This window comes from Brassica oleracea, chromosome C2, assembly GCF_000695525.1.
Source record: "Brassica oleracea var. oleracea cultivar TO1000 chromosome C2, BOL, whole genome shotgun sequence".
Lineage (NCBI taxonomy): Eukaryota > Viridiplantae > Streptophyta > Magnoliopsida > Brassicales > Brassicaceae > Brassica > Brassica oleracea.
The window spans coordinates 29,709,930-29,777,823 of record NC_027749.1 but is presented as its reverse complement, the minus strand read 5'-3'; the positions used below and the strand labels follow the sequence as shown (position 1 = coordinate 29,777,823).

Genomic DNA, 67,894 nt, shown 5'->3' with positions numbered 1-67,894 from the left:
CACAGAGATCCGCAAGGGCTGGGGCATGAAACAACTCCCAAACGAGGTCCCTAGATTCAAAAAGATGTAGAACCCTACAGAGGATGAAGGAACCCTCCAGCGAAGACATTCGTCTCAAAAGAAAGTCAAACCCCACGGGTCACGCAGCAATAAGAGGTAAAACATGGCCTAACCACCGGGGTATCTCGCAAGCTGATATCTTGTACGGTCTCCGGACCATGATTTCTATATAATTATTCTATCTTTTATTTAAGCATTATGTTTTTCTACTCATATGTATGCTGAAAGTCTACGGACATAGCCTATATAATAAAATAGTTCAGACTATAAAGAAAGTACGAATACCATAATACTTAAAGGGGCAAACGAGCTGGACCAGGTCAAAGAGACCTCCGATCCTGGCCAACCCTCAATGATAAGTGGCAAGACCACACAAAAACAAAACGGGTATGAGACAAAAGGTAGGAATGGGTCTGCACAAGCCCGAGTATGCCGTCAATACTACCTAAGACACATGTATAGCCTCAGGCATATCGGGGTCCCAAACTAAAATACCAAAAAAGTGAAAGGCACCGGTATTAAAATGCTACGTGCTAAATTAATACAGGGGACACGAGGTATAATTGCCACTGAGGAAGTGCAAAAGTTCGGGAGCATCTTAATAATATCCTGTTTCTCCAGACGTGGAAAACAGCGTATGTCTGGCACTTGGGTTTTCACCCACACCAGCACCCTCTAAGACTGATAGTGGCTTTCTGTAGAAAGCAGAGTGCAGCACGGGAACTCGATAGTGACCAGCCATGAGCGGTAGAAAGCAATACCCAACAGGTACCGAGAGTGGCCACACCTAAGTTGGCAGAATGCGGTCCCTTTAAAATTTAATTTCGGGTTCCGAGAAAGAACTCCGGGCTCAGATAGGCCTTAGGGTCAAGAACCTACGGGTTCCTTAAAAGGACCTCAGGGTCCAAAGATTATGAGTCTAAAACAAGACCTCAAGGTCAGGAACCTATCGGTTCTCTTTATAACTTAATTCTGGATTCTGATAATTCCGGGCTCAGATATGCTTTAAAGGTCAGGAACCTACGGGTTCCCTGAAAAGAACCTCAGGGTCCAAGGACTATGAATCCAATTCAAGACCTCAGGGTCCAGAATCTACGGGTTCTTAAAGAGGGACCTCCGGGTCCCAACGTCATATAAAGTCTCTAAGCGATCCCAGGGGCCTCGAAAGAGATTCAACCCTATGAGACCTATGAGGTCCAATCGTCGAAAAATCCAGAGGTTCTAAGGAATCTAGACTTTCAGGATCCCTGAATCCATATCTAAAAAGCCTAGAAAGGCCCAAGGTTACCAAACGATTAGATCATCGCTTGACTCTCCAGTTCTTCGAAGACGATCCAAGATCCTAAGATCATCAGACGACCTGCATTTTTTCCAAAAGAGAGACAATCGCAGAAGCAAACATCATATAAAGATCTCAAAAGAAAGAAAAAGCAAATCCAAAAAAGCTTATTTAATGCCACAACAGGGCCATCATTCAAACAAATTCAGAGCAGGCCAAGAAAGGCCGCTACTTCAACAAAGGAAAGAACATAAATTCAGAAGGAAGATCCTCCAGGCCTCGAATCGATATCCATCCTAGAATCCGGAGGAATGGTGGGCTCGTTCTCAAATGTAGGAACCGGGGCACCTTTATTCTTGGCCTCCTCCAAGACCACTCTCTTCTATTGCGCCAAAGCTTTGGCCAGATCCCATTGGTCATTCTTTCTCTGCAACAATTCTCTCATCAACTCCCACCGAGCGGTAATTCTTGCCCCGCTTACAGCCATCACCGTCTCAAGCCTCAGATTTTCCATGGCCTCTTCTAGCTCCTGGTTCTTCTTGCCAACACTCAATGCATCCTCCGAGGATTTCTCGGCCGACCTCTCCACATCCTTGATCTTATACTTAAGATCGCGAATCTCTAGTTCACGGGCTATGAGCTGGGCCTTCTCCTCCAAAAATTGATTCTTCAGTTCTTCCAGTTCCTCTCGGCTGATCTACGAGCTCTGAAGAGACAGCTGCTCCCCAAGGTGATATAGCTGGGAGATGTTCTACACGAAACCACACCAACCTATCAAGAGTCGGAACGGAAAGAAATCAAAATCATAACAACATACCCGAAGTAGTCCTCCTTGAAGAACCTGGATAACTTCCAAGGGCTTTCCCGAAGGGAGATTGGTACCATCATGAGGAAACACTTGAAGATTTAAGTTAGATAAAGCCGCGGCAAGATTCCCTGCAGAACGCACAACTTCAGCTGACTGGTATGACGCCCGTGTCGCCACACCTCCACCCCTGGCCTTCTTTGAACGAGTCAAAACAGAGGGTTCGATTTTCACCATCGTCGCCTGATGAGTTCCAGTAATCATCAAATCATCGCCGGATACGGTTCTGCTCGCAGACCCCTTTTTTGCGGACATACTCTTCGCCGCCTTTTGATAAGATACGAAAGGACCATTGCTACTATCTCCAGCCATGCTTCCTGAGCCAAAGAATGTCAATCCTCACGAGTATTCAGAGCAAAGCAATCAAAACTGAAAACGCTTACCCTAGAGGCTGCTACGTCGCAAGGCGCTAGCACTAAGCAAGAAAGGTACTTGGCGACGATCAAGAGGAAGTTGGCGTGCTCTAACCACATTATCATCTCCCTCCGGAATAGCAGGATGTGTTCCAGCTGCAAACATAACAAAGTGGGTCAGAGATCAGACAGAGCAGAACCATGCGTATCCCTTAGACCCACCTATAAAGTTCCAATGATAGGAGTGCCCAGGGAGCGCCATAAAAACGTATCGTTCCTGCCACTTTTTAATAAAAGCAGACCCCTTACGATCACTTCTCGGCAGCTCCTCCACGATAGGCAATCCACTACGAGGACGAAGATGAAGCCGACCTTCATTCCCATTAAGAGGGGCCAGATGGTAGGAGTACAAAACCTCTTTAACTCCAAAGGATACGTTTTCTAGATCGCCTAGGTTCTGAATGGCTAGGAGTAATCTAAAGACGGAGGATTCTGCTGGGTAGGAGAAATCTCGAAAAATTCGCATAAGCTCCATATAAGCGGCGGAATCACCCCTCTAAAGCCATTATCAAAAAAGCCTCATAAATAGCGATCTACCCAGTGATAAAATTAGAGACTCGCTCATCCGGCGAAGGTACCCGGAGAGTAAAAGAGGAGGGAAGAGAATATTTTTTCCGCCACTCTACTTGATCATGCTCACTCACAGAAGACGCAGGACCTATCGGGGAAGGAGATGCGTATGTGTATGGAATAGGAGCTTCTACATCTTGTTCTGACCCTGCGCCTGGGTCAGGAGAGCTGTCGGATCGTGAAGCCGGAGAATCCATTCTTCTCCTCGAGCCAGCTCTATCGGTCATCAGGGCGTCAGAGAAGTGGATCATTTGGACATGATTGATCGGTTCCTAATCGATAGATGGCGACCACATCAGAATAAGCAAACTAAGAGCCTAGGAAATCACACCAGACAAGCTAAAGAAAGAAGGATGAGAGAAGTACCTGAGTTGAAGAAGAAGAAAGGTGAGGAACAAAAGAAGAGCGTGCAGAAATATATACAACAAAACTCCTGTCTCGTCATCCCCAAGAAGATAGAAGAAATTACTATCAGATATTGACTGAACACGAAGGGACCGGTCCTTACCTAGGTTCATAATGAGTTCCAACTTGAGTGGAACCTAGGCTAACAAGATCATCGGAACAGGGTCCTGCCTAAAGGGAGCCTGCTGCGAATGAGCAACCCCAGTTGACTTGAGTGCACAGGTTATTCCCCGACTTCGATGACAAAGTCGAGAAATAAGGGGCAAGCTGTTGGGGAAAAATATCCCGGGATTCTTTCCCCCAGCCTCCAGGCAGGACTCAGATCCCCGGATCCATGATAAATGGGTACGCCGGGTCCCCACCAGAGGGAACCCTGCGCACGATCCCTGGACCCTACTCCCTTCCAAGAAATGGAAAACTTCCGACAAGGAGAACCTTCCATATTTCCGAATATGGAAGAGTTTATCCTAATGAAACTGACTTCTAGACAACTATATAAGAGCGACAACAGCCCTCAAGCAAGGGATCGACTTCTTCAAGGCTTAGAGACTGGGGTTAGACGGCTAGAATTAGGGTTCTTATAAAACATCTTGTAACGATACCTTGTTCTTGCCTAATCATCTAATAATACGTCTCTTCAAGCCTAATCTATTATTATTCTCTTTAAACATCCTAAAACCCTTACTAAGTAACCACAAACACTCGAGGTTTACCAGCTTATCCATCGTTCTGTGGATACTCTAAAAGAGCTTACACAAAAATCCCCTAACAGAAAGTACCTGATTCATTCCGAAACCCGGAACTCTGGTGCGACTTCCACCGTGATCATGGCCACAAAACCGAAGACTGCATCGCCCTAAGGATCGAGGTCAACGAATTACTCCAAAAGGGGCATCTCAGATAATTCCTCTCAGAGAAAGCCAAGGCCCACCTCGGAAAAGAAACAGCAGGGATCTCCAAAGGAGCTTCACCAACCTCACCACCTCGCCAAGATCGGGTGATCCATGTCATATCCGGAGGCTCAGAAGTAAGCGGAGTAAGCCACACAGACACAAAGAAAAGCACCTGTAACGCTAAGCATGGTCTGGAAACGACCCAACCGAAGCGCCTACTTCTAGGCACCGGTGATATAAGCTTCACAGTAAAGGAGCAAGAGAAGATCCTAGCTCCCCACCATGATGCTCTAGTTATCTCTCTCACCGTAGCAAACTTCTTGGTGAAAAGAATACTAGTAGACAAAGGCAATTCTACCAACATTATCTTCCAGAGGGTGTATCAACATGTCGACCAAATTCCTGGTCGTAGATTGCCAATCAGAATATAACATGACCTTGGGACGACCCTGGATTCACGACATGGGAGCAGTCCCTTCAACCCTTCATCAGATGGTGAAGTTTCCTACACCCTGGGGCATCAGAGTAATCAGGGGAGACCAAGAGAATTCTCGATCCTGCTACCAGACCACCCTGAAGGGACAGACCAAGGTCTTATAGCAAATACAGAGAAGACCACAGACCCCGCGAACCCAGGGGTCAGAGGTCAATGATACAAGTGGTTGGGGGTCTGTCCGGAGAAGGCGGACCCCGAATCATTCCAAGAACCAGAGGATTCCTCAGAGAACCTGTGTCAACCACTCCGCATGGTCTCCCTCGAAGCGCTTCGAATTTGCATCTGCTCGTAAGACCTGGTCTTCACAGGACCCTCGCCCTCCGCCTCACATAGACAAAACAACCAAGAACCTTATCAGGTATCAGTCAGTGGTCTCGCGGATTAATAAGTGGGGCACGAGTATTTCAAGGAGACCTCCTCAGAGAGTGTATTGGACGGATCCGGAGCAAAGGGCTCCTCACAGACGGAGGAGGGAGACACTTAGCCAGGCATGAGGCCTCCGAACCTGGTCGCTCCGGTGGATGAATGTGACTACACGTTTCATGGAAGTACTGAAAACCTTCATTGACAGAAGACAGCGGACTCCGAACACTAAAGGCTGGGGCATGAAACGAGTCTCGACCACGGTCACTAGGCCCAAGAAAGAGGCAGAACCATACAGAAAAAGGAGGAACCTTCCAGCAAGGACGCTCGTCCAAAAAGCAAGTTAAACCCTGCGAATCACCTAGCAACAAGAGGTAAAACATGGCCTAACCACCGGAGTACCTCGCAAGCTGATACCTTGTACGGTCTCCGGACCATGATTTCAACTAATTATTTTATCTATTATTTAAGCATTATGTTTTCCTACTCCTATGTACGCTGAAACCTCTCCGGACAAAGCTTATATAATAAAATAGTTCTGACTATAAAAAGAGTAGTAGGAATGCTATAATACTTAAAGGGGCAAACGAGCTGGATCAGGTCCAAGAGACCTTCGATCCTGGCCAACCCTTAATGACAAAGTGTTATGACCACACAAAAACAAAACGGGTATGAGACATAAGGTAGGAATGGGTCTGCGCAAGCCCGAGTATGCCGTCAATACTACCTAAAACCCCTGTATAGCCTCAGGCATATCGGGGTCCCAAACAAAAATACCAAAAATGTGAAAGTACATGTATTATAACGCTACTCTCTAGAATAATATAGAGGACACGAGGTATAATTACCATTGAGCAAGTGCAAAAGTCCGGGAGCACCACATAATATTCTACTTTTCCACACGTGGAAAGTAGCAAAGCCTGGCACTTGGGTTTTCACCCACACCAGCACCCTCTAAGTCTAATAGTGGCTTTCTACAGAAAGCAACATGCAGTACGGGAACTCGATAGTTACCAGCTTCCGAGCGGTAGAATGTGATACCCCAACAGGTACCGAGAGTGGCCTCACCTAAGGTGGCAGAATGCGGTCCCTTTAACCATAATTTTGGGTTCTGATAAAGAACTCTGGGCTCAGATAGGCCTCTGGGACAAGAACTTATTGATTCCCTAAAAAGACTTCAGGGTCCAAAGACCATGTATCCAACTCAAGACCTCAGGGTCCAGAACCCACGGGTTCCCTAAGAACGACCTCCGGGTCCCAAGCTTATCAAAAAATTTCCAAATGACTCCAGGATCCCCAGAGGAGACCCAGTCATACGAGACCCGCTAGGTCTGATTGTTGCAAGGTCCATAGGTTCCAAGGAACCTCAGCACCCAGGATCCATGGGTTCTCCGACGTTCATGACATCTAAAGCTCATACGGCCCAGGTCCTATAAGAGACCCTTAAGAAGTCAACGCTTAGCTCAACCATTCTTCGATTACGACTCATGAGTCAAGCCCCAAGGCCCCGAGGTCACTCAACAACCTGCAAACTTTCTAAAGATTGCTGAAAACCGTAGAAACAATACAGATATCATCTACGAAAGAAGAAAAGATGCTAATCCAGAAGCATACTCCAAAAGGGCACAACATGGTCATAGTATTAAAACAACAAAAAGGCACAGAGGCCTGGTTCAAAATTTTCAACTCTTATCAAATGCAACTACAAAATGAAAGAAACCCCTTCACGGGGGTAAGAGTTCTGAAACAAGAGGGTCAATTGGTGAGAGGATCGTTAGCAGACTCCGGCGCACCACCCCTCTCAGGGATTTGCGGCTCATCCTCAAAACAAGGAACAGGGAGACCAAGAAACTCAGCCTCAGTAGTCTTCACAGTCTTGTATTGCTCCAGGGTTGCTGCAGGCTCCCAACTGTCAGTCTGACGGTGAAGCCATTCTCGCAGCAGTTCCCAACTTGTCACAACCTTGGCACCATTTACGGCCATCGCCTTCTCATCATCGAAGACCTCCATGGTGTATCTCAACTCACATATGTCCTCCTCCTTATCCTCCAACAGCTTCAGCAGAGAAGCGTTCTTCCTTGCCACACGCTCCAGTGCCTCTTCCTGATTCTGTACATCGAGCTTCAAGGCCTTAATTTCCCTCCTTTTGGCCAAGACAGCGTCTTTCTCCTCACCAAGTTTAGCGGTCAACGCATCCGCTTCAGCCTGGGCAGTAGTCTTATCTTCCATCCTCTCCCCAAGAAGGAATAGTTGAGACGCCGCCTGCATCAACATAATCAAACCTATAAAAAAAGATGTTGCGAAAACAAGACAAAAACATGATATGCTACCTGGAGTAGGTCACACTGAAGAGAGCGGATGGCCAAAGAAGAGTCCATGTCCGATGCCAGACACGCAGGGGTCAGAGGGAACACCTTCGCATTCAAATTGGCCAGGACCTTGGACCAATTATAGGAGACGGGAGGAGAGGATTTGAGAGCAGAGACTTTAGACATCGCCTCAAGAGCTTTCTTATATTCCGCCACGGCCTCATTGCCTCTAGAACCTGACATCACGCCGGAAAGATAGAACCAACCTGACTTGAATTCATAGAAGGAAAGCAGGAAAAGCTAAGATAGAAAAGCTTACCTCTAATGCTACACCGATCTCGCGCTTCATCACTTACAAGAAAAGAGACTTCGCGGCGTTCATGGGGAAGCTCCAACAGCTGCTCGACCGTATCCTTTCCTGAAGGATAATCCAAGCGAGGTATGACTGCGCAAGAAAACAAAAACATATCAGCATCAGACAGTTAAAGAAAGTCGTGGCAGTTCCTATGACCCACCAGCGGCACACCAAATGGGAGGGAATCCGGGAAAAGGCATAAAAGCAAACTTCGAAGTCCAACACCCCTCGAAGACAGGGCAACGTTTTTTCTCTGCCTTCGAAAGCTCCCGCATAGGAAGTGATTTTCCACAAGGATGCAAATGATACGTAAACTCCCCACCGTTCAAAGGAGAAACAGAATAACAATATAGAACCTCAGCGACTCCGACAGTAAACCCTCAAGATCACCGAGAATGTGCATAGCTATCAAGATCCTCTAGGAGGGAGGATTCAGCTGTCCAGGGGAGATTTTCACTGCTTTCGAAATCTCAGCCACCAAAGAAGGAATCTGGCCTCTGAAACCCGATTCGAAGAAACCTTCGTATACAGGGATCTCACCCGGCTCAAAATCTGAAACCCTATCAAAAGGACCTAGGATCCGAATGATGATGTCGTGGGAAGATAGAACTTCTTTCTCCAGTTTACGACCTCCTCTACTCCTATTATCGATAGAGGACCCACCGGCGAAAATCTATCTCCTTCCGGGGGAGGCGGAGCCTCTCCAACAGCAGCATTCCTGAATATCTTTATTTCGGCGGTCAGGTCCAACGAAGATTCTGAGGAATCCATGGATTCGCAGGCCTCGTTTCCAACCCTACGTCTCGAGTGAACCCTAGCACCTATCGAAGAAGAACCGAGGGTAAGATAAAGTCCGTCTGTCATCCTAAAAGGTTCGGAATTAAGGATGGGGAGAAATAAGGTGTTACCTGAGAGAATGAAGACCTAGGCCTGAATAATCGAGACCGCCCGAGATTTTGGTAAAGAAAGAAAAGGAAACCTAAAAGCCGAGGCAGCAAAAACGGGGAAACGAAATAAAAAAAACCCTAAAGATTGACTTACACGCGTCAAGAAGATGAAACTGCGCGGGAAAACGAATCTCGAGGCACGATAAGGGAACCTATCCCCTCAGTCCTGGGGACCTGAAGAATTAACGAGACCTTGAGAAACCCATTACCAGTATCATCTCTCCATCTCTCCAACCCGCGAGTGGTTTAAGACTTCAGAGCTCCAGCCTCGTCATCTCCAGCAAATAAGGAAAACTAATACTAGACTCCGGTCAAACACGAAGGAACCGATCCTCACCTGGGTTCAGAATGAGTTCCGGCTTGAGTGGAACCCATGATAGCAGGATCAATGGAACGGGGTCCAGCCTAGGGGAAGCCTGCTGAGAATAAGCAACCTCGGCTGACTTGAGTGCACAGGTTATTCCGCGACTTCGATGACGAAATCGAGAAATAAGGGGCAAACGGTTGGGGAAAAATATCCCGGTATCATTTCCTCCACCCTCCAGACAGGACCCAGACCCTCGGGTCCCCGATAAGGGAACGCTCTGGGTCCCCGCTAGAAGGAATACCGAGTTCGGTCCCCGGAACCGAGCTCCCTTCCAAGAAACGGAAAATTTCCGATAAGGAGAACCTTCCATATTTCCGAATATGGAAGAGTTTAACCTAATGGAACCGACCCCTAGACGACTATATAAGAGCTACTACAACCCTAAAGCAAGGGATCGACCTCTCGAAGGCTTAGAGACTAAGGCTAGACGACTAGAACTAGGGTTTATCTAATTATCTTTGTAACCTCTTTCGTTCTTGTTCATCTAGTCAATAAATCATCTCTTCAAGCCCGCCTTATTATTCTTTTACTTAAAATCCTCACGAAATACATACAAACTCACCCGGTTTACTAGAGCCTACACAAAAATCCCCTAAAACTTTGCATGTTATGTAATATGCTCCCTGCCTGAGAGTAAGCGTGTAAGCTCCTCAGGCAGTACTTTGCATTATAAGTGATATGCTCCCTGCCTGAGAGTAAGTGTTTAAGCTCCTCAGGCAGTACTTTTGCATTATATGTGATATGCTCCCTGCATGAGAGTAAGCGTATAAGCTCCTCAGGCAGTACTTTGCATTATATGTAATATGCTCCCTGCCTGAGAGTAAGCGTATAAGCTCCTCAGGCAGTACTTTGCATTATATGTAATATGCTCCCTGCCTGAGAGTAAGCGTATAAGCTCCTCAGGCAGTACTTTGCATTATATATACTTTTTGTCCTGCATGGGAGTAGGCTCTTGAGCTTTCATGCAGGAGTACTATATTTGACCGCATACTATGGCTTTTTCTTGCCCATTCCTGCGATTGTAAAAAATTTTCATGCGCATATGTGTGGATTTCCATTTATGCGCAAGATCATAGGATCTAGTAATCCCTTTTATTGATCTGGAGGCAAGGATGGATGCAGGGGTCAGAGCCGGAGCTTCTCTCAACAGGAACCTGGAGGCCGGTGTCCTGCTCGAGGCCTGGATGATTTTCCCCAACCAGTTTGCCCCATATTTCTCGATTTCGTCCTCGGACTAGGTGAATAATATGTGCACTCAAGTCAACTGGAGTTGCTCATTATCATCAGGCTTCCCCTGGGCAGGACATGGCTCCAGTGATTCTTCTTTCCCAGGTTCTTCTTAGGTCTGGACCACGTTCGAACCTTGAGGAGAACAAGTTTGCCCGAGATACACCGAGGTCTAGTAGACGCTTCCAGGTTCTAGACTTGCTTAGAGATGACCTGGCGAGGTTCAGAACCTTGGTTGCAGCCAACTCCGTCATCAAATGCGGCGAAATTAGTTAACAAAATATTTTGTTACATCAACACAATCGGGGAAAGTATCTACCGACAAATCGACACTCGGCCTCAAAAGATCAGCCTCGCATGAACATAGAAACAAACAATCCGGGAACTCACGACCCCTCCATTATTAAATAATAATGTTAATACAGCAACAAAAATAAAAGGGGAAAGCAAAAACAAAAATCCTTGGAACTACTCTTCGATGCCGAATTCGCCATCCTCGAACTGGCCACCAGCGCATTTCATCACGTCATCCGTACCATCCACCACAGAAGCGACTTTAGCAAAGAAATTTTCTGGCAGACCCTCCGAAATCTGAGGCAAATCGAGCTTCCCAACAGAGAAATCCGAAACCGCCATCACATCCGAGCTTGACTTCTTTTGTTCGAAGGCGCAACAACTCATCCGAGGCCAAAATATTGTTGTTCATGATCTCCTTGAAGAGATCTATATTTGCCATGACCTCCCTAAGACAAGCTTCGCAATCAGTTGCGGCTTTCTTCTTCTCCCACTTCCCCTTCAGAAATATTAACACATCCAAGTAACTATCCGCCAGAGTCCTGTTAGCATCATTAGTTGGGGACAAAGATCATCAGAGAACTTATTAGCAGAAGATTCGACCTTCGCCTCCAAAAGGGAAACTTGCTCGAGAGCCGACTTCCTCTCATTACTCACGTCTCGCAGACGAACCTCAAGCGAAGCAGCCTGATTCCCCAGCTTCTCAGCAGCGGCTGGTTGAGCGGCATTAGCACGCTCTCGATCCTGAGCCATTTTGAGACCGAGTTTTAGCTCCCGAAAGACCTTCTTTATTTCATAAAGCTCATCAAAACGCAGAACATCTTGTATTTGCTTTTCTAAAGTCGCCGCAGACTCATTATTAGCCTCCATAGCCTGGAACATAACAAGGCGGCACCAACAAAACAAACCAGAGAGTCAAAAGCTGCAAATATCAAATAAGATGACCTTAGCATGAGCGACAGCCATCTTCACATAAGCCTCACGCTCCGTCACATTTCGCAAAGAAGGAAGCGGACACCCAGCAGGTTTGAAATGCCTCACCAAGTGAGCAACGCTATCCGGATCCTCCGTGATAGGACAATCCTTGGAGGAGAAAACTGCCAATGAAATGGTTTAGCAACAGCCGTCTCACCCGAAACACCAAGGCGATGGTCTGAACCATGCGTTTTAGCCTTCTTCGGAGGATGATCACGCCCCTCCGAACCAGTCGGGCTACTCGACTTAACACGAACAGCAGACTTTTCACCCTCGAGGTCCTTTCCCTCTAGGGTTGAAGCCCACGGGAGTCGGGTCTCCTCACGAAGAACTTCTATGAGCGCTTCGCTCACGTCACCAGATCGAATGCGTTCCATATTAACACTACCAGCTCGAGTTTGTATCCTTTCGGAGTCACGAAGGGTCGTTCTTCTCGATGCCATGTCCTCCTGACAAGTAAGAACAAATAATTTAACTGAGTATTGTGGTAAACCCTAAAACAAAGTGAAGCTTTATAAAGACCAAGTCATCACCGTATCTCAACGATCTAAGTAAAAGAATCTCGAAGGCTAAGGAAGAAAAGATTTTCCAAAAATCATGTTTATCCATCTAAGATAATCGAAAGCTCGCAATCAAAGATCACGTAAAAAGGTACAAATTACCAAGAAAAATATATCAAACAAAAGAGATTAACTAGAATCGGATCCATCGGGAACAGACGATCCCCCGATTTGATCCACCGAATCTTTGGAAACTTGAGGAAGATCGAGCTCGGAGATCGACCAATCTGACATGGCGGCCGAAGCAACAAGACCTTCACAATCTTCCTACATCTCTTTCAAACGAGCAAGCTCGGCATCCACGGTTAGGCCCTCATCCTTAAGCTCGTTCAAGAGATCAATGTTGGTGATCACCTCTTGCAGCTGGATCTCAGCGGACACCTCCTTCTTCTTGCTCATCCATTTCTTCTTCAGAGATTGGAGAATCTCTCGGCATCGCTTTGCGATATCGCGACGAGCAATACAGGAAGCACGACGAATATCCCGACCTCGCTCGACCTCAAGCGCCGCGATCTTGGCCTTCTGAGCAATGACCTGGGTCGTAAGAGCCTAGTTCTCTTGGCGAGTCCTCCTCCAATCATCAGTCAAAGCCTCGATCTTCTTAGCATCCATTTTCCCTTGCGTTTGGTGGCTTCGAGCTCCTCCGAAAGCCTCTTGATCTTGGAAACAATGCTCTCGATCACATTTTCATTCCGGGAAGCCTCGACGCGATCCTCCATCACCACAACGTACTCATTGAAGGCTTCCATTACCTAAAAGGAAAATGAAGCGGACAAATGAGTACCTCAAAGCGCCTTTCAAAAAGAAAAGAAAGCAAGAAACAAACCTTAGAGCTCGCGACCGCAACCTTAGCGTAGGCTTCCTTCTCATCCAAAGTAGCAAGGGACGGGAGACGACAGACCACAGATCTCATGCGACTGGCGAGAGAGATCAAGTCGCTTGGGCCGCGAACAAAGAACCATCGCCTTCAGAAACAAGCCTAGAATGGGATGGACCGGGTAAGGAGGCCTTCGACGATCGACGTCGCTTACGGGTCGCAGCAGCGGTCTCGTCTTCTGAACCAGGGCTCAACAAGATAGGTGACAATCTCTCCTCAGAAGCACCGTCATCGTCGGAGTCCCGAATCGAGATCAAAGGAGGGCTATCAGAAGCTCGGCTCCTTGATGCCGAACCAGAAGCACGAAACGACGACCTCCTCACGAACTGCCTAACCAAACGATCTGAAAACTGAGCTTGAAAGTAAGGACTCGCAATGACTTCCTGAGAGTGTTTCGTTTCATCCTCAGAAACCCCTACAACCGATGGGGCCCGATTAGTCCCTTCTGGCATGGCAAAAGCAGCTCGGATTTGGGTCCGGTCAAATGATGACCAGTTCGAACGACTTCTATGAAGGAGTCCGAACAGACCACATATCTCGTTTGACATCAAAGAACTTCCAGAAGGAGCAGAAGCAATTAAAAAACTAACCTACATTTTCGGCCCAATTCCGGGGAAGTTGAAAGAAATCAAAGTTGCCCACAGACGCTTGATCCACCTTAAAAACGAAAAACTGCTCATGCCACTTCGCATCGCGATAGGGGATGTCCTCAATGACATGGCGACCCGGGCGTGGAGACACGAGGAAGGTACCAGGATTCTGCTTGTTTCGCTTCACCAGAACAAGGTGTCGGAACTCACCAAGACCGAAGGAAAGATCTTCCTCCCTAGCCCTAACCAAGAACGCGATAAGATGCCTAATAAAATTCAGGAGGATTTGAGTAAACGATAAACCAAGCTCCGCCAGAATATCGAGCACAGCCTCCGGAATCAGGAAGGTAAGACCGAAAAACTGAAAGAAAGAAAGAAAGGCTCCGCAATGCCCTCATGTAGAACCTAAATTCTACACAAAGCATTTGATAGTGATCGGGGTTGATCTAGGGAAGATAAATGATCTGGGATCCAATGAGTTGAACTAGATCAAAATGATACACACGAGTTCGATAAAGAAGGAATCTAAAAGTGGGAAGACAATAAGATTGATGTGAATGTAAGGCTCTCTCTAGGGTTTTCAACGTCCCATCTTCCTTGTTTCCTCTCCTTCCTTTACAGCGTGTCGACTCCGAGGTCCTCGTGCCAGCTCGATTCTTGTTGTGGGCCTCCAACTGTCTCGGCCCATTCCTTTGACTGTGGCCCATTTCGGTACTGACCAAAATTGGGTCCAACATTTGCCCCCCAGCCTTTGTTCGTTTATAGGGAAACCGAAAAGGTGAAAAGTGACCGTTACTTGGCGGAGTCGTGATTCTTGGGAAGTGGGGTGCCCCGTGCGTCGCCTTGATTTGACTTGTCGGCCATTTCTGGATCGTGCGGTTGAGATTAATCGTTCGTGGCTGGTTAAATCTTAGTGTTCTCGGGAACTGTTTTTCTTTATTATATATATTACTTATTCCAGAGTGGGTCATTTCTTTCGTCATCTCGATTCTTCTTCTTTCTCTGTTATCTTCTTCTCGGTCTTTCCTCTTTCTTTTGCGGTACTTCTTCTCAGCTCCGAACTATGGCTTCCGAATAGTTGGGTCCTCATCTCAAGAAGATTCTTAAGGGAAAAGATATTGATGCTATTTACGAACTCTGGGGAGTCGATTACATTGTAGAAATCAAACTTCCTGCGAGCGGTGAGACTCCGGAGAATGTGAGGCTAGGGTATTGTGGAGCTTACGCGTCTCATTTCGAAGATGGGGGCTTGTCGTTCCCTCTTCCTCGCTTCCTTCTCGAGGCGTTGGCTGAGATCAGAATGGCGTTCACCCAGATGGCGCCAAACTTTTTTCGATACTTCCTAGGATGCTGGGTTCGAGCTCAGGAAGAGGGTCTCGAATTTGGTCTCAGAGAGTTTAAGCAACTATTCGCCAGAAAGCGAAGCAACGGCTTTCCTGGTATGATGATTCTCGCTCCTCGAGGAGGTCGTGGTATTATCGAAGGAATTCCTAATAGGGATAATCAATGGAGGGAGAAGTTTTTCGTTTTCAAGATAAATTTGGCGCCAGTCGGTGACTTCGATTTCGAGAGGATTCCTCGAGAATGGTCTGACGACATTGGTAAGTCTTATTTTGTCTCGACAAACAATGTCTGTTTCTTTTGGATCCGCGCCTATGTCCCTTGAGCTCCGTGGGTTAATTGATACTTTGCGGCGGGGTAGCACTCGCAGGCTCTCCTTTACTACTGAACGAATTCGAGCTGCCCTCGCTCTTCCACCGGGTGCAAATCGTGCTAGCCCTTGTTGACTTGAAGACTCCTGTTTGACCCGAGAGAGGTCGGGGCACAAAAAGATAGTGGCTATTATATTGCTCTGTTTTCTGATGCTATTTGGGGCATTTCGTCGATATGATCCTGATTTTTTGAGGTCTGTTCTGCTTTTTAGGAAAGAAGGATGAGGAGGCGTTCCAATCATGCTGACGTGCCTTCTGAGGCCAGATCGTCAGAGCGAACTCGGACAGTCCATTAAGGGCTGGTCCTTAGGTTGAGATCGCCCGCTCAGTCCCCTGGTCTTCCTGCTAGGCCAGTGTCAATTTCTATTCCGTCTGGTGGAGCTCGCGAATCGCGGGATAGTTCGGTGAGTTCTGCTGGCGATGGAGCTCTTGACGACGAGATCTATTCTTCGTCTCGTCGATCTCGACGTCGAGTTTTGGAAGGGATCAACTCTGTGACTTCGTGATCATCGGACCCGAGGCCTTCTTCGCCACCGCGTGCTTCCAGTGAAGGTACTTCGCAGGTTAACCCTGGTGTCCTTCCTTCGAGCACTGCCGAAGGTTTTTCGTGGTCGTTTGTGTATGACAGAGAGATCCCCGTCCATGAGAACCCCGAGTCATTAGCAACAATTTGGCGTGAGGTCAGAGCAAAGGGGTGCGAGCTTCCTTCTTTGGAGCATATGCGAGAGCGCGACGCCTATGTTCAGATGGCAGTCGCAAATGCCAAGGTACGTTGTCTTAGCTTGATTATTTATGGAATGGGATGCTTAGTTTTGATGCTATCTTTTGCTTAGGTTATGGAGGCGAGCAATGATTTTGCTGCTTTGATGGAGGGGCGATTGACGAGTTTTCATAGTAAGGATGAGATTGCGGGTCACCTTCCCACGATCCAACAGCTTTGGGGTGAGCTGGCTGCTGCTCGGGAGGCGGAGAACAACGCGAAGTGGATTTTGAGGAATTGAGGAGGAAGATGGGGGCTGCAGAGGAATACAAGGTCGTTGCTCAGAACGACCTTAACTCGATGGAGGAGAAGTATAATCGAGAGATCGAAGGTCGGGACAGGAAAGCTCGCAGGGATCTCCATCTAGCTCGTGTCTCTCTTGTGCAGGAGTATGAAGGGGTCTTGGCTGCGATCGGGGATAAGTTTGAGCAGAAGAAGAAGGAGACGGCGGCGGAGATCCTTTTTGCAAGAGACGTGAGCCCGTATCGAAGCTTTGACCGAGTACAGTGAGGGCGGCTTTGAGCTCGAGACGGAGTTGGAGCGCCTTAAGGACCGGAAGATTTCGCTCGAGGTAGACTATGGTCTTGCTTTGGTGTCGGACCTTTCTCTTGGTCATCTCAATCTCCCCGAGGTCTCCGGCGATTCGGGCAATCAGGATTGATGCAAAGGTTGTCATGACTTAGTTTGATGTTTGCTATGTTTTATATGTATGTTTTGTTTTTGTTGTTGGAGAAACATATATATGTTTTCCAATGGATTTATGGGATAATACCTCTTTAATCGTATTCGTTCGATTAGGTTTAAACCCCATTGAGCTTGTTGTTTTACCTTTTGGAAGGTGTGAAACAGAGGCTGATCAGGAATCTGTTTTATGGGCCTTAATATGGCCTGAGAGCAAGTTTGCAAATGGGCTATGCTTGGGAATTAGATGTTCGGGATAATGGGAGAAATCTGAAGACTGTTTATTTGGTTGTTTAGGCTGCACTCGGTGACGAGTTGCCTATGTACCCATTTCGAGGGATCAATTCTTATCGTAGTTCCGTTTTTGGCTGAGCTGTGGGTGTCAATGCCCCCCTAGGTCGAAGTTTTGGTCCTTATGACCGAGGTTCGGGTTTGCATTTATTTGTAATATTTCTTTAAGTTGTAGGCGTTCCAAGGCCTCATTTCTGGGAGGCCTGTTTTGACCTTTTCTAGCTCGTAGACCCCGGTTCGGATTTCTTTAGTTACTTTGTATGGTCCTTCCCATTTTGTTCCGAGCTTTCCCACTCCTGGTCCTTTCATTCCGTTGAATACTTTCCGGAGAACTAGGTCGCCTACGGAGAAAGAGCGGTTTCTTACGTTTGAGTCATAATAGCGTGCTGCGGCTTGTTGGTAATTTTGTATGCGTATTGCTGCTCTTTCACGTCGTTCCTCGATCATATCCAACTGATGAATTAGCAATTCTTTGTTAAGTTTGGCGTCTTCTGGACAGATCCCTCATCGTTGGCTTGGGACCTCAATTTTGGCGGGGATTACGGCCTCGATACCATATGATAATGAGAACGGAGTTTCACCGGTTGCGGTGTGGGGAGTTGTTCTGTAGGCCCATAGGACGCCATGTAACTCTTCTCCCCACCTCTCTTTCTTGAGGTCAAGCCTTTTCTTAAGATTGTTCATTATAGTCTTATTTGCGGCTTCGGCATGGCCATTGCATTTTTGGTACCGGGGGCTTGCCGCTTTGATTTTGATTTTCCACTTCACGCAGAATTCGTCGAACATTTTGGAAATGAATTGTGGTCCGCTGTCGGTCACTATTTCGTATGGTAGACCATGTCGACAAATGATGTTCTTCCAAATGAAACTGGTCACCGTAGTGGCGGTGATGTTTGAGAATGCTTCGGCCTCGATCCATTTGGTGAAGTAGTCGGTTAACACTAGAAGAAATCGTAGTTGGGTTGGTGAAGTAGTCGGTTACCACATCCATGGACTATTTCATGAAAGGGTACGGTGAGGATATGGTAGACAATTTTTGGGTCGGTTGATGTATCATCGGCACGTACCTTTGGCATTTGTCGCATTTCAGCGGGAATTGCTCTCTGTCATCAGCGATCGTTGGCCAGAAGTAGCCTAATTTCTTTATCCTGATTGCTAGAGATCGTCCTCCGGAATGGCTCCCGCATGCTCCCCCGTGGGTTTGTTTTAGGATTGTGAACGCGTCCTTGGGGGATACACCTAAGAGATAGGGCTCGTCTTGGCTCCTTCTGTACAGTCTTTCCTCCATGATACAATAACGCGAGCTCCGGGCTTTTATTTTTCGAGCTTCCCATCTTTCGGATGGGAGCTCTCCGTCCTTTATATATTTATATATTGGGATTCTCCAATCTGGCCTTACTCCCATTTCTTTTTTGAAAGCTTCATGCGCCTCGTTACTTGTCTCATGGACGGCTTCTTTGGGGGTAGCTGAAGTGGCAGCTGTTCTTCTGGTTCCGACGCGCGATGTGCTCGGGGCTGACTGATTGTCGAGCTCATCATTGTTTTCGTCATCGAGACACTGGCTTTCTCTTTGTGCCATTCCCCGCGTTGTTATTGCATTAATGTTCGGGGAATTGTTCCCTGGAAGATAGATCTCCTTCCGTGAGAGATTTATGCTTGGTTTGTCTATGCCTTCCACTGGTATTATTCTTTTTATCGCTGGATTGGAAGTCGAGGCCAGTGCGGCTAGGGCGTCATCTGATGTGTTGTCTCCTCTTGGGATTTTCATTAGTGCGAACTTGTCGAACTGCTGGGCTATTTCTTGCAAGAGTGAGAGATATGCTTCCATTCTTTCGTTTTTGGCTTCGTATTCTCCATGGAATTGATTCGTTACTAATTGCGAGTCGCTGAAGGCGCTGATTTCTTGGGCACCGACGCTCCTTGCGAGACGTAGTCCGGCGATTACGGATTCATACTCGGCTTCGTTGTTCGACGCGTTGAATCCTAGTTGAAATGACTGTTCGATCATCTCTCCTGTTGGAGATTCGAGCTGTATTCCTATTCTGGATCCTTGTTTAGATGATGCCCCGTCGACATGTAGCCTCCGTTTAGTATTCAAGCTAGAACTTTCACCCTTTGGAACAAGCTCGATGAAGAAATCTGCTAGTACTTGAGCTTTTGAACTCGTTCGCGGCTTATATTCTATGTCATACTCGCTAAGTTCGATTGCCCATTTGGCGAGTCTGCCGGATTGGCTCGGACTATGAAGTATCGTCCGTAGGGGTTGTAATGTCATAACTGTGATCGAATGAGACTGCAAGTAGGGTCTCAGTTTCCTTGCAGCTGTTACCACAGCAAGTGCGAGCTTCTCCATTACCAGGTATCTGGTTTCTGCATCAACGAACGATCTACTCACGTAATATATTTGTTCACACACTGCGTATTCGGAGGTCGCGACGTATAGGAAGAGAATTTCTTCTACGATTGGCTTAGACAACACAGTCGGCTCGCTGATGTACGCCTTGAGTTCTTTTAATGCGGAATCGCATTCGATGTTCCATTCGAATTTCTTATTTCCTTTTAACAGTTTGTAAAAAAGAAGGCATCTATCGGTCGATCTAGATATAAAGCGGTTTAATGCGGCTATTTTTCCGGTGAGGAGTTGTACTTCTTGGATCGATCTCGGTGGTAAGGTATCGACAAGTGCTGCGATTGGTTTCAGGTTGGCTTTGATTCCTCTTTCGGTTACCAAGTAGCCAAGGAACTCTCTGGAGGCTACCCCGAATGTGCATTTTGTCGGATTCAGTTTCATTCCGAATTTGTTAACGATGTTGAAACATTCTTGCAACTGGGGAACATGGTCGTTTGCTCTTGATGACTTTACCAGCATATCATCTATGTAGACTTCCATTGTTTCCCCAAGCTGTTTGGAGAACATTTTGTTCACTAGTCTTTGGTAAGTGGCTCCGGCTTTTTTTAATCCGAATGGCATTACTTTGTAGCAGTATGTTCCTCGTTCCGTGATGAAGCTCATTTTTTCTCGGTCTTCGGGGTTCATGAGGATTTGATTATAGCCCGAGAATGCGTCCATGAAGGACAGCAGTTCATGTCCGGCTGTAGCTTCTACTAGCCGATCGATGTGAGGCAATGGAAAGCTGTCTTTTAGACATGCTTTGTTGAGGTCGGTGAAATCGATACAAACTCTCCATTTTCCGTTCTTCTTTTTAAACCACGACCGGGTTTGCAAGACAGTCAGGATATTGGACATCGAGGATAGAGCCTATTTTTAGAAGTTTATCTACTTCGTCATTTACGGCTTTGGCTCGCTCGGGGCCTAGCTTTCTTTGCTTTTGTTTGATGGGTTTGAATGTGGGATCGACGTTTAGGTCATGGGAGGCGACATTGATGTCGATCAAATGTCGATCCCGGGCATGTCTGCTGTGGACCATGCGAACGTTTTGATATTCTGTTTGAGAAAAGACAAGAGGCCGCGCCTCAACTCTAGAGGAAGGTCGTTCCCGATGTTAACGATTCTTTCAGGGAAATTTTCATCTAGAGGAACGGTGCTGGATAGATCTTTAGCAGGGTCTTTGACCGAAAGGTCGCGCGCGTGTGGGATATTTTGCTCCTTTTGCGGCATTTTTCGGAACTCGGTCATATAGCAGGATCGAGACTGTTTATGGCTTCCGTGTATGGCTTTCTCCCCGGTGGAGATACGAACTTCACGCATTGGTGATAAACCGAGGGGACTGCTCTCATCTGGTGTAACCAGGGGCGTCCGACAATGACATCAAAAGGCATGGGGAGGTCGACTACAGTGAACTCTGTTTCCTGTTTTAGGTCGCATGCTTTTGTTGTTTGTATCACCATTCCGAGTGAGGGAATCGACCTTCCTTCGAAACTGGTAAGGGGTGCTGCTTCCCGCCTGCTCTTTGGGATCGGCTGTTCGAGCGACCACAGTTTTTTTTTTGGGAAATGATGTTAACAGCGCTCCCGGTATCGACGAGAATTTTCGAGAGGATCGTGCCTCCAACATTTAGCGAGATTACCACTGCGTCATCATGAGGCATATCGAGCTTTATGGTTTCATGTTCGCGAAAAGTCAAAGCTTCACTTTTCTGTAATGTATTTTCGGATGTGGTGATGGTGGGATTTTTGATCAGTCTTTGCCTGGAGCGGGAAATTTCATCGAGGTTGTCGACCTTTCTTGAAACGATCGTCTTCCTCGATCTGAGGAGTTCGAGATCGATTGATCCGATGCGGTTAAGTCGAGTTTGGTCGGGATTCATAGTCGCGCTTAGGAAACTTAGATCGGTTTCTTAGCAAAGATGTTTTTTCGTTTATCTTCCCCACAGACGGCGCCAACATGTAGAACCTAAATTCTACACAAAGTATTTGATAGTGATCGGGGTTGATCTAGGGAAGATAAATGATGTGGGCAACGATATCTTTAGAACACAACGTTGTTAAATAGTTTCCAGTAGGCGAAAATAGACTTTATTGATAACTGGGATCGAATACAATGAGTTGAACTAGATCGAAATGATACACAAGAGTTCGATAAAGAAGGAATCTAAAAGTGGGAAGACAATAAGATTAATGTGAATGTAAGGCTCTCTCTAGGGTTTTCAACGTTCCATCTTCCTTGTTTCCTCTCCTTCCTTTATAGCGAGTCGACTCCGAGGTCTTCGTGCCAGCTCTGTGATCTCAGCTTCTTGTTGTGCGATCCCTGCGATCTTTGTGACTCTTTCTTCAAGCTCGATTCTTGTTGTGGGCATCGAACTGTCTCGGCCCATTCCTTTGATCATGGCCAATTTCAGTACTGACCAAAATTGGGTCCAACACCTCCCCAAATGGTTTCGGGAGTCTCAAACGCGCCAGCCAAATCGAGAACGATTGAGCGATCGACCCCATACACCTTGAAGAGATCTTGAACTACTTTTCTTTTATTCATTTTGTTGCTTACTCTATTCACTCATTTTAATTAAGTATTATTCAGACCATCATAACTATGTGTTCCATGAATATGTCTGAGTAATCGCTATTGTTAGATTTAGGTTTCTCAATAGGTTGATAAATGTATTACTGACAACAACAATTGTTAGGGTGTTTAGAAATATAATTCTTTCATCTAGTTATGTTTAAAGCTAAGTTGAGGATTGATCACTCTTTATATTTAGATCTTAGGATTAATTGGGATCAAGCCATTGCTTGACTCAATACCTGAAAAATAACTAGTATGATCTAACTGACTAGATACATACAAGAGTTGGTCTACTGAGTTAGAGAATTTAGATCAAACCTATCCGTAAAGCTTTCTGGAAGAAGTATCGATCGACACAGCGATATCCCTGTTGATCGATATTTTGAAAGGTGTATCGATCGATATCCATTAAGAATTATCGATCGACACTTTCTCGTGATTAACATACGAGAGTTGAAATCTGAGATCCAGATTAGATAATCAGATTGATTATATCTAAAGTTTTAATTCAAGAATGATTAACATCAATAAAACCCTAAAAACCTAAAACAAGTTTTTTTATCATACCTGAGAATATACCCGAATCTAGCTATTTCTCCCAACTCTTAACAACCCGAAAATAATTCAATCGAGCAATACACATGCTCACCACTCCATTAACTGCTTTAAAACTTATAAACTATTTAATCTAGATTTATTCCAAGACCATAATCTATAGTGTAATCCTAGAGTCTCTATGGATTCGATCCCTAAGTACTACATCCGAACCTCTTATTTGAGAAAGTAATTAACTCCTTAGGGTAATTTGAGTGATATCAAGTTCAAAGGCTCTTCTCCCAAATACAGGATGTCTGTCGACCGATTTTGAGACGTCAACGTCGATTGATGGTCGAGTAGTGTGTTGAGACCTCTGTTTGAAGCTTGTATCCATGCCACCAGCTGTGTCATAGAACTCCTTTGTAACCTTCTGCTGGTGTTCTGTAATAGTGTGTTGTTGCATGAAGAGGTCGTCTGTCCCATTGGCTGTCTGAAGGATGTCGGCAATATCCTCACGAGATACGTGCAGTGTACGTCCATCTATTGCTTTTGCATAGCCATCTGGGTCCCTGAAAATACCAAATTCGTCTGGAGTTAGATATTGGTTATCAGATGTATCTTTTCGCTTATAGTGGGTTTTGGTTTTGGACGGATTTCGATCGATGTTGTATGGTTGATGTCGATCAATGTTGAAGGATTGATGTCGATCGATGGAGGAATAGCTCTGGCGATCGATGGAGGAATAGCTCTGTCGATCGGATGGCTGAAATGTGATCTTCCCCAAACAGCTTCTGCTCGTTTCTGATCTGTCTCATCGTGTCTTTGCATGTTGAGAAGTTCCTCATAAGTGAAATCCTCATGAAGTTCATCAGCTCCTTGATCACAGTACGATGTCTCTTCTGCGTAGCTCTCGTGATGGTGATCATCTAGCCCAACTTCCAATTGAGTAATCTCTGTCTCGGTAGCGTCGACGTTAGTGTCGATCGATCGGTAGTAGGCGATGTCGGTCGATGCCCGAAGGTGGCTTGGTTGATGAGGTTGAGTGTCGAGCGATGTTGATCTGTTCCTCTCGATCGATGGCAATTTTTTTTTTCCAACAGGAATGATGGAGATGTCTATCTTCCTCGTCAAGAATCGCTCTTTGTTCTATGGCTCGTTCTTCCTCATAATCTTTATCATACTCCTCCATATGCATGTTGTGTGCTGCCATAGTGGGATTGAAGTAATTGTTTTCCCATTCTCCTTGATTACTGTCGACCGATTCTTCAACGTCTCCGTCGGTCGATTTTTGCTGGGCTCTGTCGATTGATGTTGCAGTGTGAGTTTCGATCGACGCTGAGTATTCTGTCTCGTACTCAGCTCCACAGTGGCATGCTGCAATGATTCCTGGATCATTGATTCTTCAGGAGGTCGTCGGTGGCTTCTTGACTAGAATAGGGTTGTAGTGGACATGAGGATCTATGAGCGTTAGGCACATGATATACCATGGATTTGACCCATTTTCAGCCATGGTATATAAGTATTTTACTATCTATATATCATATATTCTATCTAATTAGGTATGTTTTCAGGTTCAGAAGTATCTTGGAGTAAAGTGATGATTATGGAGCATTTAGGAGCTTAAATGAGTATTCATCCGGGCTGACCATTAGAGGTCGATACGAAGAAGACACAATCGATCGATGCACATCCAGTGTCGTCGATCGATACAGAAGAGAAGCCTCGACGATTGAAGATTAAGATCGATCGAGGTACATCCTGTACCATCGCTCGATGTGGAGACGCGGAAGCACGACTTGGTTCCAGCCGACTTTAAACCCAAGACTTCACCAAATTACAAGATTACCCCTGACGAGTTTTTAACCTAATAGGTATATACTTTCCTAAGTGTTAGGAGGCAAGAGAGATTTTGGCCACCTTTGTATTCTTATTTTCAGCAGAGAGTTTTATGAGAGAAGATCATAGAGAGATTTGTGATTGGAACTCCATTAATTCATCTATTCTATTCTATGCAGTTTTTATTTATATTTTGTGTTATGAATTGCTTAGCTATGTCTGAGTAGTTTACTTGTTAGATTCAGGGTTCAAATAGGTTAGAGGGATTAGCCCTAACTATAGATTACTAGGTTGTGGTATTAATTGATTGATTGTTCTTAATTCTTGTTCTAGATTAGCTACCTAGAATATTGAATCTAGGAATCTGCATGAGTCAAGCTTCCTTGACCATCCAGTCCTGAACCTAATCTGTCATACTAGACAACTGGTAAAAGGCTACCGCTGAACTAGAAAGCTAGTGAGCATTATCAACTTATGCCTAAGGCTTAACTAGAAGCATCGATCGATACTGTCTTCTGACAATCGATCGATATTTGTGAAAGTTGTATCTATCGATATTCGTATAGGACCATCGATCGACACTTTCTTATGATCAATATACAACAGTTGAGATCCAAGATCTAGTTAGTTAACCAGTGAAACATTGCCATAGTTGATCACTGTGTCTAAGGGGTTGAGCTCTATTATATCATGCATGCAACTGATAGGCATCTATAGGATTATAATCTCCAACACCTGACTCGAAACCATGCATCTAATACCTTTCCAATAAGTTACACCCCCAAATCATCTTGTTAGTCGAGCAATAAAACAACAAACACTTAGAATTAATTACTTTGATTAGGATTGCTATTTACTTTAAAACCATAAAACAACAAACACTTAGAATTAATAAATTACTAAATTTAATAGGTTTCCTAGCTCCTTGTGGATTCGATCCCCAAGTACTACAATTGAACTTCTTGTTTGAGAGAGTAATTCACTCCTTAGGGTAATTTGAGTGGTATCAAATTTGGCGCTGTTTCCGGGAAGCTTTGATCGCCATTAGATTTAGTGTTATTAATTCTTTTCTTTTTTTTTACCCCCATTCTGACACAAAAGTTTTTTTCTTGTCTTTTCAGGTGCATGCCCAGCAGTACCAGAAGGAACAAGGAAAATCACCTGTTATTTTCAGAAGATCATGCTCACCTGGAATGCAGGATCCGCAAAGGTCAACGTTCCACATCGCCCGACGCAGCAGCTTTTACATCGACCGATTCTTGCACCCAACCATCGACCGACACCCGAGCTTCATCATCGACCGATATACCTCGTTCGACATCGATCGATCCTACACCTCGTACATCGATCGATCCTCAGTTGCGAAACATGGTTGCGACTGTTATTCTCAGACAGGATGAGAATGGAGACCTGTATGACTAGGATGGTCATCTGCGTAATGCAACATGTCAGAAACTGCTCAGGGGAATGTAATCCCTGATGCTGATGCTACAGGAGCTGCTCAACATGTAGAAGAGGCTGCTCCACCAAAGGCACTGGCCGACTACAATCGTCCAGACGAGTACTACACCAACAAATCAACAAATTCAGAAGGAGAATTTCGAGCTGAAGCCTCAGTACTACACACTCGTGTCGCAGCTATCCTACTCTAGGTTATCGCACGAGCATCCTATGTACCATCTGGAGAGGTTCAAGGATCTTATCGCTGCTATTCGTATGGATGGAGTCCCTGAGGACTACCTATTGTGGAAGCTCTTCAAGTATACTATGACTGGAGAAACGATGCACTGGCTTAAGCAGCTACCCACAGGATCTCTAAAATCATGTGCCGACATCAAGAATGCTTTCTTTTGCGAAACTTCTTCGATGAGGCACGCGCTGAAGACTTGAGGAGCAAAATTGCTACGTTCGCGCAGGAGACTGGAGAGTCTTTTAAAGATGCGTGGATCAGATTCAAGTTCTTCCAGCAAGACTGTCCACACCATGGATTCGATGAAGTGCAACTGCTGAGCACTTTCTTCAGAGGTATCGCCTTGAGGTATCAGATGGCTCTTGATACAACTAGCGAGGAAAACATCAACACCAGGAATCCAGTGGAGGCTATGAGACTGATAGAAATTCTAGCAAACAGCAGCAGCACCAAAAACACTGACTTTGAGAGGAAGAAGTCTGTTGCATCCCTAGGAAAGGAGCAGATGGACGAAGTTAGACCAAAGTTAGATGTGGTTCATGAGCTTCTTAGAAAGCAGGTCACCTCAGCTGAAGGAGAAGTAGCTGTAGACATGGAAGGAGAAGAGGATGTGAACTACATTGGAGGTACTGGATTTCAGAGATCTGGTAACTAGGGTGGAAACAGAAACTTCTATGGCAATTGTTAGAGGAGTAACCAGAGTTCACAGTTCCAGAAACCTTTTAGCAACAACAGCAGAGGCTATGGAAACTCATACTACCAGAATCCACCACCACAGACTCAGGAAAGCAAGATTGAAGCACTGCTTGACAGAGTTCTGGAAGGACAGCAGCAACTCACTGTGGACTTCAATGGGAAGATAGATTCTGCATTCAACAGTCTGCACACAAGAATTGAGACCTTAGGGACTCAAGTGTGAAGCTTGAAATGCAAGTGGCTCAGACTGAAGACACTGTAAAGAGGCAAGAAGACTTGGCTAGAGAGGTAGGAGTTGAGAAAGAAAAACACCACGTGAATGCCATCCTAGATGATGATTTCTGGCAAGTGGTGAAGCATGATAAGCTTGGAGAAGGAGACTTCAAAGTTGAAAGCTCCATGAGTTTTGGCGGATCACACTGGTGTCGACCGATATCAATGGATACACATCGCTAGATAGACCAAGACGAAGATCGATCGACGGATTACTCTAGACATCGATAGACTGCGGAGTGTAGTGCAGTTCGAATCATGACGCATGAGGAATTAGAAGAAAAACACCCTCACCCACCTTCCCCTTTCTACGTCAAAATTGATCGACCGCATGAGCCAGCCATCGATCGACAAAGAGAGACCGACATCGATCGACCCCCCTAACCTCCCATCGATCGACGGACACAACTCACCCACCGAGAGCGATTACCATAAATTGACAGTAACCGAATCAACGCACTCAGACCACCACCTAAACCTTTAGCAAACCCACCAGAACCTACAACCAACCCTTCAGACACTACACCAGAGGCTATGCAAGTTGATAAGGGAACTGAGGGAAGAGTTCTAAGGAAAAGGAAGGAGAAGATTCCTAAGAACCTTAAAAGGGAAGCTAATGAGAAGGAGATGGATGGTTTCACTAAGAGAGTCCTCATAATCCCAGTGGAGAAACAATTTGATGAAGTTTATTTCACACACCAGTTGTGGATGTTCTTTAGGGAGACTAAGGAAACTGGAGAGGACATTAAGAGAATGTTTCATCATGTCAGGGAAAGGATGAAACTAAGGATCACATTGAAGAAGAAGAGTGATCCTGAGAAGTTTGCAATACCATGTCTGGTAAAGGGTATTGAATTTTCCCATGAACTTTGTGACACAGGAGCATCAGTCAGTATCCTACCTAAGGTTATGGCAGACCAGCTGGGTCTGAAAATAGAGCCCTCATCAGAATCTTTCTCCTTCGTGGATCTTTCAGAAAGGAGCTCAGGAGGCATCATAAGAGACCTTGAGGTACAGATTGGTAACGCCCTTGTTCCAGTAGATTTTCATGTCCTGGACATCAAGCTTAATTGGAACTCTTCACTTCTACTTGGAAGAGCTTCCCTAGCTACAGTAGGAGCTGTATGTGACATGAACACCAACAGACTATGTCTGGCACAGATAGATCCAGACGTCCACTATGACCTAGTTTGAGTTGTGAGACAACAGGTCAACCTCGTGGAGCTTGGAAATGATCTTGGCTACATTGCAGCATGTCATTGTGGAGCAGAGTACGAAACCGTGTACTCAGAATCGATCGACACTCACACTGTCACATCGATCGATTCCAATGAGTCACCGATGACCGATGAACGCTATCCCAAGTCGCTCGACGGGATGCAACCGGTAGACTACTCTACATTACCAGATCAGTACTATCCAGACATTGCCTTTCATCAACCCAGCAAGAACGAACGAGATGACTATTACATAGGCAGTCGGGCAGATAGTGGATTCCATGAAAGTTTTGCAGTGGAGACTGTGATTCTTTCATCCAACGAGGATCCTACTGAGGAGTATGATGAGGATTACTAGAAGGAAAAAGCTACAAAGATTGCTATGCAGGATGAAAGATATTCAACCCACTCCTTCAACAACATGCCTACACCATCGATCGACAGCATCTACTCAGCATTGGTCGATTCCCACCCTCATCCGGTAAAACGATCATCTGCATTGATCGATACCACACTTGGTACATCGATCAATATTAAAGCCGCCGCCTCAGAAAAGGAAAAAGGGAATATTCCTATTCCAAATAGGTTTACCAACACCCATATAAGGAGTTTTGCACCCAGAAGTACTTCTCACAAAACAGAAGCAGAAAAGATGAATGCTCTCACACACCAATCGGAAAGAACATCAAGGAGAAGCATTCGATCCAAAAACCCTAATTCAGCAGACAAACGTCTACCATCGATCGATACCTCAGTATCAACATCGATCGATTCTCATTCTAAACCTAAACTTTCTTTATCTACTAAGAATATGAGTATTGATTACGACTTTCTATTGCCTGATGAATTTGGTATTTTCAGTGACCAAGATGGCCATGCAAGAGCTATGGATGGAAGGATTCTACAAGTATCCAGAGAGGACATAGCAGATATTGTTCAGTTGGCCAATGGAGTAGACAACTTGTTTACGCAGCAACGCAGCATCCCAAACAACAATCCAACTGTTCTAGACGTATATCCAAAGGCTACAATAACAGGAATTGGTTCACACCAAACACGCAAACTTGTTCGCCATGCATCAATCGAAGAGGTTGCTTCTACATCGCTCGACACTGTAACACCAACATAGCTCGATAAAACACCTTCACCATCAATCAATAGGCGTTATGAATTTGGACGTCGCACTTATGACAGCTATGGAGCCAGAAAGTTCAGATGGGAACAGAAGGACGAATATGGAGTCTACAGAGACGAGTCTGGAAATGCAAGGAGCGCAGCTGGTGATATGATTCTTGTTACCAAGGATGACATAAGGAAAATTCTGGAGAGAGCATCCCTATTTGGAGAGGGCCACATATGTCTTCCATTTCATGCCACTACCTTCACACCTACAACACTGACACCAGAGATCTACACCAAGGATGAGATCAATGAGATGGTGACTGGTATTTGTGGAACTCAGGAAAAGCTTGGAGATGAACTCAAGACATTGGTAGATGACACTTATCAGCCTTTGGACATAGGTTACAATGATCTTTTCAGATGTATGGCAGAGCTATTTGAGGAGAGTCACATATGTCTTCCAGAACATGCCACTTCTTTCACACCTACAAAACTGACACCAGAGATCTACACCAAGGATGAGATTAATGAGATGGTGACTGGTATTTGTGGAGCTCAGGAAAATCTAGGAGATGAACTCAAGACATTGGTAGATGACACTTATCAACCTTTGGACAGAGGTTACAATGAGCTTTTCAGAAGTATGGCAGAGATAAGGATAGAGATTGAGAGTATGCAGCACATTCTTGAGAAAGAAGCTACGACATCAACATCGATCGACGCCAACAAAGCCACATCAATCGACGTCAAGCCACAGACATCCCAGATTCCTGCAGAACTGGAAAGTTTGGCAGAGAAGAAGGATGAATGGGAGATCGCATACATCAACACGAGAATAAATGATGTTTACAACCCTCTCAACAACAACGTGGACTGTTTGAGCACGAGAATTGATCTTCTACAGCAAGAACTTGACACCATTCATATGAATGATTCACAACCAGCCACATCGATCGATATCTGCAACATCACATCGATCGACACAAGGTTCACAGCAATGGAGGATAGGTTGAAATCGTATGAGGATATGCACGACCGTTTCACCTCACCTATCATGCGATACTTGGACACCTTGTCTACACAGATGACGAATGTCCAGAAGGATATTGGTAAGCTTAATGATCAACACGATTTTCAGGAAGAAGGTTCAACATCGATTGATAGGTTCCGCAGAACATCGCTCGATGGCAAGAAATCTACAGAATATCTTCCCTACACAGCAGAGGCAGTTGATCAGATTACATCAAAGCTATACAAATTATACACACCTTGGAGGACCGACTTGAGAAGCGGTGTGATGACATCTACTTTCCATTCGACGTCAAAATCAGTGGACTAGATAGCCAAGCAGAATGGCTACAGAAGGAAGTCAAAGCCATTCAAAGGCAACTCGCATCTTAAAACCAGATATCAGCATCGATCGACGGAGCACACTCCAAATCGATCGACAGAGCTACACCAGCAACGATCGATAGACACCTGGTCGCATCGATCGATACCACATCAATATCAGACGACGCGCAGCTGATACCAAACCACATGGAGTCAATGCAGGAGCAACTGAACGAGCTATCAGAATACGCCTACAGCAAGATAAGTTGTTATCAGTTAAGCATTGAAGACATCCTAGAAAGGCTACAGAACATCTCAAATGCGGTACAAAAGATGGATGAGAGATGGACCAGAAAGGATGAGGCCACAAGAAGTTTCATTGTAGCTTGGTCCAGAATGTGCAGAGATGAGGTGGATGCTTGTTTCCCAGCAAGTAGCTGTTTTTCCACCAAATAGCCACATACCTCCAAAGTTGACTATAACAAAGCGCTGAGTGGGAGGCAACCCACTATTAGGTAATTTTAATTAGTTTTCTTAGTTATTGGCTTTTATTTTTGTTTTTATTCTTTCAGATTTATTGCACATCGATAGATTACCACTTCGGTCAGGTTTATCTTCCTAACTTGTTATATTTGTTCTTATGATTTGTTTCCACCATAACTCCGACTATGTTACACTGGGACAATGTAATTTAAGTCTGCGGGGAGGTTTACTGATATGATTTATTCTGATTCTTATAAAAAGATTTTTTTATAAATTATGCTTAGCTATGTGAAACGGACTATGATTTTATCACTTGAATGTCTAACCACTCTTTAGAACCATTCCAGATTTACTGATTGCAGATAGTACTAAGATGCTAAAGTGGATCAACCTGTCAACTATACACACTTGCCTTGATTGTTTGAAGGAACCAAAGTTGACCTCCAATACTAAGCCTGACACAACCGCTTGTCTTGGGGCTTGGTGTGGGAACCAAAATTCGCACTGTCGGTTTCCGTTTAAATAAGGAAACTAGGAAAAACCTAATTTCCCAGAGGTCCCGGATATCTGCTACTACCACACGCCAAGCAATGAGGACACAATAATGACAACGATAAAATATAAGAAATCGAAAAGAGAGCAAAGTAGATCTTATTTCGAATTCGCGTTTGAGCGTTACAACAAGGTAAGAGCCTGGGCTAAGAGAGCTGTCGGCGAGATTCCTAGTTCTAAAACCTTAAGACGGCAATAACCTAGTTGAGTCGCAGCTCGAATAACAAAAACGGAAATATGCCTAATTGCTCTAAGTGCTAAGTTTTTTCTCTGAAAAGTTTTCCTATGCCTCTCGCCTAGGACCCCTTATATACTGGCTCCAAGGTCGGTTTACGCCTTTCCTCTTCTGCCCTTAAGCCGCCATAGCATAAAAATGGAGATATTCCATTTTTTCCGATCTTCGTAATTATCTTCAAAATTTCGTATTTATCCGCGGAAACTTGACATTTATCATCCCTTGCGGACCAAGCGTAAACCGACATGCGTTTTACGGGCTGTTGGTTACAAAATCGTAAGTTGGGCCTCGAGTCGTGTTTTAGGTCCCTTTGGACCGTCTTTCGACTCGAAGCGTTTATTACGGCTGCTTTCGATAAAGAATGAACTTTCTGCGGTTTTTACGGTAAAGTTTGATTGATAACTTAGAAATGGCGGGGGAACGTGAGATGGGTTCGCTACGGTATTCGGGAGATAGAATCGAAGGGTAGACAAGAATGCATGGACTGATGTCGTATCGACGTTTTGGAAGAGCTCGGTCGCTACGTAGCGACCGAACTTTGGTTCGAGCTTGGTCGCTACGTAGCGACCGAGCAAACGCTCGGTTGCTACATAGCGACCGAACTTTGGTTCGAGCTCGGTCGCTACGTAGCGACCGAGCAGAGCACGTGTTTGGTCGCTGCATAACGATCCTTCTCGAACTCTTGTCCGATGATTCGCGTTTCTTCCGCATAGGTTTTTCGTAAAGAAGAATCTATTTCGAAAAAGTATTTGTCGGAGAAGTTTCCTACGTTTTTCTTCTTCGGGGATTTTGGACGTTAACTTCGTCGTAACCGTTTTCGACCCCAACACTTGGTATACATGGAATCAGATTCTTCAGACAAGTCTGGAAGGTAAAGCCTTATGTAGATTTATTTATCACAATTTTATCTCTTTATTTCGACCCTAGAGTAGTTAGTTTTTATTAAAAAAAAACAAAACAAAAAACAAAAATCCGAATTTTATTAAATAGGACTTAACAAGACTTGGTGGTTAAAACTATTAAGGCTTGCTTCATAAAGATTCCAAATAAAGAATTCGAGCGGGACTTGGAGGCGGCAATCTTCACGGCTCGCTTCACAAAGAATTCTTGGATATAGGTCAAAAAGAAGTGAACAGGACTTGGTGGCAACCAGCATTAAGACTTGATTCATGGAAGCCTGTCCAATCTTGGTCACTGATCCTGCAATGGAAGCAGACTTTGACTCGAGAGAAATGAGAGAGAGAGAGAAATTAGGAACTAACTTTTACCTGCAGTTCCATATACTTGTCTGAAATCCTTGCATCCTGTGATCGATACTCCCAAGGTAAAGCATGCACTTTCATATTTATGCTAAGAGATGAGGTTAGTAGAGGGGAATGTCAGACAGGATTTGCTAAGTTGTAGACTAGTTGAACTTGGTTGCTAAGCTAGAATATTGCATAATGTGCTTTTGTGATTAAGACTTTAGATGTGGTTTGCGAAATTGTAGAGGTGATGATTTCTATCTATTATATCTATAAGTCCCTGCCGTTTTCAAACCTCTTTCAGAGAGACTGCCTGTTTGTTTTGCTTGAGGACAAGCGAAAGGGTAAGTCTGGGAGAGTTGATATACCATGGATTTGACCCATTTTCACCTATGGTATATAAGTATTTTACTATCTATATATTATATATTCTATCATATTAGGTATGTTTTCAGGTTCAGAAGTATCTTGGAGTAAAGTGATGATTATGGAGCATTTAGGAGCTTAAATGAGTATTCATCCGAGTTTACCATTAAAGCTCGATAGGAAGAAGACACAATCGATCGATGCACATCCAGTGTCGTCGATCGATACAGAAGAGAAGCCTCGACGATTGAAGATTAAGATCGATCGATGTTCATCCTATACCATCGCTCGATGTTGAGACGCGGAAGCACGACTTGGTTCCAGCCGACTTTAAACCCAAGACTTCACCAAATTACAAGATTACCCCTGACGAGTTTTTAACCTAATAGGTATATTCTTTCCTAAGTGTTAGGAGGCAAGAGAGCTTTTGGCCACCTTTGTATTCTTATTTTCAACAGAGGGTTTTAGGAGAGAAGATCATAGAGAGATTTTTGATTGGAACTCCATTGATTCATCTATTCTAATATATGTAGTTTTTATTTATATTTTGTGTTATGAATTGCTTAGCTATGTCTGAGTAGTTTACTTGTTAGATTCAGGGTTCAAATAGGTTAGATGGATTAGACCCAACTATAGATTGCTAGGTTGTGGTATTCATTGATTGATTGTTCTTAATGCTTGTTCTAGATTAGCTACCTAGAATATTGAATCTAGGAATCTGTATGAGTCAAGCATCCTTGACCATCGAGTCCTGAACCTAATATGTCATACCAGACAACTGGAAAAAGGCTACCGCTGAACTAGAAAGCTAGTGAGCATTATCAATTTACGCATAAGGCTTAACTAGAAGCATCGTTCGATACTGTCTTCTGACAATCGTTCAATATTTGTGAAAGGTGTATCGATCGATATCCCTATAGGACCATCGATCGACACTTTCTTGTGATCAATATACGACAGTTGAGATCCAAGATCTAGTTAGTTAACCAGTGAAACATTGCCATTGCTGATCACTGTGTCTAAGGGATTGAACTGTAATATATCATGCATGCAACTGATAGGCATCTATAGGATTATAATCTCCAACACCTGAATAGAAACCCTGCATATAATACCTTTCCAATAAGTTACATGGTACACTAAAATTGTATCTTTCCTACTGCAAGCAAACAGTGTTGTTGTAATATTTGAGATTCAATTCCAGAGGACCAGTTTACACTTTATTCTTGTGAGTTCTTAATTTAGCTAAAACAATAATGGGGTTTTGATTTGTGGGTAACGTGCAAAACAAGTAAATAATGTAAATGTGAATTCAACTTAAAAGAAGCCATTCTAGGGTTACTTCATCAGGTGCTAATACTTGTGAGATAAACAATTATTCAAGCGCTATAAGAACAGGTCCAGAACTCGGATCACTCAAGTAGAACAGCCCACTGTCGTGGAACTGCCCCCTATGTTGATCGATCTTGATACCTAAACTCTCGTTTGGATCAAGACGCGACAGCAAGTAATAGAGATCAAGTCCGATAGGTTCACCAAACACCTTAATATCTACTTTTGCTGATTAGGGATGCTAGGCTCATTCATAACAGATCTAGCAACCTATTACATGGTTAATGAACAAGTTAAACCTAGGATCTAACATTAAACAGCCAGATTAATGCAAGCAGTAAGGATGGATATGAATGAAGACAATAATATGATTCACTTATCTATGTTTAGCTCACATGATTAACACCCTATAACCCAAGACTAGCTAGCCGACTACTCAGCCATGACACAAGAAAACACAAGCATCAATACTGAATAATACTGCATAAGAATAACAGAAACAAAAAGAGGGTTCAGGGTAATCTTCTCTAGACGAGAGAGATGGAGCCGTCTCCCTTTTCAAGGTAGCAAATCCCAACAATGGAGTTCTAGAGTATGGTTTCTTCTCAAAGAAATAGCGTAGTCTAATAAGGAGAAACATAAAAATAAGATATATCAAAGCCACAGGCGGCTGGGAGAGAAAATAGAGAGATTAGGGCAAATCCCGAAATAGGTTGTGGTTTCCTTAAAAATCTCTTGCCGCTGGAACAAGCAATCGGGTTGTTCCGCTCAACCAGGAACAATCATCAAGACTGTTCTGCGTGAAAATCACCAAATTGCACTGTTTTCTGCCTTTTTTGTTCCAGCTGGTCCATCTCTCATCCAATGCAACTCCAGACCTGTAATGACTCGAAAAAGACAAGGAAGACTCGATAAAGACTTGAAAACCAATTGAAAAGCATATATACAAGATATCTAAAACACGATATATCAATTCCCCCAGACTTAGATCCTTGTTTGTCCTCAAACAATGTCAAGTATCAAGAACAGGGAGAAAGGTTTGATAGTGTGGGAACTCTCCTCTTCTCAGCAACCATACTTTAACCACGAATCACTGAACCATACAAGCAGTAAAACAAGGACAACACACCCTTACCTGAACCCCACTGACTGTTGTTCGAAAATCGGCTCCATACTCTACATCTCAAACCTGAAAAAGCAACACTATCGAGACAAAACTCCCTATATTCATTTAAGAGTAGCGTGAGCTTGTCATCACAGGCACTATTCAGGGTAGACAGTCTAGATGTGGAACAAGCTATTTAATGGTGGAGTTAAGAGTGTTTAAGGTTTACCATTTCATTGTAGAGGATGCAGGATATCATACAAAATGGTAAGAGAGGATAGATTCATTGATGTCCACAGCCTCTACTCGTTTTTGGTATATCTGGTGCGACTGTTCTGATGACGGAACATGCGACTGATTGTTCTGGTTTCCACTTTCCTCTACATACTCTTCAATACTTGGTACCAAATTCTTGCTCGACCTTTCCAGTGGCTCTATGTTTTTTTTTTCTTTCTTCCCCTCCTCCATCACATTATTCTCGTTTTTTTTAAGACTGATATAGTGATGTGACGAAGAAGGAGGTAATACATGATCGTTCTGAATGCCACTGGTGGTTCTTATTTTGCGACCATTCTGGTTCTCCACCCCTGCTCTTGCGCAGTTCATTGATTATGCAGCGGTTGCTCCCTTAATCTGCTTGTTCTCCTTTCTGACTGAATTTCTGCAGCAGTAACGAGTAAGAGGCTGCGTTGATCCTTTTCTCTCCGACCTTTTTGCACATATCTACACATATGACACTGAAAAACAAATGCATGAAGGTGGAACAAATGATAAGGCGTAGGGTGGGAACTAGCTAAAGATGAGCTAGCCACTCAGGAATAGCAAGATGGATAAAAAGGATAAGAAGTCCTGAGTGTGTTCTCGCTTCCCTGATCTAATGCCCATAAAAAGAAGAATTTCAGTCAAGATTAGCTTCAAGTTAGGTGGAGTTAAGTCTACCCAGAGTAACCGGATCGGCTGAGAACTTCTGGAGAATCAAGTGAGATATGTCAGGGTGTTCCAGGTCCACATGCATGTCTTTCGCCACTGCTAAGGTCACTGAATAAGATAACTAAAGCACGAGGTGGTCAGTGATCAACACGGAATAAGGTCCTAATTCCCACAAAGTTTTGACTGACTCGATCATAAAAACTAACTCAAACTGACTCAAAAGAAAAACAAAAGAAAGAAAAAAGTTAGTAAACGACGAAAACCCTCCCCCAGACTTACTTCACACCGTCCCTGGTGTGAAAATAAAACAGAAAGAAGGTGAAAACAAGAATAAACATTTTTTTTATTGAGATATTTACCTGAGTGAAGCGGGCGCTCCATGAAAATTCTGGGTGTTCTATCGTCAGATGGTCACCTGGAACAACTGCTCTTTTCAGGGGGCAGGTTGTTCCGTTGCTGCAACCTAGAATTTTTGAAGTATCTCGGATTTTTTTTGCTTTTTGACATGAGACTCAATAAACTAAAACCAAAATAAGCAACCAAAAACCAAACCAAGTTATATTTACACTTACCAGTGGGTTGCCTCCCACCAAGCGCTTGGTTTAAGTCACTAGCTTGACTTGGTGACAGGGATCAGTCGGGTTGATCATGAGGACTTGTTCCAAAACAAGCTCCACAATCAGACATGTTCAACTTCAGAACTCTTCTCAGCAGCCCTTTCACAGCAGCTTCTCCTTTCTCTTTCAGCTCATATGTGAGCATTACTCTGACTTTAGAGAAAGGTTTAGAGGTACCCTTGCACTTCACCTCATACTCAATCGATTTCTCATCACACAAGCGAGGTATCAAAGTCATCATAGGATCACCCTTGACCCTTTTCTTCTGGACTTTCTGTTTCACCCTTGAATTACCTCTGAATTTAGTAGGATCAGTGCTAGGATGTTCATCAGAGAACAGCCTGCTCTCACCCTTATCACCGTGCTCCTTCTCTGGAACAACTTTCAGCTTTTCTACATTAAACACTGACATGCAAGAGGCGTGTGATGAGGAAGATCTGGTGGGTACCGCCTTGTAGAAAACTTTCTTGTTGATGTTGGAGAAGCAGACTCTCTTGTTGGGCATATCGATGGTTGCTCCAACAGTGGCCATGAATGTCCTTCCAAATATCAAAGGCATCTCATGATCCTTGTTCATCTCAACAACTTGAAACTCAGCAGGAACAACGCATTCCCCTACTTGAACATGAAGGCTGCGGATGGTTCCATATGGGACTGCTCTGGAAGAGTTTGCAAAGGTCAGGGTCAGCTGAGAACGCTCAACATCAGCAATATCCAAATCGTCTACAATAGCCTTTGAGACGAGATTCACATAAGAACCAGAGTCACAAAGAACATCCTTGAAGGTTGTTCCTGCGATGGAACATGGGAAAACAAACTTTCCAGGATCATCAACCTTAGGCAATACCTTCAGTGCTAGTGTAGACAATGCTTTGGTATAGAGGACCTTGACCTCCTCTTGAGTCTCTCTACAATTTTTAAAGAACTTGAGCAATGGACGAATCTGTAGAGCATCTTCTAATGCAAGTTCTTTAGGAAGCCTTCTCACCATCTTGTTAAAACCTACCAGCTGCTCTTCACTAATGGGATCCATCAGATGTCTAGGTGGAATTGGATAGGGACCCTTGGGAACATAGACTCGAGATGGTGGATTCTCAGCAGATTCATCGGGAGCAGTTACTGCAGAGCTAGCAGACTGCTCTGTGTTCTCTTCTACGCCTAGAACAGTCTCAGCGAACGACTGCTCTATTGCATTACAGTGCTCAGTCCTAGGATTTTTATCAGTTTTTCCAGGGAGCGTCTCTTGTTGTCTCTTGACACTCTCAGCTGTTTGAGCAAGCTGAACATCGATCTTTCTTATGTGGATCGCAAGAGTGTCATACTTGTTATTCTGCTCAGTGAACATGTTGTCCATCCTGGTGTCCATTTCCGTGGTTACCTGATTCAACGGCTTGGCCTGAACTTGCTGACCCTGCAACAACTGTTGCATCATCATACTCAGACCCCTAAGCTCATCTGATTGACTGTTCCCGGTAGCTGGAACAACTTGCTGATTGCTCTGCAGTTGTTGCTGGTTCTGGTTCTGAATCTGCCCGGCCGTAGCTTGCTCCATGCTGAAGACGTGCCCTTGGTTGTTTTTCAGTAGCTGATCAACCTTGGCAGTCAGCTCATCTATTTTCTGGGTGTCGGAACTGTTCCCTTTCATGGAGAAATCACGCTCCTCTTTCTTATTAGCTGAGCTAACAGCCATGTTCTCAATCAGCTTAAACGCTCCATCAGTGGTTTGAGTCATGAAGTCTCCATTGCTCGCAGAGTTTAGAGCACCTTGGTATTTCCAATCCACTCCATCATAGAAAATGTCCATGAGGTAATCATCATCAAATCCATGGTGAGGACATTCTCTGCGACAGTAATTGAAGCTCTCCCACGCGTCGCAGAAAGGCTCATCGGTGAGCTGTCTGAAGGAGGTGATCTTGTTCCTCAATGCAGTTGCTCTCGCCTTAGAGTAGAAATGGCTAAGGAACGCTGATCGGACCTGTTCCCATGAAGTGAGAGAGCCGGTAGGGAGAGAGTTCAACCACCGTGCAGCTTTTCCATCAAGGGAGAATGGGAATAACATGCACCTGATGTAGTCTGGTGGAACACCATTAACGCGAGTGAAACTGCAGACTTTTTCGAAGCTCTCAATATGCTCCATTGGAATTTCTGTAGAGAGACCAGAGAACACCTTTCTCTGTACTTGACCGATCAAACCAGGCTTGATCTCGAAGTCTTGTCTAAGGTAGGTGGGGGAACAATGGCAGAGCGCGTAGTAGGGATGTTACACGGAAGGTTTCTCTCCCCGATTGGAATAGTATGCGCCTGTTGTTCCTGCTGCGCGAGAGCAGCATGTTCAGCAGCATCCTGCTGAGCTTGGATGGTCTGCTGTATTTGAATCATCTGCTGTTGTATCAGTTGCATTGCTGCAGCAAGATCATCTTGATGGCCTTGATCACCCATGTTGGTGTTGTTTGGCCTTTGCTGTTGTCTGTTCTGTCTTTCTAACCTTGCTAGCTCCTGATTGGTAGATGTAACTAACTCTTCTTGTGCGTTTCTCTGAGTATGTCTACTGGTCATGCACCTGGAACATTAGCTGCAACAAAAAAGATAAGTCAAGTTATAGGTCTTAGACCAAATATGTAACCGAAAAATAAAGGTGAAGAGCTGGTCCCCGTCGCAACAGCGCAAAAACTTGGTACACTAAAATTGTGTCTTTCCTACTACAAGCAAACAATGTTGTTGTAATATTTGAGATTTAATTCCAGAGGACGAGTTTACACTTTATTCTTGTGAGTTCTTAATTTAGCTAAAACAATGATGGGGTTTTGATTTGTGGGTAACGTGCAAAACAAGTAAATAATGTAAATGTGAATTCAACTTAAAAGAAGCCAGCCTAGGGTTACCTCATCAGGTGCTAATATTTGTGAGATAAACAATTATTCAAGCGCTATAAGAACAGGTCCAGAACCCGGATCACTCAAGTAGAACCGCCCACTATCGTGGAACTGCCCCCTATGCTGATCGATCTTGATACCTAAACTCTCGTTTGGATCAAGACGCGACAGCAAGCAATAGAGATCAAGTCCGATAGGTTCACCAAACACCCTAATATCTACTTTCGCTGATGAGGGATGCTAGGCTCATTCATAACGGATCTAGCAACCTATTACACGGTTAATGAACAGGTTAAACCTAGGATCTAACATTAAACGGCCAGATTAATGCAAGCAGTAAGGATGGATATGAATGAAGACAATAATATGATTCACTTATCTATGTTTAGCTCACATGATTAAAACCCTAGAACCCCAGACTAGCTAGCCGACTACTCAGCCATGACACAAGAAAACACAAGCATCAATACTGAATAATACTACATAAGAATAACATAAACAAAAGAGGGTTCAGGCTAATCTTCTCTAGACGAGAGAGATGGAGCCGTCTCCCTTTTCAAGGTAGCAAATCCCAACAATGGAGTTCTAGAGTATGGTTTCTTCTCAAAGAAATAGCATAGTCTAATAAGGAGAAACATAAAAAGAAGATATATCAAAGCCACAGGCAGCTGGGAGAGAAAATAGAGAGATTAGGGCAAATCCCGAAATAGGTTGTAGTTTCCTTAAAAATCTCTGCCGCTGGAACAGGCACTCGGGTTGTTCCACTCGACCAGGAACAATCATCAAGACTGTTCTCTGTGAAAATCACCACATTGCACTGCTTTCTGCCTCTTTTGTTCCAGCTGGTTCATCTCCCATCCAATGCAACACCAGACCTGTAATGACTCGAAAAAGACTAGGAAGACTCGATAGAGACTTGAAAACCAATTGAAAAGCATATATACAAGATGTCTAAAACACCATATATCATTACACCCCCAAATCATCTTGTTAGTCGAGCAATAGACTTGTTCAATTAGGATTGTTATTTACTATAAAACCATAAAACAACAAAAACTTATAATTAATAAATTACTAGATTTAATAGGTTCCCTAGCTCCTTGTGGATTTGATCCCTAAATTGAACTTCTTATTTGAGAGAGTAATTCACTCATAAGGGTAACTTGAGTGGTATCAGCACAACTGGTTGGTTTGCAAGTTGCACATTGCTCCCAGTGTTGACAAGAAGGCTCTCCCAAGTAATAGAGAAGAGTTCTAGTCAGCTTGATGTCCAAGACATGGAAATCTACTGGAACTATGACATTACCAATCTGCACCTCTAGGTCTCTCACAATCCCTCTTGAGTTCCTCTGAGAACAATCCAAAAAAGTGAACAATTTCTTGGAAGGCTCCACCCGCAGACCCAGATGGTACGCCATAATCCTATGTAGGATGCTGATTGATGCTCATGTCGCGCACAAGGCATGTGGAAATTCAATTCCCTTCACCGTGCATGGTATTGCAAATTGCCCAGGATCACTCTTCTTCTTCAATGTAACCCTCTTCTTCATCTGCTCTCTAGCTTCACATAACATTCTCTTAATGTCTTCTTCTGTCTCTCTAGTTTATCTGAAGAACATCCACAATCTATGTAGCCCTCTTCCTCCATAGGATCTATTCCATCTTCTTAAGGTGTCGTGACGGCTTCTGGTGGGTTTTCTGAAGGTTTGGGTTTGGGCATGAGTGCATTAAGACGTGCAACATCTATCTTCGTAACCTGCACTCGGTACGTAATAGGTGCTAATCGGTCGATGGGCGCTGTTGGTTGTCGATCGATGACGCTTTCCTGATGTCGATCGATAATGGGCTCCTGATGTCGATCGATGACGGGCTTCTGATGTCGATCAGATTGTCGATCGATTTCCACAAAGACAGGGCTGGGCGGATGTGGGTGTTTTGCTGCGAACTCCTCGTGATTCATGATCCTCACGGTATTGCAAGATGCGGTTGAGTCCGTAGGTGTTGTCGATCGATGTCCAGGAGAGGATATCGATCGGTTTTGGGTAACTTCTGTCGACCGATGTTTGTAGCTTGGCGTCGATCGACACCAATGCGATCCCCCGAAACTCATCAGACTCTCTACTTCGAAATCTCCTTCTTGCAGCTTCTCTTCTTTCACCACTTGCGAGAAATCATCCCCAATGATGGCATTCACATGGTGTTTCATGACATCATCTTCTACCCCTCTTGTCAAGGCTCTCTGCCTCTTAACATCTTCTCATGTCTGAACAACCTGGATCTCCAGCTTCTTCACATGAGTGCTCAAAGTCTCAAACTTTATGTTCAGGTGGGTGTAGACATAATCAATCTTCCCATTGAAGTCCACTGTCATGCTCTCTTGAGTTGGCGGTGGTGGCTTATGGTAGTAGGAGCTTCCATAACCCATGTTGTTGCTGTAGTTGTTGATGTAGTTGTTGCTGTAGGGTTTCTGGTGATGCGATCTCTGGTTGAAATTGCCCCTATTTCCATAGGAGTTTCGGTTTCCACCCTGGTTTCCAGACCCTTGGAATCCAGTTCCACTGATGAAGTTCACATCTGCTTCCTCTGCTCTACTCTCTGTGTCTATCTCTGAATCTTCAACCAAGCAGACCTGCTTCATGAGAAGCTTGTGAACACTGTCCAACTTTGCCTTCACCTCATCCATCTAATCATTCCCCAGGATGGTGGTAGATCTCTTCCTCTCAAAATCAGTGTTCTTGGTGCTGCTGCTAGATGCTAGGTTTTCAATGACCATCAATGCCTCCTCTGGATTCCTGGTGTTGAAGTTCTCATTGCTGGATGCATCCAGAGCCATATGGTATTGCACTGCAATGCCTCTGTAAAAAGTACTGCACAGTTTTACTTCATTGAATCCATGGTGTGGACAGTCTCTCTGATAAGACTTGAATCTAATCTAGGAGCTTCTGAATGATTCTGCAAGCTCCTGAGTGAATGTAGCAATCTTGCTCCTCAAGTCTTCAGCATGTGCTTCATCAAAGAAGTTTCATAAGAATGCAATCTTGATGTCGCTCCATGATGTTAGGGATCCTGGTGGCAGCTGCTTAAGCCAATGCGAAGCATCTCCAGCAAGTTAGTACTTGAAGAGCTTGCATATGAGGTAGTCTTCAGAGACTCCCTCGACTTTAATAGCAGATATGAGATCCTCGAACCTCTCCAAATGGTCCTTAGGATGATCGTGAGATAACCCATAGTAGGGTGTCTGTTCCACGAGTGTGTAGTACTGCGGCTTCAACTCGAAATCTCTGTGAATAGTTGGAGGTCGAATGGCTGATCTGTTGGTGTAGAACTTTTTGGGGAAAAATATCCCGGTATTATTTTCCCCAGCCTCCAGGCAGGACTCAGATCCCCGGATCCCTGGTAAATGGGTTCCCCGGGTCCCCGCCGGAGGGAACCTTAAGCTCGGTCCCTGGACCCTGCTTCCTTCCAAGAAATGGAAAACTTAACCTTCCATATTTCCGAATATGGAAGAGTTTAACCTGATGAAACTGACTTCTAGACGACTATATAAGAGCGACAACAGCCCTCAAGCAAAGGATCGACTTCTCCAAGGCTTAGAAACTAGAACTAAATGGCTATAATCAGGGTTCTTACTCAATACCTTGTAATCTTGTTCGTTCTATCTAATAAAAGTCTCTTCAAGCCTATTTCTTCAGTATCATCTCTAAATCCTCACGAAATACATACAAACACCCTCGGTTTACTACCTTATCCATCGTTCCGTAGTACTCACAAAGAGCCTACACAAAAATCCCCTAACAGTTTGGCGCTAGAAGGAGGGGAGTAACCTAAGCTACGTGACGATGGTGGTGGATGAGCAAGACAATCCATCAGAATTTACCCCAAGAGAAGCCGAGCTTCAACGACAGATCGACGGACTGCAGAGCCAAGTAACCGACTTGCACAAGGCTCGGGAAACAACAAAAAATCCAGAGCTTTCCTCCGAGGTTCAGAGCCTGAAGGAAAAACTTGGTGAACACTCCAAACAGCTGGAGTTAAGCGCCGAGACACTCAACCAACTACAGACGGAGAACGCTGCACTCTGAGACCAGAACAAAGCTCCCAACACGGCGAGCAGCAAGAAGCGTCGCTTCAACACTCGGGTTCGACCTATGGGAAACCTGAGCACTCCCAACACCGGAGAAGGCACCACTAACGCGACACCTGCATCCGGAGCGTCCGGGGCAACACGGGAAGGGATCGACGATCACCAGTTCCACGACCTTGAGGAAAGTGATTCCGAACCTAAACCCAAGAAAGAAGAGCCCGAGAAGACGGCAGTCGAGTCTTCCATAACCGCCTATCTGGAGCAGATCTTTTCCAAGAGGTTCGACGCCATGCAATCCATGGTGGAACGTCTACCAGGAGTAGCTCCCCCAATCCGGAGGAGCAACCCCGACTCGTACAAAGATACTCCCTTCGCCGAGGAGATCACCTCAGTCGAGATGCCTCGAAAATTCTCCTTCCCCAGCATCAAGATGTACGATGGGACCGGATACCCCGACAATCATATAGCACAATATAAATAGAGGATGCTAGCGGTTGCGCTCCCCAAGGAGTCCCGAGAAGCTACCATGTGTAAAGGGTTTGGCTCCACTCTGATTGGACCCGCCTTGCAATGGTATATCAAACTCCCTACCAGGTCCATCTCTTCCTTTGCCAGCCTGAGCGACAAGTTCGTAGAAAAATTCGCGAGTAGCAGGAGCCTGAAGAAGACTTCAGACGGTCTCTACGAGATCCTCCAGCATCGAGTAGAACCCCTGCGGGACTACATAGCCCGTTTCAATCAAGAGAAGGTAGCGGTCCCTGAATGCAACATCCCTACCGCAATCTCTGCCGTCAAGAGAGGCCTGCTTCCAGACGGAGGGCTCTACAAAGAGCTAACCATGTACCCTTGCAAAGCCATGGAGGATGTGCTATCCCGAGGGTGGGTACAGGTGAAGTGGGAAGAGGACGTCGCTAGCCGCGCCAAGGCTCAACCTAAACAGGATCAGAGGTACACCCGATTGGACTGGGGAGACCGAGAAGAGAGATCCTCCGAAAAGGGATCCAAGGACTCCGGAAGCAGGAGCCGGGGCAGGTTCCAATACCGGCCATTAGAAAAAGAAGAGGGGATGTCTGTGTCTACCTGGCCCGATATCTCCCATCTCTCAATGTCCACACCAGAGCTGTTCAACACGCTGAGGCAGATGGGCCAACAGGTCAAGTGGCCTCCAAATATGAAAGCACCTGACTCATTCCGGAACCCGGGACTCTGGTGCGACTTCCATCGCGATCACGGCCAAAAAACTGAAGACTGCGTCGCCCTGAAGATTGAGATCAATGAACTTCTCCAAAAGGGGCATCTCCGAGAATTCCTTTCAGAGAAAGCCAAGGCTCATCTCAGCAAAGAAGCATCAGGGAAATCCAAAGGAGATGCACCAATCTCACCACCTCACCAGGATCGGGTGATTCATGTCATCTCAAGAGGCTATGAAGTAAGTGGCTTGAGTCATGCAGCTGCGAAGAAGAGCACCCGTAATGCTAAACACGGCCTGGAGACTGCTCAACCTAAACGCCTACTTCTAGGTACCGACGAAATAAGCTTCACAGCCAAGGAGCAAGAGAAGATATTAGCTCCTCACCATGACGCTCTAGTTGTCTCTCTCAACATAGCAAACTGTTTGGTGAAAAGAATACTAGTAGACAACGGGTCCTCCAGCAATATCATCTTCCTGACGGCGTACCAAGACCTAGGGTTAGAGTTGAATACCCTGACGCGCAAAGTAACTCCACTAATCGGGTTCAGCGTCGAGGGCAAGCAAACCGCTGGGGAGGTTGTTCTACCAGTATATGCTGAAGGGATCAACCTATCTACCAAATTCCTGGTCGTGGACTCCGAATCGGCATACAACATGATCTTAGGACGACCCTGGATTCACGATATGGGAGCAGTCCCCTCAACCCTCCATCAAATAGTGAAGTTCCCTACACCCTGGGGCATCAGAGCAATCCGAGGAGACCAGGAGAATTCTAGGTCCTGCTACCAGACCACCTTAAAGGGGAAGACCAAGGTCTTATAGCAATTACGCATGGTCCGGACCTATATCCAAAAAACTCCCAGAGAGCTTACGTCGACCGCTTCGCATGGTATCCCGTAAGAACTTTCAAAGCTACACATGCTCGCAAAATCTAGTCCCCGCAGGACCCTCGTCATCCGCCTCACATAGACAAGATAACCAGAAACTTCAACAGTTATCAACCGGCGGTCTCGCAAATAAACGAGTGGGGCATGAATACTTCGACAAAACCCCCTCAGAAGAGAGCTCCCAGCAGGCACCAGACGGAGATAGGGGACCTCTGAACCCATTTGCTCCAGTGGACGAAGGCGACCACATGCTTCATGGAGGCGCTGAAAACCTCCATCAATAGGAGATAGTGGCCCCCGAACGTCAACAGCACAGAGATCTGCAAGGGCTGGGGAATGAAACAGCTCCCAAACGAGGTCCCTAGATTCAAAATTATGCAGAACCCTGCAGAGGATGAAGGAACCCTCCAACGAAGACATTCGTCTCGAAAGCAAGTCAAACCCCACGGGTCACACAGCAATAAGAGGTAAAACATGGCCTAACCACCTGGGTATCTCGCAAGCTGATATCTTGTACGGTCTCCGGACCATGATTTCTATATTATTATTCTATCTTTTATTTAAGCATTATGTTTTTCTACTCATATGTACGCTGAAAGTCTACGGACATGGCCTATATAAAAAAATAGTTCCGATTATAAAGAGAGTACGAATACCATAATACTTAAAGGGGCAAACGAGCTGGATCAGGTCAAAGAGACCTCCGATCCTGGCCAACCCTCAATGATAAGTTGCACGACCACACAACCCTCGGAAGCTGATAACTACAGAGTTCTACTTCTGCAGGAAGTTACAATCAGGCTTAGGGGTTGGTGGTATGGGTGTAGTGACCCTAGTGCCAGTCTTTGCTGATTTCCACGTCTAGATAAGCACAGATTATAAGGTGCTCCCGGATTTTTGTTCTTTTGCTCCCTGTATTTCACAGTACTTTTGCAAGTATACCAAGTGTTCTCTGTATTGTATAGCACATAGCATTTTAATACAAGTACTTTCACATGTGTTACTCTAGGGACCCCGATGCGCCCTAGGCCGCACTGAGGCTTTACGTAGTTTTGACAGCATACTAAGGCTTACGCAGACCCATTCTTGCTTTATGTCTCATACGCATTTTGTTTTTCTGTGGACGTGCCACTATGGATGTTAGGGAATTTTTTTGTAGATTTTTGTGAGTACCACAGAACGATGGACAAGGCTTAGATTTCGTGAGTATTTGAGAGAAATACACTTGAAGAGAAGTTTTATTAGATAGAACAAGCCGGAACTACAATGATTGGTGGATAAATCCTAGTTCTAGCCGCCTAGCTATAACCTCTAAGTCTTGAAGTGTCGATCCCTTGCTTTAGGTTTTAAGTTCCCTATATATAGTCTTCTTAAGGCGGGCCTTAGTCGGTTGGAGTAGGTTAAACTCTTCCATATTCAGAAATATGGAAGGTTCTCCTTATCAGAAGCTTTCTTTTTTCCCGGGGGAAGGGGGCGGTTCCAGGGACCGGACCCGGAGTACTCCATAGCGGGGAACCGGGGTGTTAGGGGATTTTTGTGCTGGCTCTTTTAGAGTACCACAGAACGATGGATAAGCTGGTAAACCTCGAGTGTTTGTGGTTACTGACTAAGGGTTTTAGGATGTTTAAAGAGAATAATAATAGAATAGGCTTGAAGAGACTATTATTAGATGATTAAGCAAGAACAAGGTATTGTTACAAGATGTTTTATAAGAACTCTAATTCTAGCCGTTTAACCCTAGTCTCTAAGCCTTGGAGAAGTCGATCCCTTGCTTGAGGGCTATTGTCGCTCTTATATAGTCGTCTAGAAGTCGGTTTCATTAGGTTAAACTCTTCTATATTCGGAAATATGGAAGGTTCTCCTGGTCTGAAGTTTTCCATTTCTTGGAAGAGAGTAGGGTCCAGGGATCGAGCCCAGGGTTCCCTCTGGTGGGGACCCGGGGTACCCATTTATCTGGGATCCGAGGATCTGAGTCCTGCCTAGAGGCTGAGGGAAAGAATACCAGGATAGTTTTCCCCAACACGGGGTACCTTTTAGCGGGGACCAAGAGGTCGGTGTCCTGCCTGGGATCTAGAGGAATTTAATACCTGAGTATTTTTCCCCAACAGTTTGCCCCTTAATGCTCCATTTCGTCATCGAACTCGGGGAGTAACTTGTGCACTCAAGTCAACCGGAGTTGCTCATTCTCAGCAGGCTTCCCTTAAGCAGGACATCACTCTAGTAATCCTGCGATCCCGGGTTCCACTCAAGCCGGAACAACACTCTGAACCCGGGGGATGACCAAGTTCCCTTATTCCAGACTAGGGTCTGGCGCTATAAAACTACTGATTTCTTGCCGAAGGTGGAGAAGCTCTGAGCTTCTGATGGAGTCTTGGAGACAGTGGAGCCTAGAGCTCTGATGTTTCCGGAGGAGGAGCTTATGTACTGATGTGAGGGGATAGACCAGGAGGCTGGTGCCCGTTCGGTTAATGATACTAGATGCTCTTCTTATTCTTCAAAAGTGTGTATCTTTTCTCGAAACTTTCCTTTTTGTGGGAAGGATTTCTCTTTTTTCTACAAGGACCTGATTTCCTTTTCGCTTCTTATCCTTTATGTCAGGGGTTCTTCAGGATATTTGGAAACATCCTTACTTCCTTTTCTAATCCCACGAAAGAGGAATGATCCGGATGTATATAAGGACTCGCCATACCTCCTAGCTGGCCTCAAGCCGATTCCTAGTGGAGAAAGATGAATCCCGAGCTGCTCTCGCTTCCATCCTCACTTTTGGGTGGTCGTCCAAGGCCGTGTCGTCCTTTTACCGATCCTTTCTCATCCCCCGTTCCCTCTTGGGGAGACATTCCGGAGGCTGATAGTGAAGCGGTTCCGATTGCGCCCCTGAGAAGGCTCTGTTCTTGTTTCTTCGACGACGGTCCCCAAACTGAGATCCAAGAGGGGGACCTGGCTAACATGAGGAGGAAGTATGCTATTTATCCTTCAATGCGTATGAGGAGTCCGAGTGAGTTCGAACGCGCTCCGGATGGGGGAGCGGGTGAGGTAGCTGTGTATGAGGCATATCTGGAAGCAGGCTTCCGGGGCGTTATCCCTTCTCTCATAGGTGAAGTGTTGTCTTTCTTCTGTTTTTGTCCTTCTCAACTCACTCCTTTGACCTGGAGGACTTTAATGGCCATCCAAGTAGTTGGAGAACTCCACGGATTTTCTGTCGGGGTGCATGAGATTTGGTGAAGATCTAGGAGCCGGTTGGTTATCCTAAGTTGTCGCGTATTGTTGGTAAGTTCTCCTTTAGAGCTTTGAGTTTTATCATTCCTTTGGGAGCCCGATTTGATGTTTAGCTTTTGCTTTGTCAGATGTGTCCCGCCTGGTTTTCTTTGCTGGAGAAGCAGTAGTGAAGCATATAATGGGAGTTCCTCGGCGATTCCGATGGGTCACCTTTTTGGTGAGCAGGGAAGCCTTTCGTCACAGTCGTGTTTAGGGTACGCCTTCGCTTTTCCTATTTGGTGAGGCTTTGTCTTGTTTCATACATATCTTTTTTAGGGAACGTGGCGAGGCTCTTGGTATCGGTTGTCTATGAAGAGTATCAGAAGGCTAAAGCGCGGAAGCGGCGTCCTTCTTACACTCCTCCGCCAAGACTGGCGAGGGCTGCTCTATCGGCTAATGGTCCATCTTCCACTTCATCAACAAGTGTTGAGGTCGGACCTGACCATGACCCTTTGATGGATGTTCACCGGAGATTGATCGGCAAGGTATTCCTTCTTCATGGCCAGATGAAAGACATGGTGGCTCGACGGGATCTACTAGTTCAGCAAGAATGAGCCTCGGTTAGATGGGAGCTCATGAATAAATGAGGGCTCAACCATCAATCGGCGACCTTCTCCCATGCTGCAGCCCCGAGATCCGTTGTAGGGTCGTGATTCTCGGAGGGGCCTTTTTCTGAATGATTATTTTTGCTTTATCTTTTTGAGACTCTGGTTTTTGTTGCTTTCTTTTAAATAAAGGCTCTTTAGAGCCCCCTTTGATTTGATGAATAATTATGCTTCATAGTTTTTCCCCTTTATTTACTCCTTCATGTTTCTTTGCATGCTCCTGCATGTTTCTTCTTTAAGAGGATATCCTTTCGCATGTTCCTGATCGAGGTGGGACTTTGTAGTCTATGATCCCTCTCTTTTCGTAAATTGAACAATAGAATCCGGGGAGATGAGCTATAAACCCGGAGGGTTCGAGCTAGAATGTGGATTCTTTGAAGCCTGAGGATTGATCTTGTAGCCCGGAGGTTGCATGAGGACCTGGGGTCGTCTGGGACCCGTAGGTCGTAGAGGTGCTCGGAGGTTCTCCTGCTACCATGAGGTCTTATTTTGGACCCGGAGGTCCTTCTCTAGATCATGGGATCATGACTGGAGCCCGGAGGTGGTGTAGGAATCCAGAGATTCTATGCTAGATCCGGAGATCGTAATTGGAACCCTAAGGTTTTTGAGATCATGATTGGACTGTGAGGTCACATAGGAATACATGGTTTTCCTTTAGATCCAGAGATCGTATCAGGACCCTGGTGTATTTGGGGCCGGAGGTCGCATGGGAACCCGGAGGTTCTTTAGGGATGTAATGACCCCGATGCGCCATAGGCTGCACAAGGATTTTATCCTCTCTCTAAAATCATATTAGGCCTATGAGGCCGTGTAGGAACCCAGAGGTTTCTTCCTTACATCCGGAGAAAGAACCCGGAGGTTTCTTCCTTAGATCCGGAGATCGCTGATTGGAACCCAGATGTTCTTTGAAGTTGTATTGACCCTGATGCGCCTTAGGCTGCACAGGGGTTCTAGCTTCTTTTTTATCTTTGGAACCCTAAGACCACCTAAGAACCCGGAGGTTCTTCCTTAGATCCTAAGATCTATGATTGTAACCCAGAGGCTATAGGGGAACCCGGAGGTTCTTCTTCAGATTTTATACATAGGACCCGGAATCGTGTGGGGAACCTTGGGTTTCCTCTTGAGATCGGGGGCTTGCATAAGGGCCCGGAGTTCCTTGGGAACCCAGAATATTTTGCTTTTCGCAGGGACCGTACTCCGCCTTCCTAGGCAAGGCTACTACCTGTACCTGTTTGGATTTCGCATTATGCCGCTCGGAAGCTGGCCACTATCGAGTTCCTATGATGTATTCTACTTCTGCAGGAAGTCAACGACATCCTTAGATAGTAAAATATTTCCCTTTTTCTTAAGCGAGGTCATATGTATTGGAATACTTCCTCTTTCTCTCGGATTTAGGGAGATTCCTTCTTGTCCAAGCTGGTTTCCTTATTGAAGGATGATTTCCATTTATCCTATGGCAGCATAAATCACTCGGCCTGGAAGCCACACGCTAGAGGCAAGACCCAGAACCGGGGGCATGGACCCAGACCTGGGGGCAGGAACCCAGAACCTGGAAGCCGGACGCTGGAGTAATCGCTTCATGGAATATTTTTCCCCAATAGTTTGCCCCTTATTTTATGGTTTCATGTTTGAAGGCAAGAAATAACATAATTTTCTTCATAGGATTTCGTGAGTTCCACCATGGTATCAAACTCCTTGTTGAATTTGGAGTAGGATGTCGGCTCGTAGCCTGGGCCATCAAACTTTCTTATCGGTAATGCTCAGATGTACTTGCGCTCTGCGTGAAATGATTTGCAGCCTGATTGGAGATGTATGACCTGGAGAATGGACAAAAGTCCTTGATCCCCTGCAGAGAGGTAGTAGAGATGGTTCAATGGGCATGTGTTTGATCTCTAGTTGTATCCTTGATTTCGATGACCTGGAAATGGATAAGAACCACCATGTAGGACCTAGTAAATGCTCTAAAGGCGGACATCACTGTCGCGTAGGATCAAGTTGAGCCTGTAACACTTTCTTCTTTTCCTTTATATTGATGAGACGTTTCCCCCATGTTTGGGATTTGTCGGAGTTGCCAGAAGGTTTGATGGAGAAACTGGGAATGTCTTCATAGAGAGTGATGCTTCTGCTCATATTCCATATGCGTGTGCTGCTCCTGTAGCTATACTCAGCCTTAGTTCAGGCAGAACTTCAGTTTGCATTTCTGGAGGCTCTCTGGTTTCATGAGTCGTGTGGGGAGTGTATGAGTCAGGACCTAGGAATTCTGAGAGGGAGAATCTTGGCGAGGCTAAGGATTAGGGGGATGAGGAGGTTTAATAAGACCCGAAGGCCGAAACTGAGGATCCTCATGCTCGATTCTGTTGGCCTTCCTTGCGCCTCTTGAGCTTGCAAAAGCTGTAATGGACTTTCATTCAGGTTTTCATACCGGAGTAGAACTCTTGGACATGTTGTTTGAGGTGAGCAGTAGTGCTCATGCTGAATAAAGAAGGTGGAACCATTAGTTGAACTCTGCCATTGATTCTTGGCCACTCTCAACTATGTAATATTGCAGTCTGCCCCCGGAGGTAGGCTACAATCAATGCTAGGATGATCTGTGTGCTTCCTTGGAACCCGGAGGATCCAGGGCATGTTTTCCCAGAGTTTGAAGATTTAGAAATACATCCTTCTGAAACTCATAGCACGTGTTGGGGAAAAATATTCCATGAAGAGATTACTCCGGCTTCCGGCTTCCGGCTTCCAGCTTCCTGCCTCCAGGTCCCGGGTTACCCCCTCCGGCTTCCAAGTCCCTGCCCCTGGGTCTGGGTCCCGCCTCCGGCTTCCAGGCTGAGTGATTTATCCTGCCTTAGGATAAATGGAAATCTTCCTTTAATAAGGTACCAGTTTGGACAAGAAGGAATCTCCCCAAATCCGAGAGAAAGAGGGAGTATTCCAATACATATGACCTCCCTTAAGAAAAAGAGAAATATTCTATTATCTAAAGATATAATGAATATTTCCAAATCCTACGAGAGAGGCACGACCTCCACTATAAATATAGATTTCTAAACCTAAAGAAAAAGGTCCACGACGTCGATGACCAGAGCTCATCAACTCTACAACCGCCAAGGCAAGGTTTCGCACCTAGAGGACCATCTTCATCAACAAGTGATAGACCAAGGATTTGACCCACTTTTATCCATGGTTTATAAGTGTTTTAACTACTAATTATTTTATTATACGGTCTATTTAGAATATTTATAGTATCAGGAATGATTTGGAGATAACTGTTTATTTTCGAGCATTTCGGAAATATTTGGAGCAAGCAACCGAGATGACCATCGAGCTCGACCATCGGTCGATAATGAAGAGGAATAATCGATCAATGTTCATATCTTGAAATTGATCGACAGCGAAGCGCGCATAAAGACTGTTTGGTCACAGCCGACTTGAAGCCCAAGTCTTCACTAATTTATAAGGTTACCCCTGATGAGTTTTAACCTAATTATATAAGCTTTGCCACCATGTTAGAGGAAAAGTGTGCTTTTATTGTTTTATTATTTTCACAGCAAGGTTTTCTAGGATTTTGATAGATTGGAGAGAAGATCGAAAGTTATAATTTGTGATTGGAACTCCATTAATATCTATTTACTATTCTAATAAAGTTTTCTTACCTAACTGTTGTTATGAATTGTTTAGCCATGTCTGAGTAGTTCATTTGTTAGATTTTAGGGTTTAAATAGATTAGGAGGGATTAGCCCCAACTATAGATTGCTGAGCTGTGGTAATTGTCATTAGGATTGTTCATTAATGCATGTCTCCAGATTAGCTACCTAGAACTTGCCCTAGGATTGATAGATAAAAGCGAGAACTTCATTCTCATCCTCTAAACATTCTAACTGAGCTAAGTTTCTTGCTATGAGTAAGGCGAGAGCTGATCTAGTGGGCTTAGTAAGCTATCATTCAACCCGCACATAAAGCTTAACTAGAAACGCGTCGATCGATATCATTATTGAATAATCGATCGAAGGAGCGAAAGGTGAATTGATCGATATCTCTGTAGGATCATCGATCAACACTTTCTAACTGATCGACCTATGATAGTTGAGATCATTAGATCTAATTAATAGACAAGTCCAAACATGCGAAAGCTGATAGACTTGTTGACTAAGTATTTGAGCTTTACATTATCATGCATGCAACTCATTAGGCATCTGTAGGATTATAATCCCAAGATTCCTGAATAAAAACCCTAAGTCTAGCTATTTTCTTTTAAGCACCAAAACTTTAACCAATCAATGGAGCAAAAACTTGCTTGATAAAAAACTACAATTCACATTTAAAACCATTAAAACATCATGCTTAACAAAACAAATTAGATTTCTTAGGTTCCCTAGCTCCCTGTGAATTCGATCCCTAAGTTCTGCAACTTGGCCTCTTATTTGAAAGAGTATAAATCACTCCTTAGGGTTATTTGAGTGGTACCAAATTTGGCGCCGTTGCGGGGGAGTTTTGATCGCCTATTCGATCTAATTTTTGTTAAGTTTCTGACACCAAATTTTTTCTTGGATATTCAGGTACATGTCCAGCAGTACTACAAGCAACAAGAAAACCCAACTACTATTCTCACCAGATCCTGCAATTTTGGAGCGTTCAATCCGCAAAGAAGCACGCTCCTTATCGATCGACTACAACACCAGTTCGTCGCTCGATTTTGTTCAACCACCGTCGACCCAGACACTAGTCTTGTCAACCGATACTCGCTCACCACCGTCGACCGAAGACACTCATCTTCCATCGACTGACATCGTCCATCCGACATCAATCGATACTCCAGTCCGGACATCGATCGATACTGAGTAGTGAGACATTGTTGCTACTTTGCAACTTGTTCGAGATGATAGAGGGGAACTGCATGACCAGGAAGGTCATCTGCATAATGCAGCAGGTCAGAGGATAGATGCTTAAGGGGCTGCAATCCCTGAGTCTGATGCTAATGCTACAAGAACTACTCTACCTATAGATGAGGCTGCCCGACCCAAGACGTTGGCTGACTACAACTGTCCATATCAGTTCTACACCAACAGATCAGCCATTCGTCCTCCCACTATTCAGGGGATTCCGAGTTGAAGGTGCAGTACTACACCCTCGTGGGACAGATACCCTACCATGGATTATCTCACGACCATCCTATGGACCATCTAGAAAGGTTCGAGGATCTGATATCTGCTATTAATGTCAAGGGAGTCCCTGAGGATTATCTCCTATGCAAGCTCTTCAAGTTCTCCCTTCTGGAGAAGCTTCGCATTGGCTTAAGCAGCTACCACTAGGATCTCTCACATCCTGGAGAGACATCAAGAATGCATTCTTATGCAATTTCTTTGATGAAGCATGTGCTGAAGAAGAGGCAGTGAAGGTCATTGAAAACCTAACATCTAGCAACAACACCAAGAACACTGATTTTTCGAGGAAAAAGTCTGCCACCATCTTTGGGAATGATCGGATGGATGCGGTGAAGGTAAAGCTGGATAGTGTTCACAAGCTTCTTAGGAAGCAGGTCTGCTTGGTTGAAGATGCAGAAGCTGTACACACAGAGGGTAGAGCAGAGGAAGAAGAAGAAGTGAACTTCATTGGTGGAACTGGATTCCAAGGTTCTGGAAACCAGGGTGGAAACAGAAATTCCTCTGGAAATATGAGTAATTTAAATTAGAGTTCACAGTACCAGAAACCCAACAACAACAACTAGAGCAACAACATGAATTATGGAAATTCCTACTACCAGAAGCCACCGCCGCGTACTCAAGAGAGCAGGATTGAAGAGATGCTTGATAAGGTTCTTGAGAGACAGCAGCACATGACAGTGAACTTCAATGGGAAGATTGATTCTGTCTACACCAACCTGAACACAAAGTTTGAGACTTTGAGCACCCATGTGAAGAAGCTGGAGATGCAGGTTGTTCAGACAGGCGAAGCTATTAAGAAGCAGGAAGCCTTGACAAGAGGGGTAGGGGATGATGTGATGAAACACCACGTGAATGCCATCATTGAGGATGATTTTATGCAAGTGGGGAAGGAAGAGAAGCTGCAAGAAGGAGATTTCGAAGTAGAAAGTTTGATGAGTTTCATCGGATCGCATTGGTGTTGATCAATGCCAGGCTTCGAACATCGATCGACGTCGCCCAGTCCAAATCGATCGACAGGATCTCCAGAGAGCATCGACCTATGACACCAATGGAGTCAACCGCATCGTACAATCCCGTGAGGATTCTGACTCACGAGGAGTTTACAGCAAAACACCCACATACGCCCAACCCTGATAACGTTAGAATTGCTCGACGTGATGTTACCCCCATCGATCGACAACCTCCAACACCTATTGCGTACCGAGTGCAGATGCCAAAGATAGATGTTGCATTTCTTAATGCACTCAGGCCCAAACCCAAACCTTCAGAAAACCCACTAGAGACCGTCAAAACACCTTCAGATGATGGAGAAGATCCTATGGAAGAGGATAGAGTTCCTACTGGAAGAACCCTAAGGAGAAGAAAGAAAAAAGTGGCGAAACATCTGAAGAGAGGGGCTAATGAAAAGGAAAAGAAGAAGGAAAATATCTGAAAGAGAGTCTTCAGTATTCCTCTACATAAGCCATTCGAAGAGGCTTATTATACCCACAGATTGTAGATGTTCTTCAAAGAAACTAGAGAGAAAGAGGATAATGCGCCTCAGATCATAGACCCGGGCCAGGATGATGCGACCATGGCTGAGCCAGATGATTCTTCAACGAAGGACAAACCAGGATGGATTAATGACGAGCATACTGATCTAAAGCCAGCTAGTGAGAATAAGAACTAGCTGAAACCAGCTGAAGAGAGTATGCATGAGCTGGATGAGCTGAGTGAGCTAAGTGACACTACTTTGGAGCTGGATGAGTTAAGTGACACTACTTTGAAGCTGAGTGAGCTAAGTGACACTAAAGATGGAGTTGGTTTAGTTGCTGGGCGAAATGGGCATTGTCTAGCCCAAGGAAAAGTTCATAAAAAGTGCAATACGGGTTTGTTTCTTGCCAAATTCGACCAGCCCTTTCTTCAGTCCATTTCAAACACATTCTTATCAAGAAATATCTGAACAGAGTCAACAAAGAAGTCATGGTCGTGGGTTGCATAGATTTCTTCAAAGACTAGTCAAAATTCAACTTCTCGGTTCTACAAAAGTCTTTTGTCTTAGTTTTTGTTTGTGTTTTCTAAGTTTCTAGTTTTCCACAAATTATTTAAGTCTTTCTTTGAATACTTCTATTATAAATATGTAATCTCATTCTATGAAATCATAAGCCCTTTTTCCCTTTTATTTGCGTTTATCTCTTTGTTCTTTGTAGAACACTTTGTTTCTTGGTGAGGTTATCTCCAAGTAAACAAATCTCTATATCGTTGGACCTGTGCGTCATATCAGGCAACGTTTAGAAATCCTTCTTTTGGTGGACTTGTGAGTCATATCAAGCACAGAACTCTGGTAGTATCATTGGGCCATCCGCAACCCATTGTGTCACCGTTCAATCCATCAGTTCTCCCTTTTGGCAAGTTCATATCCCTTTAGTCCGATTGAGTGATCCTTTCATTTATTTAGGGAGTATCAGAAGAAGACATCAAGAGAATGTTCTGTGAAGCTAGAGAAAAGATGCGGATGAGGATTACATTGAAAAATAAGAGTGATCGTGGGCAATTTGCAATACCATGCACGGTGAAGGGTATTGAATTCCCACATGCTTTGTGCGATACAGGAGCATCAGTCAGCATCCTACCTAGGGTTATGCCAGATCATCTAGGTCTACAGGTGGAGCCTTCGCAGGAATTGTTCACTTTTGTGGATTGTTCCCAGAGGAACTCAGGAGAAATTGTGAGAGATCTAGAGGTTCAGATTGGTAATGCCCTAGTTCCAGTTGATTTCCATGTCCTGGACATCAAGTAAACTGGAACTCTTCTCTACTACTTGGGAGAGCTTTCTTGTCAACAAAGGGAGCAGTGTGCAACCTACAATCCAATCAGTTGTGCTTGACGCTCATAGATCCTAATACCCACTACGACCCCCTTCTAGTCAAGAAGCCACAGACGTCCTCCAGGCGAATCAATGATCCAGGAATCATAGCAGCTTGCCACTATGGAGCCGAGTATGAGATGTACAACTCATCGTCGATCGAAACTCACTGTGAAACATCGATCGACAATACCCACAGAAAATCGACCGATACATACAAGGAAGAATTGGTCGACACTTGTCCGGATGATTGGGAGAACGACTACTACAACCCCACTATTGCCGCTTACACCATACAGAACATGCATACATAAGAGTATGATGAAGACTATGAGGATGAACGAGCTACTGAATACAAACCCATCCTTGATGAGGACGATACACGTCTACATCATTCCTCTTGGAAAAGGAATGCACCATCGATCGACATAATAGGCTCACCATCGAACGATACTCAACCTCATTAGATAAACCGGAAATGTGCATCGACCGACATTGCTAACTACTCATCGATCGACGCAGAAGTCAACCGAGTGCGACAGGGAGACTATTGGATTGGCAGTTGGGCAGATGATCACCATCACGAAAGCTATGCAGTAGAAACAACAATAATTGAGCCAGGAGCAGATAAACTACATGAAGGTTTCACACATGAGGAACTTCTCAACATGCAAAGACGCGATGAAACAGATCAACATCAATCAGAAACTGGCTGGGGAAGAACATGATACAGCCATATGATTATAAGTGCACGCCGTCCATCGATCAACATAAATCCTTCAACACCGATCGACATCCTCTCTAAACCAAAACCATTGTAAGCGAAAAATATAAATTTAATAACGAGTATCTAAGTCCAGATGAATTTGGTATTTTCAGGGACCCAGATGGCCACACAAGAGCAATAGACGGACGTATACTGAATGTATCTCAAAAACATATTGCAGACATCCTTCAGACAGCCAATGGAGCAGAAATTTGTTTGTACATCAACGCAACATTCCAGAATACCAACAGAAGGATACAAAAGAGTTCTATGACGCAGCTGGTGGCATAGACAAAAGCTTCAAACGAAGGTCTCGCCATCCCACTCGACCATCGATCGACGCTGATGTCCCAACATCGGTCGATAGACGTTCATAATTCAGTAGAAGGGCCTTTGATTCCCACGGTACCAGGAAATTCTACTGGGAGGAGAAGGATCAGTATGGAGTCTACAAAGATGATCAGGGATACGCCAGAGATCTAGATGGAAACACCATTCGTGTTAACAACAGAGACATCAGAAGAGTTTTGGAGAGAGCTTCGAGAGATAAGCCAAGCTACATATGTCTTCCTGAACATGCTTGCTCATTCACAGAGACAAAGCTGGTACCAGAGATCTACACCAAGAACGAGATCAATGAGATGTTCTCTTGAGTCTGTGGAGAACAAGAGAAGAACAAAGAAGTTTTCCAGATGAAACTTGATGGTGTCTACTATCCATTGAATGATAGTATCAGTTGGCTAACTACTTGCATGGAGGAGATGAAGCAAGACATAGCCAGAATTCAACATGCTACCAACGTTGCTCGATCGTCATCGATCGACAGAGATTAACATACATCAATCGACGTTCGTCAAAGCACATCGATCGACAACCAGATGCCAACATCGGTCGACGACAATCCACCGCACCCACATACGATGAAGTCCCAACAAAATTTTCACACTAGTGAAGAAATAGATCACTTGGTAGAAGGGATCTATAGAACTCTGGAAACTACAGAAGAGAGGCTTGATGGGAGATGTGATGACATCTATTTCCCAATGGATCTTAACATTAGCTTTGACTTCCAAGATTAAAGCTATACAAGGGGAATTTGTGGACATTCTGAGTTACATTGCCCATCGACCAGAAGCATCGTCATCGATCAACAGACGCAACAACAAATCGACCGACATTCATCATCGAACATCGGTCGACGACACTACAAACCAAGGCCGGCTAGTACCAAAGATGACATAAGACATGTCCGACGCCCATTACCATGGAGAGGAGATCTCAGCTGACACTTACGCCACACTTAGAAGATATCAGTTCAGCCTTGAGAGTCTTGGTGAATGATTGCAGAGGATGGAAAACACAACTGCAACAATAAAAGAAAAATGGCGTAGAGGGGATGAAGCAATGAGAGACTTCAGTGGTACATAGTTCAACAAGCGCAAAGAAGAGATGGACACTTGTTATCCAACAAGTTCCAACTTTCAACACTACAACAAAACGCTAAGTGGGAGGCAACCCACTCTTAGGTAACATTAATTAAGTTTTTATTAATATGCTATTTATGTTGGTTTTTAATTATTGCAGGTCATTAAAAAAACAAAAAGATTCGAGTGGACGATTCCCGTGAGTATCGACCGACGAGAAGCTGTCGACATAAATCGAAATTGCCTTACCTGTCGCGACCAATATCAACATCCTTACATAGGTCGACATCCATTCCGGTCTGGTATATCGTTCTAACTTGTTACATTGAGTCCTTATGATTTAGTTATCACCATAACTCCGACTGAATTTACACTGGGGACAGTGTAGTTTAAGTCTGTGGGAAGGTTTACAAATAGTAATTTATTTATGAGTCATATAAAAACGTTTTTCAAATTTTTTTATTTAGTCAAGAAGGGGATAATGAACTAATAGATTTTTGCTTGTTATCTAACCACTATTTAGCACCATTCAAGACTTACTGATTGAAGATAGTACTAAAGATACTAAAGTGGATCAACCTGGATGCAACTCCTCTGGTGCCCTTTATCTTATAAGCCAATCTCTCAAGGACCTTAGTAAAAACTATTTTCTTTTTGAATTATTTTTAATTCGAAAAGCTGGTTGATTACATTTTTGTCTCTTATTATTAACATTAAATATCTATGAATCAGTTTCTATTTACTAATTCTCCCATTTTTCCTTTTCTTTCTCTCTTCTTCTACGGCGTCTTTTTTCTTCCTCTGTGCAACTTCTCTTTTTTTTTTCTTCTCCTTTCTTCTTCGATATAAAATCCGATAGTGAAAATTTCTTCTTTCTTTCTTCGTTTTATATCTAATAACCACATAATCAAATATGGCAGAGAAGCTACAGCGGTTATAAAGTGCTTCTGGTTGAACCTGATATTAGACCTGAAAACCAGAAAAAGAAACGATCCACGGTGGCTCAGCCTGATGTGACGACAAAGAAGGTGACAAAAACAGAGAAAGAGATCGGATATTCTTAAGATCTACTTAGTTTTAGGGTTTTTATTGATCTGGTGTTTTTCGATTTAGGGTTGTTAAATATATTTCAAGGTTTTATGATTTAGGGTTCTTATTGTTCTTGTTCCTTCGTGTTTGTAATTTATTTTTATCTTCAGATCTGGATTCAGTATAACTTGGTATTATTCTCGGTACAACTAACTCAATAATACTTAGTAGAACTCAGTAGGACTTAGTAGACCTCAGTAGTACTTAGTAGAACTCAGTATAACTAATAGAACTAAGTATAACTAGTAGAACTAAGTATAACTAACTCGAGTAGTAATCAGTTTTACACAATATAACTTAGTAGAACTTTGTATAACTGCACTTAGTAGTACCACTCAGTAGTACTTACTTGGTAATACTTAGTAATATTCAATATAACTCAGTATAACATAGTATAACCAGTAGAATTCAATATAACCAAACATCAGTATAACCCAGTAAAACGAAGTATAACTCAGTAAAACTATACCGTATAATTTGAAATTTTGAAATTTTGATATTTTCAAAATTTAAAAATTTAAAATATTTTATTAAAAAATAATTTCGAAAATGAAAAGGGCAAAACCGGATATTCATATTTTATTAAAGCAATGAGGGTATATGAGATTTGAGAGGGCCATTGGAGATTGTCTCCAGAGATATGGGAGTATGGGAGAAGTTGGCTCGAACGGCTGACCTCCAACACTAAACTTGACACAACTGCTTGTCTTGGGGCTTGGTATGCATGAGATCGGATTCTTCCAACAAGTCTGGAATGTAAAGCCTTGTGTAGAAAGATTAATCACCCTTTCTCTATCTATTTTTGAAATATAGAAGAAAAAAAAAATATATATATATATATTTATTTATTTATTACTATTATATATATCTATTAGAAATTTATTAGGAAATAATTCGAACAGGACTTGGTGGCTACAACCATTAAGGCTTGCTTCACAAATAATCTTAGGATATAGGTAAAAAAGAAGTAAACAGGACTTGGTGGCAACCATCATTAAGACTTGATTCATGGAAGTCTGTCCAATCTTGGTCAATTATCTTGCTAATATAAGCAGATTTTGACTAAGAGAGAAAATTAGTAGAGAGAAAGGATATGAACTAATATTTACCTGCAGGCCCAAATACTTGTTTGAAAGTCCTTGCATCATGTGATCGATACCCCCAAGGTAAAGCCTACACTTTTATTTATGCTAAGAAATGAGGTTGGTAGAGGGGAATGTCAGACAAGATTTTCTAAGTTGTTGGCTAGATGAATTTGGTTGCTATGCTAGGATATGGTACAATATGCTTTTGTGATTAAGACTTTTTAGGTGTGGATTGCAATATTGTACAGGTTATGATTCTAAGTTTTAATCATGTGAGTCCCTACTGTTTTCAAACCTCTTTCAGAGAGACAACCAGTTTGTTTTGCTTAAGGACAAGCAAAAGAGTAAGTCTTGGGGAGTTGATAGACCATGGATTTGAGCCACTTTTATCCATGGTTTATAAGTTCTTTAACTACTAATTATTATATTTATAGAGTCTATTTAGAATATTTATAGGATCATCAGTAATTTGGAGATAAATGATGGTTTTGGAGCATTTTGGAGATATTTGGAGTAAGCACCCGAGATGACCATCGAGCTCGACCATCGGTCGATAATGAAGATGAATAATCGATCGATGTTCATATCTTGACATCGATCGACAGCGAAGCGCGCAAAAAGCCTGTTTGGTCACAGCCGACTTGAAGCCCAAGTTTTCACCAATTTACAAGATTACCCCTGACGAGTTTTAACCTAATTATATAAGCTTTGCCACCATGTTAGAGGCAAAGTGTGCTTTTCTTGTTTTATTATTTTCACAGCAAGGTTTTCTAGGATTTTGATAGATTGGAGAGAAGATCCAATGTTATAATTTGCGATTGGAACTCCATTAATATATATTTACTATTCTAATGAAGTTTTCTTACCTAACTGCTGTTATGAATTGCTTAGCCTTGTCTGAGTAGTTCCTTTGTTAGATTTTAGGGTTTAAATAGGTTAGGTGGGATTAGCTCCAACTATAAATTTCTGAGTTGTGGTAATTTTGATTAGGATTGTTTGTTAATGCATGTCTCAAGATTAGCTACCTAGAACTTGCCCTAGGATTGATAGATAAAAGCGATAGCTTCATTCTCATCCTTAAAACATTCTAACTTAGCTAAGTTTCTTGCTATAAGTAAGGCGAGAGCTGATCTAGTGGGCTTAGTAAGCTATCATTCAACCCGCGCATAAAGCATAACTAGAAGCGCGAGTGAAAGGTGAATCGATCGATATCCCTGTAGGATCATCGATCGACACTTTCTAAAATCGACATACGATAGTTGAGATCATTTGATCTAGTTAATAGACATGTACAAACATGCGAAAGCTGATAGACTTGCTGACTAAGTAGTTAAGCTTTACATTATCATACATGCAACTCAATTGAGGATTATAATCCCAAGTTTCCTGAATAAAAACCCTAAGTTTAGCTATTTCCTTTTAAGCATCAAAACCTTAACCAATCAATTGAGCAAACACTTGCTTGATAAAAAACTGTAATTTACATTTAAAACCATTAAAACATCCTGCTTAGCAAATCATATTAGATTTCTTTGGTTCCCTAGCTCCCTGTGAATTCGATCCCTAAGTACTACAACTCGACCTCTTATTTGAGAGAGTATAAACAACTCCTTAGGGTAATTTGAGTGGTATCAAAGAGTAGATGATTATAGCCATAGAACGCATCCATCAAACTCATCAGCTGATGCCCGGCTATGGCATCGACTAGCTTGTCGATGTGAGGCACACGAAAGGGGTCCTTTGGGCAGGACTTGTTGAGGTCTGTGAAGTCTATGCAGAGTCTCCACTTCATGTTCTTCTTCTGGACTACGACAACGTTGGCTAGCCACTCCGGGTATTGTAACTCGCGAATGAACCCTAGGCCAAGCAGGCCTTTGACTTCGTCGTTGATGATTGCATCCCTTTCGGGTGCAAACTTCCTCCTCATTTTTCTGACGGTTGATGTAGGGGATCCACTTGCAGCTTGTGCATGATTAACTCTGGATCGATCCCGGGCATGTCTGCATGGGACCAAGCGAAGCAATCGGAGTTAGACCTGCGGAAATCTATTAATCTCCTTCTTAGTCCCTCGGCCAGCTTGGAACCGACCTTGAGATTTCGGGTCTGGTCCCCTTCTATCAATGGCACGTCGTCCATCTCTTCGACCTCCGGTTCCTTGGTGTGATGAGCTGTGTTGGGGTCGAAAACGGTTACGACAAAGTTAACGTCCAAATCCCCGCAAAATACAAGTATGTCTTTTCGCAAGAAATCATGCTTGGTCAAGAGAACGTCACAACGTATGTTCCCGAGATAAAGCTTCGTTCGAATTCTATTTAGATCAAACATAAGCCATCGAAAACATACCAAGACCGGTTACAAATAGGTCCGAGTATGACGATCGGAACACGGATGAACCAAGCTCGGTTATTACGCTACTACCGCAGATGCACGCTGTCCGGTCGCTATGTTGCGACCGAGCGTCAGTTGCGCTCGGTCGCTACGTAGCGACCGAGCGTTCGTCCCGCTCGGTCGCTCCGAAACATCGATACGACAATTAGTCCATGCATTCTCGTCTACCCTTCGATGCTATCTCCCGAAGACCGTAGCGAACCCATTTCATGTTTCCCGCCATTCTAAGTCATCGATCAAACTTTATGGTAAAAACCACGGAAAGTTCGTTCTTTATCGAAAGAAGCCGTAATAAATGCTTCGAGTCAGAAGACGACCCAAAGGGACCTAAGACATGACTCGAGGCCCAACTTACGATTTCTTAACCAGCATCCCGTAAGCCGCATGACGGTTTACGCTTGGTTCGCAAGGAAAGATAAATGTCAAGTTTTCGCGGATAAACACGAAATTTTGAAGATAATTACGACGATCAGAAAAAATGGAATATCTCCATTTTTATGTTATGACGGATTAAGGGCAGAAGAGGAAAAGCGCAAACCGACCTAGGAGCCAGTATATAAGGAGTCCTAGGCGAGAAGCAAGGAAGGACTTTTCTCAGAGCAAACTTAGCACTTATAGCAACTAGGCATATTTCCTTTTTTGTTATTCGAGCTGCGACTCAACTAGGTTATTGCCGTCTTAGGGTTTTAGAACTAGGAATCTCGCCGACAGCTCTTATAGCCCAGGCTCTTACCTTGTTATAACGCCCAAACGCGGATTCGGAACAAGATCTACTTTGCTCTCTTTTCGATTTCTTATACTTTATCGTTGTTATTCTTGTGTTCTGATTGCTTGGCGTGTGGTATTAGCAGATATCCGGGACCTCTGGGAAATTAGAGTTTTCCTAGTTTCCTTATTTAAACAGAAATCGACAGTGCGAATCACATCACGCTCAACTAGACATGTCAACTGACGACGCGGATAACGTGCAGACTCCTCTTAATGAAAGCAGTGGCACTAACCTCCACACTCTCGCAGCGGACGTATCCGCGGCCAACGCACCAGCCAACGCCGCGGCGCTCGAGGAGTTTAAAAAGATGTTCGCCACCTACGAAAAAAGGTCGGAAGAACAGGATAAACTCGTGAGCACCTTCACCAAACAAGTTGAAACTTTAATGGCATGGACTCGAGCAATCCGCCCCCGTGGAACAACTAAAGTCCACGGGAAAAGACTCGACTTCGCAACCCCACTCGACAAGCCTGGAGCCGCGCAAGAACGACCTTTGGGTCAAAACTAGCGAGAAATCTCCCATCGAAAAGGGAAACCCTGAAAGTCCTCCGCCTCCCTCGAAGGCTTCGGAGGACAACAGAGTCAAGCACGTCGACCTGCGATGTCTCCAACGATACTGATGAGGACGTCGACAGACATCCAAGGAGGACCAGAAGCCGATTTGCTCGGGAAAGCTCTCTGTTCGACAAACCAATGACAGAAGAGGAGGAAATACTCTATTGGAGCGAACAAGAAAAGCTGGCTGAAAAGCAAACCGAGCTCACTCGCAGTAAACGCCGACAGGTCGGAAATCTGCTGACGAGACGTCGGATATCCGCGATCTTCGCGTCTATATCACCAAGACTGCGGTAGAAGTAAGAGCCGTGAAATCCCAAAACCATCACGCTACCAGGGCTGCACCCGAGATCGACAGGCTGCTGGATGGAGCTCGGAAGACCCCCTTCACCACTCGCATCTCAGATATGAAGGTATCCGATCCGGGAAAACTCAAAGTACCGAGGTATAATGGTACGACCGATCCGAAGGCGCACCTTCAGGCTTTTCACATCACGATGGGAAGAGCGAGACTGAAGGACGGCGAAAAAGTCACCGGCTACTGCCGCCTGTTCGTCGAGAATCTAGAAGGGGCAGCCCTCGAATGGTTCGCACGCCTTAAGTGAAACTCTATCAGAAGTTTCCAACAGCTCGCGTCGGAATTTCTCAAGCAATACTGTATGTTCATAGATAGATAAACTTCCGATGTCGATCTCTGGAGTCTGTCCCAGAGGGAATGTCCAGGGTCAGCGGGATAAGTGACAAGGTGGCCATTGATGCGCTCAGAAAGGCGCTCTGGTACAAGTCGAAATTCAGAAAATGGTAGCCCTCAACAAACCACGGATAATCCAGGACGCCCTCCACAAGGCAACGGACTACATAATGATCGAAGAATAAACAAAAGTCTTAGCGCAAAAACATAAATCGGCGAGACCATCCTCGAAAGATGTAGATCCAAAAATGAAGAAGAAGAACCCTCGTAACGACAATTATGTCCATCACGAGGGGGAAGTTCTCCAAGGAGCGCACAATTAAGCGATCAGCTCGGACCAGGGCCGAACCACGGGTAACACGTAGACTCACAATCAAGGATATGATGAAAACACCTTCTGCGAGTTCCACC

At 44.4% G+C, this 67,894-nt stretch overlaps 3 protein-coding genes across 3 annotated transcripts; 1 reads left to right on the top strand and 2 right to left on the bottom strand.

The window, feature by feature from the left end:
* Positions 1 to 18,283: 18,283 nt before the first annotated feature.
* On the bottom strand, positions 18,284 to 20,536 carry LOC106323971. Its single transcript, XM_013762005.1, has one exon. The coding sequence runs from the start codon at positions 20,534 to 20,536 to the stop codon at positions 18,284 to 18,286; it is 2,253 nt and encodes a 750-aa protein (XP_013617459.1).
* Positions 20,537 to 37,835: 17,299 nt separating this feature from the next.
* On the bottom strand, positions 37,836 to 39,956 carry LOC106323970. Its single transcript, XM_013762004.1, has 3 exons — positions 39,584 to 39,956; positions 39,414 to 39,493; positions 37,836 to 39,347 (listed from the first exon to the last, which is right to left on the bottom strand). The coding sequence occupies exons 1-3, from the start codon at positions 39,954 to 39,956 to the stop codon at positions 37,836 to 37,838; spliced, it is 1,965 nt and encodes a 654-aa protein (XP_013617458.1).
* A 5,304-nt stretch (positions 39,957 to 45,260) lies between these two features.
* On the top strand, positions 45,261 to 46,790 carry LOC106323968. Its single transcript, XM_013762003.1, has one exon. It carries the CDS (start codon positions 45,261 to 45,263, stop codon positions 46,788 to 46,790), a length of 1,530 nt encoding a protein of 509 aa, XP_013617457.1.
* Positions 46,791 to 67,894: the final 21,104 nt, after the last annotated feature.

Coding starts and splice junctions, on each gene's coding strand:
- LOC106323971 (XM_013762005.1), bottom strand. CDS start 20,536: ATGTCCAATATCCTGACTGTCTTGCAAACCCGGTCGTGGTTTAAAAAG.
- LOC106323970 (XM_013762004.1), bottom strand. CDS start 39,956: ATGGAGCATATTGAGAGCTTCGAAAAAGTCTGCAGTTTCACTCGCGTT. Junction 39,494..39,583: donor AGTGGATTGGAAATACCAAG/GTGCTCTAAACT, acceptor CTGTTAGCTCAG/CTAATAAGAAAGAGGAGCGT. Junction 39,348..39,413: donor TAGATGAGCTGACTGCCAAG/GTTGATCAGCTA, acceptor ACGGCCGGGCAG/ATTCAGAACCAGAACCAGCA.
- LOC106323968 (XM_013762003.1), top strand. CDS start 45,261: ATGCTAGCGGTTGCGCTCCCCAAGGAGTCCCGAGAAGCTACCATGTGT.